The sequence below is a fragment of the Periplaneta americana genome, chromosome 7, assembly GCF_040183065.1.
Source record: "Periplaneta americana isolate PAMFEO1 chromosome 7, P.americana_PAMFEO1_priV1, whole genome shotgun sequence".
Classification (NCBI taxonomy): domain Eukaryota; kingdom Metazoa; phylum Arthropoda; class Insecta; order Blattodea; family Blattidae; genus Periplaneta; species Periplaneta americana.
Genome location: NC_091123.1, coordinates 151,565,320 through 151,637,408, shown reverse-complemented (window position 1 = coordinate 151,637,408; position 72,089 = coordinate 151,565,320). Strand labels below are relative to the sequence as shown.

Here is a 72,089-nt window from a genome sequence, read left to right as displayed (position 1 = left end):
TTACTTCAATTTTTATTGTACCTGAGTTTTTGAATGTACTTCACTCCCACCCCTTCTACTAGTAAACTTCCAACACAACCAAGGCCGCGTACATGCAGTCAAGCAGTACTGAGTATAGTACGTTCCAGAAATATGTTCGCGTTTTCTAGTGACGAAACAGCTTTCAATATTGAATCATATTTTCGCACAGGTGCTGTCGTCCGTTTGCCTACGTCGCATCCCGATTTTCCCCACCTGCTTCTGCTCACGCCGCTGAAAAGGCTAGTGGCTGGGCTGTCTTAGTCTTTTCTGAAAACATTAATTTCTGTTAGGAATTGGACGTCTACGTAATATTATGAAACTGTTTAAAATAACTTAAATAAAAGGGCCTCGTTAAATAATTAATTGTCACGTGATTTCCCCCCTTTCTACGATCCTCCGACATAACTACTATGACGGACAGTAGATAGCATGTCTGAGTAATTTTATTTTTTCGGATCGGACAGAAGTGAAGAATGAATTTACAGTACGTAAGGTACGTTTTTACAGAGTAGGTACAGAATTATTTCAACATGAGTTATTAGTACGAAGAACGAAACTGGTAATTGGAATTAGGTACAATAGCCTATAGTGCGATAATATGCACAAAAGGACTGAACCCTGTATCGAAATGAACGGTCACCATTTTCAAAAATGTGTTTAAATATCGATATTATGATTATTTTACAGTTTAACTTCATTCTCTATATTGTACGTAATGTACTGTAGACAGTATAATATACACTGCAGAATGAATACGTTCGCATGGATAACTCAATTCGTGAGTAAAAACACTTATTGTTAATACTGTACTGTATTTTGATTACACAAAAACTTAATGAAAATTATCAAACTCGAAATTGCGATATTTCCTAGTTTACGTAAATGGATTAACTACTTTTCTTCCCTCTTATACCTAGTAAAGTGATTTGTTTTTATTTTACGCATTATCATCGAACTCCAGTCGTGGGAAGGGGTAGCAAAAGGTATATCCAGGTTAATATTAAAAATGTTAGTAAAAATAAAATGATGTCCCTGTATTTGTTACTGTTGCTCCCAGATAATTGAATTTCTCCACTTCTTCAAAAGATAAATGTCCAATTTTTATATTTCCATTTCGTACAATATTCTCGTAATTTGTAATCCGTAGCTATAATTTTTATCGCGGTAGGTATATGGCATCCAAATCATTCCAACTTTAATAATTGAAATGGTTACATGGTTTCAATCAGCAAATTATCGAAGTATTTAAGTAGAACCTACAGAATAAATTCTGTCACACCACACTAAATTATATGTTTCACTAATATTTTCAACTTATATAAAGTCATCTTCAGGTGATGGACGCAATAAAAGCAACAAAAATTGAACACAGGTGATACACATTAGGTGAACACTTATATGCATTACAAAATTAAACCTGTATATTCATTAGAAGGGAATAGGACTTTGGCTATAAGTCACAATATATAATAATAAATAGTGAGTTAAAATGGTCTTGTAATATAAGAACCACACTTGGATTAATTCCATAAATGTTGTGTGACTATATTAATAACATATTATATTTCTATATTTAAAATTAAGTTTAAAATGTCTAAACGTTTAAAAACGATGGAATAATCCACAAGTGATGCAATGTTCACACAAGAAAAGTCTATGAAATGTAGATATTGGCATTCTACTTATGTTTTCAGTAGCTCGTAGCGATGATTTGTAAAAATATCTGAAAATTAACCAAAAAGATGTTTGTTTATAATGTAATTTAGAAAAGAGAAAAGCATCAGTAGTGCTTTATATTAATACTTACAATACATAAGAGGGTGATGTATCCAGATGTTGATGCCATTACATCGCTGGCTTATAAATACGACTGATCATGTGGACAAGGAAACGAAAGTAGCTTGGCAAGACTACTCGATGAATGGTTATTTAGTAATGTGGTATAGGGAGTTTTCAAAGTTCGGAATCTGTTCATGAAGTAATTGTATATTATGATTATAATTTCTGGCGATGAAATACTCTCTTGCTGTATTAATAAGTTGCGGGCCATTCCAACATTTCTGATGATACTATTATTCCTTGCTTAACTGCAAATTAGCATGTACGCTACTTAGGTGTAAATTCTTCTGACGTTTTATATAGTCTATTCGATTCTCTAACCGTTTCAAATGTAAATCAGTTTACCTCTTAGGTGTGTATTTTCAAATTATATGAGGAGTCCGCTGAAAAAAGGGGGAACGTCGTAAATTTGTGAAAAATGATATGAAGGTTCATTACTATAGATCAGGCCTGCACAAGGTTTGCGCTCTCCGAGCCGGCTCATAGCTCATGAGCGGAATGCAGATATTAGTTGCGTTCTGTATAAGGGTGGACTAGAAGAAGGGGTGATCTCGTACAAAATGTACACAAAAGGAAGTACTAGTACAAGTGCTTATGAAATGAATTCCCGTTCAGTGTTTGCAAAACTATCTTGGACTATTATTAATTAATAAAGAAATATTTATTTTACAGAAATAATAGAAATTCTATAGCTACTTAAATGTACAATATCATTTTCTTATATTTTTATTTATCAGTACATCAAAACGAGGTTTTATGCTGTTGGCAGCTGAAAGGAACAGTAGTGTAATGATCATAATGAAACATCAGTTACAGATGTTCGATGTCTGTCTTTATTAAAGTTGATTATAGAAAACAGTTGCTCACAAATATAAATGTTGAGCCAAACATAGCAATCATTTTCACAGCCAGCCTGTGTAGTCGTGGATATTATTGCTAATGTTTAGTCTTGTAAAACTCAACCAGGCTAGTAGTATTATTCAAACGATCTTTAGCCCTTAGGTCACATTGAAGATCAATAAGTTCGAACTGTAAATCGTTAAATGTTAAATGTTACGTTCCGTCTTTTAGATTCCTCCATACTGTACTGTAGAAGTAGGTAAGCAACGTGAAACAGTTACTGAGAATAGGCCTACACAGTGCACTCCACTAGATAACTGATTGGTCGTTTCCCTCTCCTCTACCTATAGCAAGTCTATGTCATTCTGACGTATCTTCCTCTCCGTTTCGGCGAGCGGTAACCACCGCTCTCCCGCTCCGAAGAAGCGCGCGCGCTCGTTGAGCGCTATTTGTGCAGGCCTGCTATAGATCAAAGAGAGTAGAACATAATACACTCTGTTGCACTGCAAGAAAGATGATAGTTCCAGATCTACATCTTGTTGAAGAATAGGGATATCTTATGCGAAGTTTTACCGTTAGATGGCAGGAGCGTTCCATGCGGCACAGAGCTATATTATGTCATATGCAACAGTTCACTACGTACTCCCGCTTGTTGGCTTTCTGTGCGTGTCAAAATTATAATTATCATTATTTTGTATAACCTAGTATAATTTAATATAATTCAGTATTTTCTTAACTCATAATCTAATTTAATTTACAATAAATAATAGCGTAAACTTGTATAATACTGATATATTCTCCTTAAGAGATGGATAGGGAAATCTGCAGTATGCAGAATATAGATACGAGTAAATTGAATGTTCTTCAACCTAATCGAGAACTTTGAGAACGAGGTGCACGAATAAAAAAAAAAGGATCTTTGTCGAAGGCGAATATTGTCTTTATAACCAAGTAGGTACCGTACGCGATAAACAGGACATGCAGCCAACAACGTCTCTTTTTTATAGGGAAGGGACTATGGAACTTGAATTCCCCGTACTTTTTTTCTCTAATTGCAGAAAGAACAAATGCAGTTTTTAATAGAATGATACAATATGATCGCAGTAGTATCTCGATTATTCGCGCGTTTTGAAGGTTAAGGACATGCAGTTTTGAATACTATGTTTGATGATTTTGAAAATTTGAAGTTTCAATAAGTTACATAGACTATATTATTTATAGGGCTATATATATATTTTTTTTTTCACCAAGGATCGTCCTACATAATAAACATCCCAGTTCATCGAGAGTTTACTATAGGCCAAGTATCGTTTCATTGTAAAATGCAGTCGTTAACTTCGGAGACTTCTACAAGTACTTCATACAAGTACCCTACTGCTTAGACTAACATAGCTTCATTGTGATAGCTTGCTGTCGAGGTTGCTAAAGGTACGTTTTCCTCGGTGCGACTATCGCGATGATCGTTCAATGATTATTGTTGAACGATAATCGTTGGTTACCATTTTGCTCGGAGCGTCTGCGATTTGTTGATTTTCACTAGTCGCGTGTTTTCATTCGCAATCGCATCGTTCTAGAGGAAGGTTGTGTTTAACAGAATTAGTTTAATGACTAGACGTAAAATATTACTTAAACGTCTTTTGATTGAGGAGATGGAAGACGACGAAATACTTCTCCATACGTATGGGATGAAAAGAGCCAAAAATGAAGAGAAACTGTATCAAAAATTTAATTTAAATAAATTAATAACTTGATTTTCTAACTTTATTGACAAACTCAGCTCATATATTGTCCTTGACCCTTTGATCCTTGTAGGACGCATGTGATAGCTGCCACAGTGAGGGATGATTCGCCACTTCCTCGAGAAGAATTTCATCTTCCGCGTCAGAAAACGAAGGAGCCATGATGCACGTCTTTCTCACAACAAACGTTAGCGACTGACGATCATATTCAACCTTTTCCTGAACGACTATTCAAGACGTACGATCGTCGTTAACGACTCTAGCGGCAGTCGCTCGAAGCAAAACAGCTCCATTGGAAATACAAAAAAATAGTGCTCAACGATTATCGCTGCACGATCATCGTTGAACGATCATTGCGATAGCCGCACCGAGGAAAACGTACCTTTAGGGGAGAGTCGGGTAGTATCGGACATCGGGTAATATCGGACAGTGAGTTTCTTTCATCTATCACACGATGATAGTACCTGATTGACATGGTTACGTTTCTGTGATGTCGCATAGAGAAACGTAACCATGTCATTCAGGTACTACCATATGGTGGTAGATAAAAGAAACGCACTGTCCGATATTACCCGATGTCCGATACTACCCGACTCTCCCCTATGTTTTTATTAACATTTTTTCTTTGCTGTCTTCCAAAATGAAAGTGTAGCTAGCAATTCCTTACGTCAATTATTCTTTTTGTTTAATAGGCGCAATTTAATTAGTTACATTTTTTAAGGTTGAAAGCATATATTCAGAATCATTCGGGACCTGATTGAAGGCAAAAAGTTTTCCCTGGTTTTTACATATAGGAACACAACAAAAATTTCGCATGTTGAGTTGTTTTTAAGAGTATTTAATATACTAATAATAATAATAATAATAATAATAATAATAATAATAATAATAATAATAATAATAATAATCCGTGGCGCTACAGCCCGTGAAGGGCCTAGACCGACCAGCCGGCTGCTGGCCTCACGCCCACATGCCGAAACAGAGGTGGACGATCATCCAACCAGACTGTAGGTATCGTGTGGTTAGCACGATGATCCCCCCCAGCCGTTATAGCTGGCATTCGCAACCGGATTTCGCTACCTATCGTAGCTTCCCAAGTGTATCACGATGCTGGGTGGGCACCGGTCCCATACACTGGCCGAAATTTCATGAGAAAATTTCTTCCCCCATGAGGACTCGAACCAGCGCGCATTCCGTAACGCAAGCCCTAGGCAGGATGCCTTAGACCACGACGCCACGGCGCAGGACTATTTAATATACTGATACACTACGTAAATCCTCAGTGTTTATATACGGGAAAACAAATACACACGCAAAGCGCATTCCTCGAAGTACACGCGCGGTATCTGTTGGTGCTAGTTCAGGATATCCCTATTGGTATACCACACAAAGGGTGGGAATGTCGAAGTTTAAATTGCATTTTCTGCTAAACACATTCGACATTCCCACGTTTTGCAGTGGACTCTTCATATACAGGGACATCATTTTATTCTTACTTCAATTTTTATTGTACCTGAGTTTTTGAATGTACTTCATTCCCACCCCTTCTACTAACGAAGTTCAACCTTCCTCCACACAGATCCAAAACCGCTTATACAGTCATAGTAGCCTTACGGTCATAGTAAACAGTACGTTCCAAAAATATGTTCGCGTTTTCCAGTGAGCTTTCAATATTGCATCATTTTCGCACAAGTACTGTCGTCCATTTGCCTACGTCGCATTCCGATTTTCCCCACCTGCTTCTATTCGCCTATCTGTAAAGGCTAGTGGCTGGGCTGTCTTAGCTCTTTTCTGAGAACATTCATTTCCGTTAGGAATTGAACATCTACGTAATATTATACCCATACAACTGTTTAAAATAACTTAAAATGGCCTCATTAAGTAATTAACTGTCACGTGATTTCCCCCTTTTCTACGATCCTGCGACATAACCACTTGGACGGACAGTAGATAGCATGACTGAGTAATTTTATCTTTTCGGATCGAGCAGAAGTGAAGATTGAATTTACAGTACGTAAGGTATTTTTTTACAGAGTAGGTACAGAATTATTTCAACATGAGTTACTAGTAGGAAGGACGAAACTGGTAATTGGAATTACACACATTAGAACTGAAGCCTGTATCGAAATGAACGGCCACTATTTTGAAAAAGTGTTTAAATATCCATATTATGATTATTTTTTCAATTTAACTTCTCTATAATGTACGCTAATGTGCAGTAGACAGCATAATATACACTGCATAATGAATACGTCTGCATGGACAGCTCAGTTCGTGAGAAAAAACACTCATTGTTAATACAGTACTGTATTTTGATCAAACAAAAACCTAATGAAAATGATCAAACTCAAAAGCGTAATATTTCCTAGTTTACAAAAATGGATGAACTACTTTTCTTCCCTCCTATACCTAGTAAAGTGATTTGTGTGTATATTACGCCAGTATCATCGAACTGCAGTTGTGGAAGGGGGTAGCAAACGGCGTTGATCCAGAGGTATAGGCAAGTTAATATTAAAAATGTTAGTAAAAATAAAATGATGTCCCTATATAATACGTTTTGTCAAACCTGGCGACCTTTTCATAAAGGGAGCTTAATCAATTAATTAATATTGCATAAATTTACAAAATGTAATACTGACTCTTTATTCCATAGATTAATTTTAAAGTTTAATATCAATCTTCACAGCAAACTCGAAATAATTATGTATAAATAAACATTTTACAAACCTATAGGCTTAACCAGTTTAAAACACAATTAATTTACACTTTTACTATGTGTACCCGTACATGAGGATGATCCCAAAGACTTCTGACATCTCTTCCCCTGAACTAGTGTATTAATATCTGGTTTTAAAGCCGATGAACACAATCGCAAAACTGAAACTAGCTCGAACTGCACACTGTACCTTTTACTGAACGGAAGTTTCAGTCTCAGTTTATTTGTAGTTTTTGATTGTGTTACGAGCTGAAGACGTGCAGTTCCTATTTAAATAAAGAATGAATTAAGGTCACAAAATAATAAATGTGGACGTCAATGAGACAATAACGTAAAGGAAAATTAAACGATAATTACCTGAAATGGCAGGTATATCATACTTTCCTGCGTGTGGAGAAGTGAAATGCCTCTTTACATTGAAATGAGAAATATAATTACTACTTTTTCTACAAATTAAAAAGTTTTTCTCTCATGAAGTGCACAAGAGTATTCGTCTTCCCATTCCTGATGGTAGTAATTTCCAGAGAAGAAGCCATTTTTACGGCGAAGATTGCAGAGGTATTACTTGGAGTTACCTGTCATCCTACTTTCCGTAAACCACCACAGACGTATCACAGGCAGTGTTTACGTTTGAATCCTACCTTCCCCTACCGAACGGACTGGTGTGGGGTGAATGGAAGTAGTGACGTCATCTCTCACTGAGAGAGAGTCGCCCATCCATGGTTATGACCTTTTTCACAAACATTCGTAACACACATCATTGCCACTTTAGTGTAACGTCTCATTTTTAGAAGAGGCGATGCATAGCGCGAACAAAATTTAAATAGTTCATCTAAACAACTCCATAAAATTAGAAACCATTTTACTTCAATACAAGTTTCGTTGTTTACGTCTTCGCTGTCATTGTCTTCAAAGTCACTATCACTTTCGGAATTTTCACTCTCGGGTCATAACTTTCATCATTGGTATTGTCGAAAGATTCGTCGATGCATAATTTTCTAAATATTTCAGTTCCCATTTCGCACTGAATTTCTTTATCCACATTAAATGTTTCTCCGGGATCTTGGGATGAAATTTTCTCATTAACTATCACGTCACAGGTAGATGTACAGTAGTGACAAAAAAAAAACGGACCGATCCTTATAGCTGATTTCAGAGCCTTGTTCACTCCGGAGCATGATAGACTGGTAACTAAGATTTCGTGGTTCGAATCCTGCCTGGGAAGGAAACTTTTTTTCTTCCTTATTCAAATTTATTCCCAATACTTTTCGATTGCAGCGATATTTTACTACTTAATTAACTTATTATTCCCAGAACATGAATTTTACCACCAATCGAAAAGTATTGGAAATAAATTTGAATAAGGTACAAAAAAAAGTTTCCTTCCCATGCAGGATTCGAACCATGAAAGTCTTAGTTACCAGTCTATCGTGCTCTGGAGTGAACAAGGCTCTGAAAACTACAAGGTTCGGTCCGGTTTTTTTTTTTGCCACTACTGTACAAGGTGTTTGAAGAAGCGTGGAAACAATCTTCTTCCTCTCTTTCGTCTAGTTTCATACCGTAAATTTCGTGGTTTCTTTTCTTCAACTTTCAATATATTTATATCTCTTATAGGTCCTTTTATTGAGCATTAATTTAAACTTCATAACCTCAGATTCATCGTAATCAGACGTAAAAAATGGTCAGAGCAAATAACTGCATTAGATGTTGGGGTAAAGTGTTTTCTCTTTTCAAAACTGCATCCAGACCGAGTGCCTCTTTGGAGAGCGATCTCTTTTACGAAATGAGTAGAACAATTTGTTCTCCTTTCCGTCCTTTCCTTTATTTCCAGAAATGTTGGAACATCCATAAACCGCACATTGAGGCATTTTAACGACTGCACAGAATTAGGAAGAAACTCACCGCGACACGTGCCTTACTGCTACAGCTACGCGATCGCTTGGCAAAGTGACGTCATACTATTTCTAAAAGCAACTCTCCTGTGAAAACGGTGGTGAGCTGGAAGTTAATAGTAATATACGTTACAAGAGCGGTATGTTGACGTTTTCATGGTCGATGAAAAGATTGAAAAAGCGAAACGTAGTTGAGCTTTTTTAATTTCAGAGAACATGAAAACAAACATACCGCTCGTGTATCGTACATTATTTTGTGCGAAGATCGTTTATTACATACCTGAAAGACGAATTTATAATTAGTTGCAATGAAATCTCCATGTTAGTTTCTGTTTAATGACGGCAACTTCGGAAAACCAAAATATCTTTCTCCAACATTGTTGCTATAAAATGTTTTCTGTGTTTACTATACTCCAGTAATAATAATAATAATAATAATAATAATAATAATAATGTTTTATTTTCGCTGGCAGAGTTAAGGCCATAAGGCCTTCTCTTCCACTCAACCAGCCTTAATCAATACAATACATAAATTTAAATTACAAATATTTTCATTACACTCACTTAAAAGGTTCTCCAGCAATAATCTTCACTACACATTTATTTAAATTTAGATAAATCTATAAGGTAAAGTAGTAACTTAATTTATGAGCTAATTTAATTCAATGAATTATAATTAATTTAATATTTGAGATAGCTAGTAAAATGATGAAAATTAATTTAATATAAGCTTACTAGGACTATGTTACAGGGAGAATATATATTTCTATTTCTATAATGAGAATATTAATGTAATTGCCATTAGAGGTTTTGTAGATCTATTTAGAGAAATTAAAGATAATAATAATAAGAAAGGACAGATGTTAGTTTCATTATAAGTAACAAATATTAATCAGCAATTCATCTGTTAAGTAAGAATTTATGTAATTTTGACCTAAATGAAGCTATTGTCCAACAACCCCTTATATCACTCGGAAGCGAGTTCCAATTTCTAGCAACTGAAACTGTATAGGATGAAGAATATAAAGATGTCTTGTGGTAGGGTATAATGAGTAAATTGTTATAATGAGATCTTGTACTTAGCTGATGATATGCGGATAAATTTTGAAAACGAGAAGCCAAATATATTGGGGTAGCGGTGCGCAGAATTTGAAATAAGAGAACAAGAGAATGCAGGGCTCGTCGATCGCTTAGCCTCAGCCAAGACAGAGTTTGGAAAGACGGGGAAACATGATCATACTTACGAATATTACAAATATAACGGACGCACGCATTATGCACACGTTGTAGCCTGTTGCTCAAATTTGCATTTAGGTTACTTAATATAATATCGCAGTAGTCAAAGTGTGGCATCACGAGTGTTTGTACAAGGATTAATTTTAATTTATCAGGAAGAAAGTTCTTCAGTCGCTTTAATGAGTGAATAATGGAAAATATTTTTTTGGAAGTGTGATTCACTTGTTCATTCCATTCCAGGTGACAATCCATATAAATACCAAGGTTCTTCACAGTCGTACTGTATGGAATAGTAGTATTATTTACAATTATCCAGTAGGCAGTAATATACGTCTGTCTTTTTTTTCCCCCAATCTATAAATGCGAACTTAAAACAAACGGTAAGGTTATGTAATGATTTATTTTTTTTTAATATTTTAACAATATTATTTATATAACATATTGCAGTAATAACATCGGCATCTGGAATCTTGTTGATTTTTTCACGGCTTCCTTAATGTTACTTGCATTACAAATGCAGTAACTTTTGTGGTGTTGTAGACTTTACTTAATTTTAGCAAATATTTAAAAACAATAATTAACATTGCAATTTAGGTGAAATTGCAGTGGTAAGTTTCCAATTTATAATTATTACTATGTTAAACGTCTCTAAAAATAATATGTTAAAAGCTTAAAGCAGTAAAATGATTGTCGCGCTTAAGCGGTAAGAAGAGGGAAATTGTTATGTGTGTTACGTTGGGAATACTGAATGTGGTATTTCACACTTACCGCGTATTGGTTCTGTGCGGAAAACAAGCAAATACGCACGATCTCGCACAAAAACTATTGCATTGTTGTTTGAAGAACTAATACATTCATCTAATATATATATATTGCGTTCCCCTTTAAATAAATGGCTGTATGAAGTGATAAATATGAAATGTATAAAAGTTATCTAACTTTAGAGTATTTCAAATGTTACGTATCATATAATGTTACTGTTACAGCTCAAAGATGTAGGCACTTTAAACTTAAAATAATCAGACAGAAAAATGTAAAAAAAGGACATATAACACGAAACTAATAAATGGATCGTTTTAATATCCAAACTAGGAGAAGCTAACAGCATATAGGTCTACTTGTTTCACAAAGTGAAACTCATATAATATGAAAGAAAAAAAAAACAGGTTGGCCTTATAAAATGCGTGACCCAGTGGGGTAGCTCGGTCCCTAGTATACAGCTCATGCATTATGTCCAGACACTCCCCCCACTCTTCCTACAGAGCTGCGCACGAGATCGGATGAGTCTACTTACGAATTATAGGGGAATGGGTTAGCCTTTGCCTTGAACTCGGTAGACACGGGCCCGACCTTCCCTTCTACTCCTACCCTCTCCACAGAAACGTTGTTCCCCTACAGCGCATCGCGAGTGTCTTGACAAAATGCATGAGCTGTACCTTGAGACTCTTATTCTAAAAGTCCCTTGTTTAAATTTCAGACCGACCTGGGTTTTTCACGATTTTTCCCAGTTACTTAAGCAAATTCTGGCTAGGGGCAGGTGCCTCAATATACCAATCTCTTTTACTTTAAAAATACATCACTTAAAATGAACAGGATATTCAATAAATATTTCAAACATATCTATAATAATACAGCGACATCACTTTATTTTTACTAACATTTTTAACATTTATCTGGCTATACTCGGAAACACTGTTAACCCCTTTCCATTACAGGAGTTTGGAGTTGCTAGTGCAATATATAAACAAATCATTTTACTAGCTATAGGAGGAGAGAAAACTAATGTATCCATTTATGTTACAGGGAAATATAGTATTACGATTTTCAGTTTGGTCATTACTTTACAGTATTTTATCAAAAAACAGTATAATAGTAACAATTTTTTTCATAAACTCAAGTCTTCAGGCGATTATATACATTACGTAATGTCTACTTTATTCATATATAACTAACCTAATTTATTCCTGAGAATTTTGTAAGCACTTCCGTAAGAAACCCCAATTTCTACAGTTAACTTCTTGACCGACTTATTACGACTTCGCTGCATTCTTTCTCTAGCATCTTCTACAGCATCTTCTGTCACCTTTGTTGGCCAATCTTACACTTTTCTTCCTTTCTATACACTCTGTTGCTCTAAATTTATCTACCAGATTAATGACATTTGTACGAAAATATTCCGTAATGATATAATCAGCAAATTGTGAAGAAGAAAAAAAAAAAAGAAAAACTGTTGTTCACATTCGGTTATATTGTAATTCCAGTTTCCATCATCGTCCTTCATACCTACAAATAGTAAAACAAAACTCTTGTTTAAATAATGCTTTTAAGTACCGCACCATATTATAGGGTACCGTACTTTCGGTAACTCTAATCTTCACTTGAGCTCAGTCCACACAGATAAATTCAGTAATACTACACACCATACTTGTGTGAAAATAAACTTCAATAATATAAGCTTTTTCTTCTATAGAAAATGCAACATATTTCTGAAACACACTATACTCTGTACTGTGTATTTCACTGCTAGCAACAGCGGCCGTAAGTTTGTGTGACTGACGTTAGCAAGGACATTAGTGAAAGGGGTGGGAGTCAAGTACATTTAGAAACGCAGGTACAATAAAAATTGAAGTAAAAATAAAATGATGTCCCTGTATTAATATAAGAAAAAATGATTAATCTTCGATCCCGCTACGCAAAGAAACGAGAGAAAAAACCTACCTAAGTCATTAGTCAGAATTGTAGCACAGCACTCCGAACCCTCACAAACATCTTAGTTTCTTACCCAGTCAATGATTTTCTCTAGCATTTTCACTCGAAATCATCACGTAAATTAATGACATCACAATATGTTATACTACGCGGGAAAGTACTCTTCCTTCGATCCAGGATAAATCTATTCTGTACATAATCTACCGAAAAGCGTAAATTAGGCACTTTAAGAGCAAAAGGCACAATTTTTTTTTGTTTTAATATACACAGGGACATCACTTTATTTTTACCAACATTTTTAACATTAACCTGGCTATACTCGGAAACACTGTTGCCCCCTTCCATTACAAGAGTTTGATGTTACTAGTGCAATATGTAAACAAATCATTTTACTAGGTATAGGAGGAGAGAAAAGTAGTGTATCCATTTATGTTGTAGGGAAATACGATATTACGATTTTCAGTTTGATCATCACTTTTACGGAATTTATCAAAATACAGTAGAGTAGTAACATTTTTTTTCAAAAACTCAACTTTTCAGGCGGCTATGTTCGTTATGTACTGTCTACTTTATTTAGCATATTAATTATTGGTGTTAACATACAATATAGAGAGTGCATTTAAATTGAGGGGTCATAAGTAAAGGGCTGTAAGTGCAGTTAAGTTACTTTTGAGAAAATGGGGTTTAAATATTTAAGCTTTCGTAAAATCGGTGAAATTTTTATTTAAATTTTAATGTGTGATGCGATTAAAATATCCCTTTGCCACTAAAATTTTAGATACTTTTGCTTACACTGGATGCACTTAACTCATGTTATTACAAATGTCAGTAGCATTCCTTTGCTTCTAGCCACCTCAATTCAAAATAAGTTAATCTGAATTTTTAAACAAGTTGCTGAAAATGGTTGCCGTTCATTACAATGCAGGCTTCAATTCTTTACGCATATTATTAAAAACATTTTGAAGCATATTCTCTGAAATTGAATTTATCGTTTCTTGAATATAATTTTTAGTACGATATTATTAATATAGGTTCTTTCTTCTATAGAAAACGCAATCATATTTATGAAACACACTATACACTGCAGTGTTTACTTCACTGCTTTAAGACTTCGAATGCAACAGCGGCCGTAAGTTTGTGTGTCTGACGGGAGCAAGGACATTAGTAAAGGGGTGAGAGTGAAGTACATTCAGAAATGCAGGTACAATAAAAATGCAAGTAAAAATAAAATGATGTCCCTATATAATATTTGTGTTAAAATATAATTTTCTGGATATATGGTTATATTATTTGTGAATAGACATCTATTTTGAATAAAAGATATTGTTTGCATTATGTATTTTGAAGTTATTTTTTAAAAGTTTCCTGAAAACCTAATAATTCAGAAGTTAGCACATTCTTTGGATTAAATGAGTTCTTTTAATTTAAATACTTACTTATGGCTTTTAAAGAACCCGGAGATTCATTACTGCCCTCATATAAACCTGCCATCGGTCCCTACCCTGAGCAAGATTAATCCAGTCTCTATCATCATATCTCACTTTCTTCAAATTCATTTTAATATTATCCTCCCATCTACGTTCGGTCTCCCCAAAGGTCTTTTTTTTTCGGCCTCCCAACTAACAGTCTATATACATTTTAGGATTCACCCATACGTGCTACATGCCCTGCCCATCTCAAACATCTGGATTTAATGTTCTTCAATATGTCAGGTGAAGAATATAATGAATGCAGTTCTGCGCTGTGTAACTTTCTCCATCGTACCGAAAGTCATGTTACACTTTAGCTATCGTATATACATTTATATGCACGGTTCTACAAAAGGAAAAATAAAATGACAGACAAAAATAATGACATGAAGCATTTATTCATATTTTTCGTTGCACTGAGATGCAGTGATTGATTATATTGTACTGGAGAGTCTTAATAATGTGACTTGGTGTATGAAGGGGAAATTGGGTGTAAATCCTAATAAATTAGAAATGGTTTTGTTTAAGGGTATATGTACGTGAACTACCACAAATATTATCAGAAAATGCAGGCTCAAAATTTCTCAAATTTTATAAGAAAATGAACTCACAATTGGACAAAAATTACAAGGTACCACACAAGACTTATTAGAACTTAAATATTTGATAAAAGCGTAAGAAAAGGTTACTAATAATATTTTTCAAACCAGTTTTATCAGAGTATGAAAAAAAAAAACAAACAAATTCTGCAGTTACATTTGGTAACCATAACATTGCTATGGTCTCTCTGACATCTTTGATATTTTTCCTGCATGTAATAGGCTAAACACATTTCTGAAAAGTAGACTACTCCCATATATGTACAGTTGTTTAATTTAATACAATTAATTTTTTATTTGTCCTATATAAAATATATTAAAATTTACATAATGTTTTGTGACCTAATTTTTCTATTTTCAAAGAAATGGGCATTATTGTAGTCTACCTTTTGCATAAATTTATGTTAAATCAGTGTACAAAGTTTCAGAAAATTTAATTTAAAGTAAAAATTGAATTCTTAAAAATATTATTAGTAACCTTTTTATACTTTTATCAGATATTCAAGTTCTAATAAGTCTTGTTGTGGTACCTTATATTTTTTGTCCAATTGTGAGTTCATTTCCTTATAAAATTTTAGAACTTTAGAGCCTGCATTTTCTGGTAATTAATTATGGTCGATCACGTACATATACCCTTAAGAAGAAAAGAAAATCAGGAAATGACCACGAGTTTCCTTTCTTGATAAGAACCTAGTATTAAATAATTTAAATTTTTAGGAGCAATAATCCTTGATGCAAACTGATGGGAATCCTGAAGAAAATAGATGTGGGTTGGAAAGAAAGGAGCCTGTTAAGTAGTCTTTATATGAAACACCGAGTCAAAGTCAGGATAGAAAAAATGTCTGAAGGAAGTGAAATAGGGAGAGAAGTGCAAAAAATGCTCTTTATGACCTACCCTATTCCACATCTACTTGCAGGATTTAGTGATGAACTTTTCTCAGAACATAGGAAAGATAATAGTATGAGGAAGAACAATAAAGTGCGTAAGATTTGCTAATGATATGGCGTTGGTAGCAGAAGAAAAGGCGATACTAATTAGACGATACGATTAGCTCTTTGATAGTAGAAGAATAGACGATACTAAAGGATATGCTAGTGGAGCTAAATGAGAGCTGTGAGGACTATGGGATGAAGATAAATGCAAGCAAGACCAAGGAAAAAAATAATGAAGGTAAACGTGGGAAATGCGAATACTAAATTAGGTAGTACAGCAGGTGGACAGCTTCAAATACTTGGGGTGTACTAAATGCAGTAACATGAGCTGCTGCCAGGAAATCAAAAGGAGGATTCTATGACAAAGGAAGCTCTTAATATAAAAATAAGTATTTCCTGCGGACCTCGGGACAAAGAAATTAGAGACTAGTGAAGTGCTTTGTGTGGAGTGTGACATTTTGTAGAGCAGAAACATGGACATTATGACGGAGTGAAGAGAGGCGAATTGAAATATTTGAAATGTGGATATAATAATAATAATAATAATAATAATAATAATAATAATAATAATAATAAAAATTATTTATTTTAGCTGGCAGAGTTAAGGCCGTAAGGCCTTCTCATCCACTCAACCAGCAAAAAGTGAATATACATATGCATGAACTTACAAAGAATTCAACAATTTGATTAAGTGAGAGTTACATGCATACAAGAGTTATATACGAATTAAACAACAAAATACTATGAACTATTAATTAGACACTGAAATAAACTGTGTAGCAGAATTAAGCTAAAATACATAGAATGTTAATATATTTCAAATAATATGGAGAAGGATGGAGCGTGTGAAGTGGACGGACAATAAGAAATGAAACTGTGTTCGAAGGAGTGGATGAAGAAAGAATGATGCTGAAATTGATCAGGAAGAGAAAGAGGAATTGGTTGAGTCACTGGCTGAGAAGAAACAACCCAATGAAGGATGCTCTTGCAGGAATGGTAATCAAGAGATGATTTCGGGGCAGAACAAAGTATCAAATGATATATATTAAGATATATAGATTAAATGCGGAGACTAAGAGGAAGGCATAAAATTAGAAAGGTTTAAGAATGCTGGGTTTGCACTGAAAGATCTGACATTTGGCAAAACAATATATGTATATATGCAGTGCAATCGAAACATTCCTCCGTAGCTCCAATACTTCTAGTAATCCTGTAGGAAGTTGGCAGTTCCCCATTAATTCCGGTTTGACAATCTCACATCTCCAGGCCAACTGTATACTATAGGCCTATATATATATATATATATATATATATATATATATATATATATATATATACACGTATACAGGGACATCATTTTATTTTTACTTCAATTTTTATTGTACCTGAGTTTTTGAATGTACTTCACTCCCACCCCTTCTACTAATGAAGTTCAACCGTCCTCCAAGACCACATATACAGTCATAATAGCCTTACGATCATAGTAAACAGTACGTTCCAAAAATATGTTCGCGTTTTCCAGTGACGAAAGAGCTTTCAATATTGAATCATTTCCGCACAGGTACTGTCGTCCATTTGCCTACGTCGTATCCCGGTTTCCCCCATCAGCTTTTATTCGCCAGCTAGTGGCTGGGTTGTCGTCTTAGCTCTTTTGTGAGAAAATTAATTTCTGTTAGGAATTGGACGTCTACGTAATATTATACAACTGTTTAAAATAACCTAAATAAAAGAGTCTCGTTAAGTAATTAACTGTCACGTGATTTTCTCCCTTTCTACGACCCTACGACATAACCACTTGGATGGACAGTAGATAGTATGTCTGAGTAATTTTATCTTTTCGGATCGGGCAGAAGTGAAGATTGAATTTACAGTACGTAAGGTACTCTTTTATAGAGTAGGTACAGAGTTATTTCAACATGAGTTACTAGCTACGAAGGACGAAACTGGTAACCTTTAATTAGGTACAATAATCTATAGTATAATATACACTGCATAATGAATACGTCTACATGAACAGCTCAGTTCGTGAGTAAAAACACTCATTGTTAATACAGTACTGTATTTTGATTAAACAAAAACCTAATAAAACTTGTCAAACTCAAAATTGTGATATTTCCTAGTTTACGTAAATGGATGAACTACTTTTCTTCCCTCCTATACCTAGTTAAGTGATTTGTGTGTATTTTAAGCCAGTATCATCGAACTCCAGTCGTGGAAGGGGGTAGCAAACGGCGTTGATCCAAAGGTTTACCCAAGTTAATATTAAAAATGTTAGTAAAAATAAAATGATGTCCCTGTATATGAAGTTACAGGAGAATGGAGAAAGTTATACAACGCAGAACTGCACGCATTGTATTCTTCACCTGACATAATTAGGAACATTAAATCCCGACGTTTGAGTTGGGCAGGGCATGTAGCACGTATGGGCGAATCCAGAAATGCATCTAGAGTACTAGTTGGGAGGCCGGAGGGAAAAAGACCTTTGGGGAGGCCGAGACGTTGATGGGAGGATAATATTAAAATGGATTTGAGGGAGGTGGGATACGATGATAGACTGGATTATTCTTGCTCAGGATAGGGACCAATGGTGGGCTTATGTGAGCATGTGAGCGCGGCAATGAACCTCCAGGCTCCTTAAAAGCCAGCAAGTAGGCCTATATATATATATATATATATATATATATATATATATATATATATAATTTTTATTGGGTTATTTTACAACACTGTATCAACAGGTTATTTAGCGTCTGAATGATATGAAGGTGATAATGCCGGTGAAATGAGTCCGGGGTCCAGCACCGAAAGTTACCGAGCATTTGCTCATATTGGGTTGAGGAAAAACCCCGGAAAAAACCTCAGCCAGGGAACTTGCCTCCACCGGGATTCGAACCCGGGCCACCTGGTTTCGCGGCCAGACGCGCTCCCCGTTACTCCACAGGTGTGGACGCCAGTAAGTATACTATACTATACTATACTGTATGCTATAATATACTCTATACTATACTACACTATACTCCAGCGGTACACAACACGCGGCCCGCCACATTGTTTGTAGTGGCCCAATAGTAAAGTTTCAAATTTAAAATTTAAAAAAAATTTGAGGAGACTTGCATTACTTAATTATTATAAATTACAGTAATCACTAATTATTAAGACATTTATGTAACTTATAATTTATTACTGTAGAAGGTCTGCGGCCCTCAAAAAGAACGTTTTAAAAATATATTGGTCCGCTGTGTTCATAAGGTTGAGCAACCTCCACTATTCTATACTATACTATACTATACTATACTACAGTGAAACCTCTCATTTACGGACATCGAAGGGACGTAACAATCTGTCCTCATCTGGGAAAGCCCTTTATCGGGAGGTGGTGTATCCCATCACGCTTTAAATGAGATATATTACTGTAGTTTAATTCTAAATACAGTATTCTACAGTAAATTCTTTGCAACTTTGAACTACAGTGGATAAGACCGAAATAGTAATTTGCGTTACAAGAGCGGTATGTTGATGTTTTCATGTTCGAGGAAAAGATTGAAAAAGCGAAACGTAGTTGAGCTTTCTTAATTTCCGAGAACATGAAAACAAACATACCGCTCGTGTATCGTACATTATTTTGTGCGAAGATCGTTTATTACATACCTGAAAGAGGAATTTCTAATTAGTTGCAATGAAATATCCATCTTGGTTTCTGTTCAATGACGGCAACTTTTAAAAACTAAAATACCTATCTTCAACATTGTTGCTATAAAATGTTTTCTGTGTTTACTATATTCCAGCAGGCCGTGATATACGTCTGTCTTTTTTTTCCCCCCAGTCTATAAATGCGAACTTAAAACAAACGGTAAGGTTATGTAATGATTTATTTTTTTTTTTTAATATTTTAACAATATTATTTATATAACATATTGCAGTAATAACATCGGCATCTGGAATCTTGTTGATTTTTTCACGGCTTCCTTAATGTTACTTGCATTACAAATGCAGTAAGTTTTGTGGTGTTGTAGAGTTTACTTAATTTTTGCAAATATTTAAAAACAATAATTAACAGTGCAATTTAGGTGAAATTGCAGTGGTAAGTTTCCAACTTATAATTATTACTATGTTAAACGTCTCTAAAAATAATATGTTAAAAGCCTAAAGCAGTAAAATGAATATGGCGCTTAAGCGGTAAGAAGAGGGAAATTGTTATGTGTGTTACGTTGGGAATACTGAATGTGGTATTTCACACTTACCGCGTATTGGTTTTGTGCGGAAAGCAAACAAATACGCACGATCTCGCACAAAAGGAAAATACAGTACTGTGTCATGCAATTTTATTCTAGGTGTACAGTTACGCAGCACTGTAATTTACAATTTTCAACTTTACCTTTACGTTCAGGTGCCATATCTCTCGAAACAGAACAACTGATTGAAGTGAAGAGAATAATCCTACAAATTCTATCATGTGTCGAATTCAATTTCACGATCGCGGAAATCTGGACCCATTGGACAGGTTAAATTTTATGACTTTGTTTATTCACCCAATTCCAGCTAACAAGGGATGGCCGGCTGGGCTAGTGGTAGCCTACGAGAGCCTTATTGTCTTCTTTCATGTTTCTGTACAGTTCTCAAAACTAAATTTTCTATTTTTGTATCACATTAGATCTTGAAAGCCAAGTTCTGTCCGCAGTCAGGAGGTAAAGCAAGTTTTAGGACTGTGAAACAGCTGTCCGTGTCCGTGCCTGAGAGTGTCCGTAAACGAGAGTTAAATTTATCATTATTTCTATATTATTTCAGTTGAGAAATAAAAATCTGTCCGTATATGAGTGGTGTATGAGGTGTCCGTAAGTACAAGTTTCACTGTACATAGTACACTATATACTATATTATACCATACACTATACTACTATACTATAATATACCATACTGTATACTATACTATATACTATACTATATGCTATGCTATACTACATTATACTATACTATATATTATAATACTATATACTATACTGTATACCAGATATATATATATATATATACTATAATATACAATACTATACTTTATACTATATTGCACTATACTATACTATACTATAATATACTTATTTACAAATGGCTCTTAAAAAACCTAGAGGTACAATTCCGAGGCTTATTGTATGGTTTCGTAACAAGCTGGTTTTTACGGTCATGGGTTGTTACCCCTTTGTCCAACCCCCAAGCTGGAGGACCACCCCTTATCGGCTGTCCACGACTGCTTATTCAATATATTCGCAGCTACCCTCCATATCTGGAGGCCGTCTCCTCTATCCGCAACCTGAGGACGCGCCATGCCGTGGTGATAGGGACCCACAATACATGGACTACACTACACTACACTACACTACACTACACTACACTACACTACACTACACTATACTATCCTATATACTATACTGTACCATATACTATATACTATTACTATACTGTACTATATACTATAGTGTACCATATACTATACTATATTATACACTATACTATACTGTATACTATACTATATATACTATATGATACTCTATACTATACTATAATTTCCTATACTACATTATATACTATAATATACTGTATACTATATTATACTACACGATAATCTATACAATACTATAATATACTATACTATACTGTATACTATACTATATATAATATACGACACTTTATACTATACTATCTTATACTATACTATATTATATAAACTGTACTATACCATACTATATACTATACTATACTGTATACTATAATATGCATACTATACTATACTGTGTACCATACTATACTATATAATATACTATGCTGTATACTATACTATATGTTATACTACACTGTATACTATACTATACGATACACTATACTATACTATATTATATATTATACTATAAAGTATACTATATTATATATACTATACTATACTGTATACTATACTGTATTAGGCCTATATATTATACTATACTGTATTATATATTATACTATACTGTATACTATATTATATATACTATACTGTATAATATACTATATATACTATACGATACTCTATACTATACTCTACCGTATACTATACTAGACAATATACTATAAAATACTATATTATATACATTACCATATACAATATTGTATACTATATTATATACTATACTGTATACTATATTATATACTATACCATATACCATACTGTATACTATACTATATACAACAGTGTATAATATAATATATACTATACCATATACTAAACCATATACTATACTGTATATTATACTATACTATACCATATACTGTACCATATATATATTATATACTATATCATATATATACCATATACTATACTATATACTATACTATACCACATATATATATATATATATACCATATACTATTCCATGTACTATACTATATACTATACTATACCATATACTATACTATATATTATACTATTTACTTTACAATATACTATACCATATACTATATTATATGCTAAAGTATATACTATGCTATACCATTTACTATACTATACCATATACTATACTTTAAACAATACAATATACTATACCATATATTATACTATATACTATACTATATACTATACCATATACTATACTGTATACTGCACTATATACTATACCATATACTATACTGTTTACTAAACCATATACTACACCATATACTATATTATATATTATACCATATACTAAACCTTATACCATATTATACTATACTATATAATATACCATATAGTATACTGTATACTAAACCATATACTATACTGTATACTATATACTATACTGTATACTAAACCATATACTATACTATATACTACACTCTATACTATACTGTATACTATATTATATACTATACCCTATACTATACTGTATACTATACTATATACTATACTGTAATCTATACCATGTACTATACTGTATACTATACTATATACTATACTATATGCTATACTATATACTATACTGTATACTATACTATACTATATACTATACAGTAGGCCTATGTCATACTATACTATTCTACACTGTATGTCATTCTACACTATACTATACTGTATGCTATACTATACCACGCTGTACACAAGGCCTATACTATATACTATACACTATACACTATAGGCTACTATACTATACTATACTATACTATACTATACTATACTATTACTATACTAATTACTGTAACTGTAAATGTAACTATAACTGTAACTATGACTATGACTATTACTATTATTATTACTATACTATTATACAACAAGTTATGGATTTTAAATATCTTGGAATACACATTTCTAGTTCTCGTAGATTGATTGATGAAGTAAGAACTCAGGTTTTTAAAGCATCGAGAATATCAGGATACTTACGAGATGTCATCTGGAAAAACAAATATCTAAACACAGAAAGTAAAGTAAAAATTTATAAAACATGTGTACGACCAATAATGACATACGGAGCGGATACAAGAGCAGATACTAGCCAAACGAAACGACTCATGAGGACAGCAGAAATGAATACTTTAAGAACCATAGAAAGCAAAACAAGATTTGACAGAGTTAGGAACCAGGATGTTAGGAAGGAATGTAATATTATAGATGTTGAGACTTTCATCACAACGAGGAGAAGGGAATGGAGCTCCCATGTGGATAGAACTGACAACACGAGACTTATTAAGGCAGCAAAGTACCTACGCCCTAGAGGAAAAAGAGAAGTGGGCAGACCTCTCAAGAGATGGAATGAGACGTAATCATCATTGACGTAGTGTGTGTAAACAAACAGGCTTGTGCCTATAGAAAAGAAGAAGAAGAAGAAGAAGAAGAAGAAGAGAAATACTATACTATGCTATACTATACTATACTATACTATACTATTTCATAAATTTTTGCTGCTTTCTATTGCATTTTACAATGAAACGTCTCAGGAGCCACATTCAGTTAGTTAACCGTTTCAATATTCCAAACTAAAAAAATACGTGTATACTAAAATAACACATTTTCCTGCACTCTCTTAAGATTTAAGCACTCTGTGATTTCCGAAAGAGCTTACACAGATATTCACCAACTGTGTGTTTAATAACATATTTTTTTTATTAATTTCCACTTTTGAGTAGTGACATTTTGTGTTGCAATATGGTGTTTTTCATTAGATATCTCTAATTCGTATCTGAAGATACCATAGTGTATGGCGAAAACGTTAACATTTATAATAATATAATGTAAATTGATAACTGTACAATTTACATTAAAAATAAGTCATATAACGGAATAATATTATTCTCTATTCAATTAAAGAAAAAAAAAAAAAAAAAAAAGAAAGTTTCCATTGTTTGCAACGTTGAGTGCGCACAATGTAGGTAGCCTACTACAATATTACTGTAACAGAGAGCCACCGGTGTAGCTCGATCGGTTAAGGCCCTTGCCTGCCGATCCGGAGTTGCGCTCGGGCGCAGATTCGATTCCCGCTTGGGCTAATTACCTGGTTGGGTTATTCCGAGGTTTTCCCCAACTTTAAGGCAAATGTCAGGTAATCTATAGCGAATCCTCGGCCTCATCACGCCAAATATCACCTCGTTATCACCAAAATTCATCGACGCTAAATAATCTCGTAGTTGATACAGCGTCGTTAAATAACCAAGTAACAAGACTGCAACAGATTTACTTAACTGTGAACAAGTGGTGAGGGAAACGTAGGAACATACCGAGGGCGCTCTATCTGAAAATGGCTCCGAGATATAAAATGTATATCTACTTACGCCTAAAAAAGCGAAACCTAGAAAATACATGTCGTACAAAGGACCAGCGGCCAATCTTCGTTTCACTTTCAACTTTTTCTTCTTCTTCTGCTGCTGGTAGGTCTCCAATCGTGCTAGCATGGGATCTCGCATGGGAGCTGGAAATGGGATCTGGTATGGGACCTAGCAAGGAATCTGGAATGGGATCTAGCATGGGAGCGCAGACAAGGGATAAAGCAATGGGAGCTCGCATGGGAGCGCTGGTATGGGATCTTGGAAGGGATCTGGGATGGGGGCTAGATTGGGAGCTGGCAATGGAAGCTGGTATGGCATCTCGGATAGAAGGTGCCATGGGATTTCGCATGGAATCGCAGGCATGGCATTTGGAAAGGGATCTGGCATGCGATCTAGCATTGGATCTGGCGTACGATCTAGCATGGGGTCTGGCATGCGATCTAACATGGGATCTGGCATGGAAGTTGGCAATGGGAGCTGACATAGGATGTAGCATGGTAGCTGACATGGAATAGCTGCCATGAGATCTTTCTCGGGATCTGGCATGGGAGAGGGTAATGGTACGTGGCATGGAATCAGGCATGGGACCTGCCATGGGATCGCTGGCATGGGATAAGGTATGGGAACTAGCAATGGGAGCTGGTACGGGATCTGACGTGGGAGCTGATAAGGGATCTACCATGGGATCACTGGCATGAGAGCCGGAAATGAGATCTTGCAGATGATCTCGCATGGGAGATTGCAAGGAATCTGGCATGGAAGCTGGCAAGGAATCTGACATGGGAGGTGGCACGGGTGTCCTCGCATGGCATCTGGAAAGGGATTTCGCATGGGAGCTCGCATGAGACCTTGTACGGGATATGGCATCGGATCTAGCAATGGGAGTTGGTATCGGAGCTGATAGGGAAACTGGAATCGAAGCTAATATGGGATCTAGCAATGGAGCGCAAGCATGGGAGCTGGAAATGGGATCTGGTATGGGACCTGGCAAGGAATCTGGAATGGGATCTAGCATGGGAGCGCAGACAAGGGATAAAGCAATGGGAGCTCGCATGGGAGCGCTGGTTTGGGATCTTGGAAGGGATCTGGGATGGGGGCTAGATTGGGAGCTGGCAATGGAAGCTGGTATGGGATCTCGGATAGAAGGTGCCATGGGAGTTCGCATGGAATCGCAGGCATGGCATTTGGAAAGGGATCTGGCATGCGATCTAGCATTGGATCTGGCGTACGATTTAGCATGGGGTCTGGCATGCGATCTAACATGGGATCTGGCATGGAAGTTGGCAATGGGAGCTGACATAGGATGTAGCATGGTAGCTGACATGGAACAGCTGCCATGAGATCTTTCTCGGGATCTGGCATGGGGTCCCGCAATATATCTGGCATGGGAGCGGGTAATGGTACGTGGCATGGAATCAGGCATGGGACCTGCCATGGGATCGCTGGCATGGGATAAGGTATGGGAACTAGCAATGGGAGCTGGTATGGGATCTGACGTGGGAGCTGATAAGGGATCTACCATGGGATCACTGGCATGAGAGCCGGAAATGAGAGCTTGCAGATGATTTCGCATGGGAGATTGCGAGGAATCTGGCATGGAAGCTGGCAAGGAATCTGACATGGGAGGTGGCACGGGTGTCCTCGCATGGCATCTGGAAAGGGATTTCGCATGGGAGCTCGCATGAGACCTTGTACGGGATATGGCATCGGATCTAGCAATGGGAGTTGGTATCGGAGCTGATAGGGAAACTGGAATCGAAGCTAATAATGGATCTAGCAATGGAGCGCAAGCATGGGAGCTGGAAATGGGATCTGGTATGGGACCTGGCAAGGAATCTGGAATGGGATCTAGCATGGGAGCGCAGACAAGGGATAAAGCAATGGGAGCTCGCATGGGAGCGCTGGTTTGGGATCTTGGAAGGGATCTGGGATGGGGGCTAGATTGGGAGCTGGCAATGGAAGCTGGTATGGGATCTCGGATAGAAGGTGCCATGGGAGTTCGCATGGAATCGTAGGCATGGCATTTGGAAAGGGATCTGGCATGCGATCTACCATTGGATCTGGCGTACGATCTAGCATGGGGTCTGGCATGCGATCTAACATGGGATCTGGCATGGAAGTTGGCAATAGGAGCTGACATAGGATGTAGCATGGTAGCTGACATGGAACAGCTGCCATGAGATCTTTCTCGGGATCTGGCATGGGGTCCCGCAATATATCTGGCATGGGAGCGGGTAATGGTACGTGGCATGGAATCAGGCATGGGACCTGCTATGGGATCGCTGGCATGGGATAAGGTATGGGAACTAGCAATGGGACCTGGTATGGGATCTGACGTGGGAGCTGATAAGGGATCTACCATGGGATCACTGGCATGAGAGCCGGAAATGAGAGCTTGCAGATGATCTCGCATGGGAGATTGCGAGGAATCTGGCACGGAAGCTGGCAAGGAATCTGACATGGGAGGTGGCACGAGTGTCCTCGCATGGCATCTGGAAAGGGATTTCGCATGGGAGCTCGCATGAGACCTTGTACGGGATATGGCATCGGATCTAGCAATGGGAGTTGTTATCGGAGCTGATAGGGACACTGGAATCGAAGCTAATATGGGATCTAGCAATGGAGCGCTAGCATGGAAGCTGGAAATGGGATCTGGTATGGGACCTGGCAAGGAATCTGGAATGGGATCTAGCATGGGAGCGCAGACAAGGGATAAAGCAATGGGAGCTCGCATGGGAACGCTGGTTTGGGATCTTGGAAGGGATCTGGGATGGGGGCTAGATTGGGAGCTGGCAATGGAAGCTGGTATGGCATCTCGGATAGGAGATGCCATGGGAGTTCGCATGGAATCGCAGGCATGGCATTTGGAAAGGGATCTGGCATGCGATCTAGCATTGGATCTGGCGTCCGATCTAGCATGGGGTCTGGCATGCGATCTAACATGGGATCTGGCATGGAAGTTGGCAATGGGAGCTGACATAGGATGTAGCATGGTAGCTGACATGGAATAGCTGCCATGAGATCTTTCTCGGGATGTGGCATGGGGTCCCGCAATATATCTTGCATGGGAGCGGGTAATGGGACGTGGCATGGAATCAGGCATGGGACCTGCCATGGGATCGCTGGCATTGGATAAGGTATGGGAACTAGCAATGGAAGCTGGTATGGGATCTGACGTGGGAGCTGATAAGGGATCTACCATGGGATCACTGGCATGAGAGCCGGAAATGAGAGCTTGCATGGGATCTCGCATGGGAGATTGCAAGGAATCTGGCATGGAAACTGGCAAGGAATCTGACATGGGAGCTGGCACTAGTGTGCTGACATGGCATTTGGCAAGGGATTTCGCATGGGAGCTCGCATGAGACCTTGTAAGGGATCTGGCATGGAAGCTGTCATGCGAAGTAGCACAGGTGAAATGGGGGCCAGCATGGGATTTAGCAATGGGAGCTTGCATGGGATCTGGTATGGGAGCTGGCAAGGAATCTGGAATTGGATCTAGCATGGGAGCGCAGACAAGAGAAAGGGCAGTAGGAGCTCGCATGGGAGCAATGGCATAGGTTCTGGAATGGGAGCTGGCGTTGGGATCTTGTATGGGAGCTGGCAAGGAATCTGGAATTGGATCTAGCATGGGAACGCAGACAAGAGAAAGGGCAATTGGAGCTCGCATAGGAGCAATGGCATGGGATCTGGAATGGGAGCTGGCAATGAGATCTGGTATGGGAGCTGGCAAGGAATCTGGAATTGGATCTAGCATGGGAGCGCAGACAAGAGAAAGGGCAATGGGAACTCGCATGGGAGCAATGGCATGGGAGCTGGCAATGGGATCTGGTATGGGAGCTGACAAGGAATCTGGAATTGGATCTGGTACGGGTGTGCTGACATGGCATCTGGCAAAGGATTTCTCATGGGAGCTTGCATGAGACCTTGTAAGGGATCTGGCATGGAAAGTCTCATGCGAAGTAGCATCGGTGACATGAGTGCTAGCATAGGAATTGGCAATGGGAGCTTGCATGGTAGCTAATATGGGATCTGGTATGGCAGCTGACAAGGAATCTGGAATTGGATCTAGCATGGGAGCGCAGACAAGAGAAAGGGCAATGGGAACTCGCATGGGAACAATGGCATGGGATCTGGAATGGGAACTGGCAATGGGATCTGGTATGGGAGCTGACAAGGAATCTGGAATTGGATCTAGCATGGGAGCGCAGACAAGAGAAAGGGCAATGGGAGCTCGTATGGGAGCAATGGCATGGTATCTGGAATGGGAGCTGGCAATGGGATCTGGTATGGGAGCTGACAAGGAATCTGGAATTGGATCTGGTACGGGTGTGCTGACATGGCATCTGGCAAAGGATTTCTCATGGGAGCTCTCATGAGACCCCTTGAGGGATCTGGCATGGAAGGTCTCATGCGAAGTAGCATCGGTGACATGAGTGCTAGCATAGGATTTAGAATTGGAAGCTTGCATGGGATCTCGCATGGGAGATTGCAAGGAATCTGGCATGGAAACTGGCAAGGAATCTGACATGAGAGCTGGCACTGGTGTGCTGACAGTGCATTTGGCAAGGGATTTCGCATGGGAGCTCGCATGAGACCTTGTAAGGTATCTGGCATGGAAGCTGTCATGCGAAGTAGCACAGGTGAAATGGGGGCCAGCATGGGATTTAGCAATGGGAGCTTGCATGGGAGCTAATATGGGATCTGGTATGGGAGCTGGCAAGGAATCTGGAATTGGATCTAGCATGGGAGCGCAGACAAGAGAAAGGGCAATAGGAGCTCGCATGGGAGCAATGGCATGGGATCTGGAATGGGAGCTGGCGTTGGCATCTTGTATGGGAGCTGGCAAGGAATCTGGAATTGGATCTAGCATGGGAGCGCAGACAAGAGAAAGGGCAATGGGAGCTCGCATGGGAGCAATGGCATGGTATCTGGAATGGGAGCTGGCAATGGGATCTGGTATGGGAGCTGACAAGGAATCTGGAATTGGATCTGGTACGGGTGTGCTGACATGGCATCTGGCAAAGGATTTCTCATGGGAGCTCGCATGAGACCTTGTAAGGGATCTGGCACGGAAGGTCTCATGCGAAGTAGCATCGGTGACATGAGTGCTAGCATAGGATTTAGCAATGGGAGCTTGCATGGGATCTCGCATGGGAGATTGCAAGGAATCTGGCATGGAAACTGGCAAGGAATCTGACATGGGAGCTGGCACTGGTGTGCTGACATGGCATTTGGCAAGGGATTTCGCATGGGAGCTCGCATGAGACCTTGTAAGGGATCTGGCATGGAAGCTGTCATGCGAAGTAGCACAGGTGAAATGGGGGCCAGTATGGGATTTAGCAATGGGGGCTTGCATGGGAGCTAATATGGTATCTGGTATGGGAGCTGGCAAGGAATCTGGAATTGGATCTAGCATGGGAGCGCAGACAAGAGAAAGGGCAATAGGAGCTCGCATGGGAGCAATGGCATGGAATCGGGAATGGGAGCTGGCGTTGGGATCTTGTATGGGAGCTGGCAAGGAATCTGGAATTGGATCTAGCATGGGAACGCAGGCAAGAGAAAGGGTAATGGGAGCTCGCATGGGAGCAATGGCATGGGATCTGGAATGGGAGCTGGCAATGGGATCTGGTATGGGAGCTGGCAAGGAATCTGGAATTGGATCTAGCATGGGAGCGCAGACAAGAGAAAGGGCAATGGGAACTCGCATGGGAGCAATGGCATGGTATCTGGAATGGGAGCTGGCAATGGGATCTGGTATGGGAGCTGACAAGGAATCTGGAATTGGATCTGGTACGGGTGTGCTGACATGCCATCTGGCAAAGGATTTCGCATGGGAGCTTGCATGAGACCTTGTAAGGGATCTGGCATGCAACGTCTCTAGCGAAGTAGCATCGGTGACATGAGTGCTAGCATAGGAATTAGCAATGGGGGCTTGCATGGGAGCTAATATGGGATTAGGTATGGCAGCTGGCAAGGAATCTGGAATTGGATCTAGCATGGGAGCGCAGACAAGAGAAAGGGCAATGGGAGCTCGCATGGGAGCAATGGCATGGGATCTGGAATGGGAGCTAGCAATGGGATCTGGTATGGGAGCTGTCAAGGAATCTGGAATTGGATCTAGCATGGGAGAGCAGTCAAGAGAAAGGGCAATGGGAACTCGCATGGGAACAATGGCATGGGATCTGTAATGGGAGGTGGCAATGGGATCTGGTATGGGAGCTGGCAAGGAATCTGGAATTGGATCTAGCATGGGAGCGCAGACAAGAGAAATGGCAATGGGAGCTCGCATGGGAGCAATGGCATGGTATCTGGAATGGGAGCTGGCAATGGGATCTGGTATGGGAGCTGACAAGGAATCTGGAATTGGATCTGGTACGGGTGTGCTGACATGGCATCTGGCAAAGGATTTCTCATGGGAGCTCGCATGAGACCCCTTAAGGGATCTGGCATGGAAGGTCTCATGCGAAGTAGCATCGGTGACATGAGTGCTAGCATAGGATTTAGAATTGGAAGCTTGCATGGGATCTCGCATGGGAGATTGCAAGGAATCTGGCATGGAAACTGGCAAGGAATCTGACATGGGAGCTGGCACTGGTGTGCTGACATGGCATTTGGCAAGGGATTTCGCATGGGAGCTCGCATGAGACCTTGTAAGGTATCTGGCATGGAAGCTGTCATGCGAAGTAGCACAGGTGAAATGGGGGCCAGCATGGGATTTAGCAATGGGAGCTTGCATGGGCGCTAATATGGGATCTGGTATGGGAGCTGGCAAGGAATCTGGAATTGGATCTAGCATGGGAGCGCAGACAAGAGAAGGGGCAATAGGAGCTCGCATGGGAGCAATGGCATGGGATCTGGAATGGGAGCTGGCGTTGGGATCTTGTATGGGAGCTGGCAAGGAATCTGGAATTGGATCTAGCATGGGAGCGCAGACAAGAGAAAGGGCAATGGGAACTCGCATGGGAGCAATGGCATGGGAGCTGGCAATGGGATCTGGTATGGGAGCTGACAATGAATCTGGAATTGGATCTGGTACGGGTGTGCTGACATGGCATCTGGCAAAGGATTTCGCATGGGACCTTGCATGAGACCTTGTAAGGGATCTGGCATGGAAGGTCTCATGCGAAGTAGCATCGGTGACATGAGTGCTAGCATAGGAATTGGCAATGGGAGCTTGCATGGGAGCTAATATGGGATCTGGTATGGGAGCTGGCAAGGAATCTGGAATTGGATCTAGCATGGGAGCGCAGACAAGAGAAAGGGCAATGGGAGCTCGCATGGGAGCAATGGCATGGGACCTGGAATGGGAGCTGGCAATGGGATCTGGTATGGGAGCTGGCAAGGAATCTGGAATTGGATCTAGCATGGGAGCGCAGACAAGAGAAAGGGTAATGGGAGCTCGCATGGGAGCAATGGCATGGGATCTGGAATGGGAGCTAGCAATGGGATCTGGTATGGGAGCTGGCAAGGATTCTGGAATTGGATCTAGCATGGGAGCGCAGACAAGAGAAAGGGCAATGGGAGCTCGCATGGGAGCAATGGCATGGGATCTGGAATGGGAGCTAGCAATGGGATCTGGTATGGGAGCTGGCAAGGAATCTGGAATTGGATCTAGCATGGGAGCGCAGACAAGAGAAAGGGCAATGGGAGCTCGCATGGGAGCAATGGCATGGTATCTGGAATGGGAGCTGGCAATGGGATCTGGTATGGGAGCTGACAAGGAATCTGGAATTGGATCTGGTACGGGCGTGCTGACATGGCATCTGGCAAAGGATTTCGCATGGGAGCTCGCATGAGACCTTGTAAGGGATCTGGCATGGAAGGTCTCATGCGAAGTAGCATCGGTGACATGAGTGCTAGCATAGGATTTAGCAATGGGAGCTTGCATGGGAGCTAATATGGGATCTGGTATGGGAGCTGGCAAGGAATCTGGAATTGGATCTAGCATGGGAGCGCAGACAAGAGAAAGGGCAATGGGAGCTCGCATGGGAGCAATGGCATGGGACCTGGAATGGGAGCTGGCAATGGGATCTGGTATGGGAGCTGGCAAGGAATCTGGAATTGGATCTAGCATGGGAGCGCAGACAAGAGAAAGGGTAATGGGAGCTCGCATGGGAGCAATGGCATGGGATCTGGAATGGGAGCTGGCAATGGGATCTGGTATGGGAGCTGGCAAGGAATCTGGAATTGGATGTGGTACGGGTGTGCTGACATGGCATCTGGCAAGGGATTTCGCATGGGAGCTCGCATGAGACCTTTTAAGGGATCTGGCATGGAAGCTGTCATGCGAAGTAACATCGGTGAAATGTGGGCTAGCATGGAATGTAGCAATGGGAGCTTGCATGGGAGTTAATATGGGATCTGGTATGTTAGCTGGCAAGGAATCTGGAATTGGATCTAGCATGGGAGCGCAGACAATAGAAATGGCAATGGGAGCTCGCATGGGAGCAATGGCGTGAGATCTGGAATGGGAGCTGGCAATGGGATCTGGTATGGGAGCTGGCAAGGAATCTGGAGTTGGATCTGGTACGGGTGTGCTGACATGGCATCTGGCAAGGGATTTCGCATGGGAGCTCGCATGAGACTTTTTAAGGGATCTGGCAGGGAAGCTGTCATGCGAAGTAACATCGGTGACATTGGGGCTAGCATGGGATGTCGCAATGGAAGCTTGAATGGGAGTTAATATGGGATCTGGTATGGCAGGTGGCAAGGAATCTGGAATTGGATCTAGCATGGGAGCGCAGACAAGAGAAATGGCAATGGGAGCTCGCATGGGTGCAATGGCATAGGATCTGGAATGGGAGCTGGCAATGGGATCTGGAATGGGAGTTGAGATGGGATTTTGAGTTGGGCCTGGCATGGTATCTGGCACGGGATCTGATATGGGAGGTGGCACGGTATGGGGCATGCGATCTGGCATGATATATAAAAAGTCGTCAGTAGGCATGCGATCTGGCAAGGGAGCATTTTTGGGGTGTAGATGGAATTTTGCGAAGGGACGATGTGAGGGTGGTATGACAGCTGGCATGGGTGGTTTGGGACCTGGCATGGGTGTTATGGGAGGTGGCATGGGTGGAATGGAAGCTGACCTGGCTGCCGAGAACTCTGCAACATAAAAATAAACTTGATCGTTAAGCATGTGTCATTCCATTCACTGGCCATAATTTGTATGCAATTGCATAGTTTTACTGTCCATTTGGAAGTCATACAAAATCATTTTATACACATTTTGAACGACTGTAATGACGAATATTCCAAATTAAATGTACATATTTTTGCATATTTCAGGCGTTCTTGTACATAATAGACTAATGAGCAAGCAATTTTTTAATATGTGGCACGAAGCCCCAAATTCGCATATTTTGTAAAAAAAAAAATATTCTGAATTGTTTGTTATCACATAATATTTTTATCTTAACTGTACTCGGTGGCGGCAAATTCCTTGAATATGTAATGTGGGTGTGGAAAAATCAAAATAACCACACTATGCTTTTGTTACTGCACAACAAGAAGCATTCCCAAACACCTCTACCTACCTAAATTAATCATCATCATCATCATCAGCAACTATACAAATAGCCTATTAGGCCATGTGGCCTATTACGATCTCACAATAAAGAGGAATTTCCCCACCCCTCTCTTTTTGGGTCGTCCCAGAGATCTCTTCCCATAGACTTGTAGTGAAGTATAGCTTTCGGGATTCTGTGGGATCTCATACGTCGCAAATGGCTCTTCCAATTGTTCTGATATTTCTGTATGAAATGGAATACTGATTCCAGATCAAGCTCTTTCATTCTTCGTCGTTGTGTTTGTGGTTCCATTTTGTACAGCAAGCTGATCTTCGCATAAATCTAATTTCGTTATTGTTATTCTGCTTTCATCCACCCGCCTTAATGTTCATGCCTCACTACCATAACAGTGTACAAGGTTTATTAAAGGCGTGTTATAGGGACTTTCGTAAAATGGAAGGTTGCTTTATCCTGTTGATTATTCCCATAATTTTGGAGTATTTCACAATTTTGCTCATATTCAAATCAAATATTAATTTTTAGCCAAGATATGTAAAATCATTAAGCCTTTCTATTATTTTGCCTTCTAAACATTTTACGAGAGATTTGTTGCGACGAAAGTGTGAAAAAAATAAGAACAGAAGAAAGAACATCCCTTTCCTGTTGCTTAGCAATAAAAATATGATTAATTCACAATATACAGCTCCAAATATTTCTAAGCATGATGTACTTGTTCGGAAACGAAAGAATTAAATGAAAATTACAACCACACGTGCTTAATTGTCGCCACATTGAGTGAAACGAAGGGACCGAGTGTGAGATTCAGATATATTTTTAGCACATAAAGAAAAAGTGCGCCAAACAAAATGAAAGTTTTAATTGTTGGTAACTTTAAGGAGTGCACATAATGTAAGTACTATTACTGTAACAGAATTGCTTCACTGTGAACAAGTGGTGAGGGAAACAAAGGAAGACGCCGAGGGCGATCAATCTGAAATTGGCTCTGAGACATAAAATTTATATTTACTTACTCCTAAAAAGACGAAGTCTACGAAATACATTTCTTAAAAAGGACAAGCAGCCAATCTTCCGTATTCCTTCTTCTTCTTTTTCTTCTTCTTCTTCTTCTTCTTCTGCTGGTAGGTGTTCCAATGATGGTGCTGGCATGCGAGCTGCCATGAGATTTGGCATGGATGGTATGGCCTTCAGGATGGAGATATTTCGATAGTCATCCGTGGCTTCCTTCAGCTCTGCAAGAAGCAAAATAAACTTGATCGTTAAGCATGTGTCAATATATTTATTCACTCGTTTTCAGTGAATGGCTTATTAACAGGACGAGGATTCGTATGCAACTGCATATTTTTGCTGTTCATTTGGAAGTAATACAAAATCAATTTATACACATTTTGAACGATTGTAATGACGAATATTCCAAATTAATTGTACATATTTTTGCATATTTCAGGCGTTCTTGTATATAATACACTAATGAGCATGCAATGTAACGTATTTTTAGATTTTTGTGGCATGAAGCCCCAAATTAGAACATTTTGTGAAAACAACAATATTCTAAATTATTTGTAATCGCATAATATTTTTTCTCTTAACTGTACCCGATGGTGGGAAATTCCTTGCATATGCAATGTGGGTGTGGAAAAACCAAAACAACCACACTATGCTTTTGTTCCATTTAGTTACTGTGCAACAAGAAACATTCCCAAACACCACTACCTACCTCACTTCATCATCGTCATATTCATCCAAACATTTAGCCTATTAGGCCATGTGGCCTATTACGATCTCATAATAAAGAGGAATTTCCTCTTCAACTCTTTGGGACGTCTTAAAGATCTCTTCCCATGGGACTGATAGTGAAGTATAGCTTTTCGCATTCTGTGGATCTCATTCATCGCAAATGGCTCATCCAGTTGTTCTGATATTTCTGTATGAAATGGAATACTGATTCCAGACCGAGTTATTCCATACTTCGTCGTTGCGTTTATGGTTCCATTTTGTATATCAGGCTGTTCTTCGCAGAAGCCTCGTTACTGTTATTCTGCTTTCAGCCACCCGCCTTAATACCCATGCCTCACTGCTATATCAGAGCACAAGGTTTATTAAAGGCGTATTCTAGTGATTTTCTGTGCCATGGAAGGTTTCATTACCCTGTTGATTATTCCCATAGTTTTGGAGTATTTTACAATTTTGGTCATATTCAAATCAATATCAAATATTAATTTGTAGCCAAGATATGTAAAATCCTTCAATCTTTCTAAAATTTTGCCTTCTATACGTATTTTACGTGGAAGAGAATATTTTTCCCAGAAGGCCATAACTTCGTTGCTTTTCTTCTGTATTTATTTCCATGTTATATTGTTTTGCAATTATATTTAAATTATGTACTGAATACTGTAAATCATTTTCTGTAGGTGCTATTGAAACCAGGTCATCTGCAAATACTGCAAATATGAATGAAACTATTTTTAAATTTCTGTTTATCTGCAACTGATCATGTCCCATTTGTCTCCATTCCTTAAGAATTTCATTCTTGTGTATTATAAACAGAAGGTGGGAAAGGCCGCAATCCTGTTTTACTCCTGTGTTAATTTCGTCATATCGCGTGTGTAGGATGTTTGGCTATATCAGTAGCTCGTGGATATTTGTTCTGTGTCTGTTTTTATTGTCGTGTGTTATAGATGGCTTATGTTCATGTAACTGATTTATATTTTGTTTTAATGTTTATAATATTAGTGATTAAGGAGATCATGAATCATGGCAGGCCTATGTAAATTTCCAATCTGGCATGTGCCTTCGTGACGGAGGGAAACCACGAAAAACGATTGACTGAGCACGGGATTTGAACCCGGGGCCTTCCAAATACTAGTTTCAAACACTACCGTTTGAGCCAAGTCGCTCAGTTTTCTTTATTTCTTATCCATTTCTTATAATTTTATTGTTTGTTAGTTGCAATTATAACAATAAATCTTACACTAACAATTATAACAATAAACGTTACACTAACAATTATAACAATAAACGTTACACTAAAGTAGACTACTAAGACATGCTGTGTTGTGCAGTGTTGTTCAGTCGTGCAATTAAAAGTTCTTCGGAGAAAATTTTGTCACTATAACTCTTATAACTCTTTCATCCAATATTCACACAATGCATAACATGCGAAAATTTCGGGGCATTGCACTGGAATGTGACGCTTTTTAGATTTTAATAATGAGGAATATCTTGCTCCAAAACATGACGGCCTTTCTTCCTGAAATTGGTAAATTCCCATCTTCTCCTCAAGTCTTAGGCACGTGGCAGAAATGAAATATGACAATAACTTCAAGAATTGGCAACTGAGCTAAGTGTTTATACCTTGCTCGTTCCTTAGGGCCCTTACACACGAGCGACTTTTAGCCGCCAAGATCGACTGCAAAAAGCAGTCGGTTTTCCGCCGACATGAGCGGTTCTTCGACAGCAGACGCAGTCGACATGAGCGACTCTACAGTCGATACGGGCGTTGTGTGTCGTCGGTTCCGGCAGCAGCCGAACTGCAAAAGGTGTGTCATTTTCACTCGCATTATAATAATGCACGTCCAGGAAGAACTACTTTTATTATTTCTTCTCCGTCCTAGAAAAATACGTGTTAAACAGAAAATACAGGATACATCGGATTCTCATTCAATGAGCGCAGTATGGCCAATTTCACTGTATTTTTCACGACCTTCGTGCCTATGGAGATAATTTTCTTCACTATTTCAGAATGTCAGGGTTATCATTCGATCATCTGTTGGAAAAAGTGACAGACGGTGCAGACCTAGGAAACCTTTTTCTGAAGCTTCTGAAAGGTCTGAGAGAAGGAAAGCTAGGAACATATTGCAGGCCACCAGCGTCAGTCGACTGAGGTGCTCGCCTGTAGATCTGGAGTTGCACTTGGGCGTGGGTTCGATTTCCGCTTGGACTGATTATCTGGTTGGATTTTTTCCGAGGTTTTTCAACTGTAAGGCGAATGTCAGGTAATCTATGGCGAATCCTCGGTCTCATCTCGTCAAATAACATCTCGCTACCACCAATCCCATCGACGCTAAATTACTTAGTGGTTGATACAGAGTCGTTAAATTACCACACACACTGCAGTCTCAAAAACGGAGTAACTTCTCTTTCTTACACAGATAAGCTTCACAGATCAGGGAAAGAGAGATACTACACCGAAACGTGCCATGAAATAAAAAAAACGTACATGTCAGCTGAAATAAAGCCTATTCCACTAACTTTTACCTCTTGTTACAAAATAAATATTTTACCTCTAACTACTGTACAAAATTTGATCATAATCTGATAGATAGAAGGAAACTTATTAAATTTATCTAATTTCACCCCTATAATGGGGTAGTTTGCTTTACACAAATATAATTAGAGCTTGTATACAAAACAAATATGTTACCCTTAACTAACGTACAATTTTGATGAAAATCTGTTTCGTATGAGAAAAGGTACTAATTTTATCTAAATTCACCCCTACAATGTGACAGTTTCTTTTACACAAGTAAGATAGTTAGAGTTTGTATATAAAACAAATATACTGCCTATAACTACTGTGTAAATTTTAACGAAAATCTGTTAGATAGAAGAAACATGATTAATTTCCTCTAAATGCGCCCCTTATAAGGGGTAGTTTCCCTCGAACGTAACAAGAGTTGCTGTATAAAACAAATATACTACCTGTAACTACTGTACAAAGTTTCATGAAAATCTGTTAAATAGGAGAAAAATTAATAATACGAATAGTTGTTAATTTTTCTATAAATTTAGCCCCTATAAAGGGTAGTTTCCTTTATAAAAGCGTAATCGGAGTTTGTGTACAAAACCAATATACAATCTGTAACTACTGTACAACTTTTCATGAAAATCTGTTAGATAGAAGAAAAGTTATTAATTTTTCTCTAAATACACCCCCTTAAGGTGTAGTTCCCCTTCTACCAACGTATTCAGTTTGTATATAAAACAAATATACTACTTACTGGCTTTTAAGGAACCCGGAGGTTCATTGCTGCCCTCACATAAGCCCGCCATTGGTCCCTATCCTGAGCAAGATTAATCCATTCTCTATCATCATATCCCACCTCCCTCAAATCCATTTTAATATTATCCTCCCATCTACGTCTCGGTCTCCCTAAAGGTCTTTTTCCCTCCGGCCTCCCAACTAAACTCTATATGCATTTCTGGATTCGCCCATACGTGCTACATGCCCTGCCCATCTCAAACGTCTGGATTTAATGTTCCTAATTATGTCACGTGAAGAATACAATGCGTGCAGTTCTGTGTTGTGTAACTTTCTCCATTCTCCTGTAACTTCATTCCTCTTAGCCCCAAATATTTTCTTAAGCACCTTATTCTCAAACACCCTTAACCTATGTTCCTCTCTCAAAGTGAGAGTCCAAGTTTCACAACCATAAAGAACAACCGGTAATATAACTGTTTTATAAATTCTAATTTCAGATTTTTTGACAGCAGACTGGATGGTAAGAGTTTCTCAACCGAATAATAACAGGCATTTCCCATATTTATTCTGTGTTTAATTTCCTCCCGAGTATCATTTATATTTGTTACTGTTGCTCTAAGATATTTGAACTTCTCCACCTCTTCAAAAGAAAAATTTCCAATTTTTATATTTCCATTTCGTACAATATTCTCGTCACGAGACATAATCATATACTTTGTCTTTTCGGGATTTACTTCCAAACCTATCTCTTTTCTTGCTTCCAGTAAAATTGCCGTGTTTTCCCTAATCGTTTGTGGATTTTCTCCTAACATATTCACGTCATCTGCATAGACAAGCAGCTAATGTAACCCATTCAATTCCAAACCCTCTCTGTTATCCTGGACTTTCCTAATGGCATACTCTAGAGCAAATTTAAAAAGTAAAGGTGATAGTGCATCTCCTTGCTTTAGCCCACAGTGAATTGGAAATGCATCTGGCAGAAACTGACCTATACGAATTCTCCTGTAAGTTTCACTGAGACACATTTTAATTAATCGAACAAGTTTCTTGGGAATACCAAATTCAATAAGAATATAATATAAAACTTCTCTCTTAACTGAGTCATATGCCTTTTTTAAATCTATGAATAACTGATGCATTGTACCCTTAAACTCCCATTTTTTCTCCATTATCTGTCGAAAACAAAATATCTGATCAATAGTTGATTTATTACGCCTAAAACCACACTGATGATCCCCAATAATTTCATCTACATATGGAGTTTATCTTCTCAAAAGAATATTCGACAAAATTTTGTACGACGGCAACAAAAGTGTTATTCCTCGAAAGTTACTACAGTTAGTCTTGTCCTTCTTCTTTTCAAATATAAAACAAATATACTACCCGAAACTATTGCACAAAGATTTATGAAAATCTGTTAAATAGGAAAAAAAGTTATTAATTTTTCTCTAAATACACCCTCTGTAAGGAGTACTTCCCCTTGTACCAACGTAATCAGAGTTTGTATACAAAACAAAATAAACTACTCGAAACTATTACACAAAGTTTTTATGAAAATCTGTTACATAGGAGAAAAGTTATTAATTTTCTCTAGATGCACCCTATAAGGGGTAGTTTTCCTTATTAAACGTTATCAAAGATTATATACAAAACAAATATACTACGTGTAACTAGTATACAAAATTTCATGAATATCTGTTAAATAGGAGAAAAGACATTAATTATATCCAGATAAATTTATATTCAGAACCACTGCGTGTCACCGATCTTGGCGGCTAAAATTCGTCCTTGTGTAAGTAGAAAACGCTGCCGCCGGTCGCGGGGACCGAGTGTGAGTCTGCCGTCAGGGTCAGCGCTCGTGTGTAAAGCAACCTACGTTTTCCATTTAAATACATTACCGACTGCATCCCCGCGACAAGCAGCTAAGGCCAACTGCTTTTTGCAGTCGACCTTGGCAGCTAAAAGTCGCTCGTGTGCAAGGATCCTTAAGTGGTGAAGAGTGTGAGGGAAGGCTGTCATATTTTGGAGCAAAGTAATCAAATTTACGTTTCCTAAAGAATGTAAAAGTGTCGTCTTTACATGCAATGAAGGTGTTTGAGGGCCAAGGAGATACTCCATGTCGAGTTACCTCCCATACCTAGTGAGAAGAAAGTAACTAGGGGATTGTAAATAGACATAATAATTAAATAACATTATTTCATGATAATTATGAATATTTTACTTAAGGTTGTTCCACGTTAATTTATCTACATACGCCTATTTATAAATAAATTTAGCCTTTCTCTCTTTCTGCATTGGATAGTGACTTGGTTGTATAAAATTCCTAATAATAAGTAACTTATGTATTATGATAACTTGAAATTACAATATTCAAACTTTTGCTTATGAACATGCTTGTTCAGCTGCTTCGTAGTCAACGTTGAAGCACAGTCTAGTATATACAGTCGCGAAGCTCAATACGTAGTAAATATGCAAACATTAGATAATTGCTCACCACTAGGATCGCTAATATTGCCTCATTACAGGCAATGCAAAATAGTACCGTCACAGTCTATTGTTTCTAGCACCCTCAAAACTCAAGCTTCGTGACTGTATATAGTAGACTGTGGTTGAAATCTCTGGTTGTAAGGTTAACACATCGCAACTCCAGTAATCACACGTGCAGATCTGTTGATATATCCAGTTGTGTCATTCTAATTTTTTAACAACCAGTTCTCTCCGTTAATGACCGCAAATTTAAACATATTAAGTAGCATAATAATAAGCAGCTACAAATAAAGGAAACTGCAATTCAACATGTTCTTGCATAACAAAATTATGTGCATAATTTAAAATGTGGACTCGCGTCAGGAAGAAGGGAAGTAGACTTCATCTGTGCGCTCAGCGCTGGCAGGTTGCCTCGCTACAACTCACTACAGAAACATCGTATCACATACGTTATCCTACCTACTATACTATTATATGCACAAACATAGTATAATCACAGTCAATACGTAGTAAATATGCATCCATAGATGGTTGCTCACCACTAGGATCGCTGATATCGCCTCATTACAATGCGAAATAGTACCGGCACAGTCTATTGTTCCTAGCACCCTCACAACTCAAGCTTCGTGACTGTATATACTAGACTGTGGTATAGGCACCGTGCATGGGTCTCAAAATCGTACTGGTGGCGCCGCGTAGTGTCTCAATTCCTAATTAATTACAGGCTCGCAGTCATTCACTAGTCATGTGTGATATAGAAATTACATGCGGCTTTCTGCCGATAAAAAGTTGCAATATTAGTAAGAATGGGTTCATTGATTCATAGTGTTCTGCCCAAGGGCAGGTCTTTCACTGCAAACTCAGCAATCTCCAGTCTTTAATTATTTAATAGACTCAGGGAAAAGTTCAGTGCTGCTAGAGGAGTGTAAAATGTTAACTACAAAGTTCCTGAAATAGCAGTGTAGTTGTTTGGCATTTAAATCAGATTTCAGACCATTGAATGAGGGAGAACAGTCATATTACGAAAACATTGATATTCTTATATTTGATGTCATGACGTGTGTAATATTTATGTGTGTATAATGTGTCTATAAATTACGTATTTTAATGTGATTTAATTCTAAAAGTAGTCTTAATTACACTTCCTGAATAATGAGTGACTGCAAATTCTCTAAAACACAACACATATGAACAATATCATCAACATACTACCTCTGATTGAGGTTCTGGCTGATATGTACATCTGTTATCAGGCAGTACATCTCACTTCACAATATGTGTCAGAGGAAGAACAATAGTGTTTGTATGCATATGAAGTCAGACTAGTGTAATTTGTAGCTAGTCGGCGATATATGCAATGGAAGGGAAAAGGAACTGGTCACCCTACCCCATGATATTCTGGCCTAGTTGCCTCATAAGTGGTGCCTTGTTGGTATCACTTGTGAGGTTCAGACTTCTCTTTGGACAGTTGAATAAACAACAAGATCAACATGCGGAAGCAATTCAATTGATAGTTTGTGTAAAATGTTTTACTGTATATTTTAATTCGCTGAATGCACCTTTCAACATGAATTCGAACACTGGCAACGCTGTAAGTAGTTTCGACTTCTTCAGCTGTTAATTTACCATTATGCAGATACGGTGGAGTAACAACAATGATCCCTTTATCGGAGAGGTTTGTTATTATTCCGGGAAAACCTGACTTCATCACTACCTTCTAATAACGTCAATAATCCGCAATCAGTTGTCATGAATGTGTCACTCGATCTGCCACGGTAGCATTTAGATTTGAAAGCCACCATCTGATCCACGTTGGGTGGCTGTTCCACTTTTGAACAATTAATTGTCACTCTACATTTTTCAATATTGCAGGCATTGTTTCCTGAATACTTTCTCTGCTAGGCCAAAACCCAAAATTACAGTAACCATTGTCGATGTCAACAACATTAAAGTGGCGGTAAAAATATATCATAATTATAATTGAGGACTTCACCCGAATAATGGCGTATACCCTTATACGCCCGTTTTCCGACGATCAAGGGATTAGATAGTTGAATGCGTATAGTACACTGTAGCAAATTTTCGTAAGTCTAGCTTCAATACTTAACACAGGACACAATGTTACATGTTTACGTTGAACGAGTGAACGCACCTACTACAGCGGTAGTCACACTCACATGCTGTTGCAAGCTGTACTGTAGAAGGCTAATATTCACTGTTTAGGCCTACTTCAGGTTGTTAGTTGCAGCAGTGAATCATGACTGAAAATATTGGAAAAAAGAAGCTTGTGAGCAAAACTAAATGGAAAACCGAAGAAAGGAAAATTAATAGAAACAGTGGCAAGTCATACACAACTTGTACAGGCAAGGAAATGGAAGAGAAGTCATTTACACCTGTAAAAATATTATGTATGAAAATGTGTACACATGAAATTTCAAAGGACGATCAACTGTCTATTTTTAAACGCTTTTGGGACATGGATTCGAAATTAGAACAATATCATTTTATCACTTCTTACCTTGAAAGAGTGAATCTAAAAACTAAGAAGCTTCAGTCTTTCAAGAATAGGGATAATGTTTGGAAATATAGTGTTTTCTGTAATGGGGGATAAAAAAAATTGATGTCAAAACTTTCTATTGAGTCTATTGCAAATTTCAGAGAAACGATTAACAACAGTTCAGAATAGACTAGTTTCAAGTGACATCCTCAATGATAAAATGGGTACATACTTAAATCGTCCTCATACAATCATGATGCAAAAGTATAAACAACTGCAATACACTACATCAAGGGTATTTTCAGTTTGAACCTCATAATCTGCATCATTTGTTTCCTTCAAGATTTGGAAGACGGTACTGGAAGTGTCGCAGATGAAAATTTTTTGAGTGCAACACAAATGAACCCAGTGTCTTTGAAACTCTCCAAGGCGGAGGACTGAAGAGATATCTTACAGTTTTTAGATGAAGATGGCCAAAGTTGCCTGAACTCAATGCTGAATAAAGTCGGGATATCATCACACAAAGGTGAAGATGACTCTAGCAACAATAGTGATTATCAGGGAACGGATTTATATGGACTAAAAATATATGAAATATGTAAATATATATGTAGTTATTTTTACCAAAATATGGAATTAAATATGGACTTAAAATTATAAAAAAATGACTATGTACGTTAAATATTGGTACATTTTAATCAAACTAAACAAAAAATATAATGGACGTACCTTATCTTCCAATGTAGTTTCAACAAAACACAATTTTTATTGTCTGTTACCATAACAATAGGTTACAAACATTTCTTTCAAGTGCTGAAAAGTGAATCTTCTTCTATTGTCTCTGAGGATAGATTTATACTGACTAAAAGAGCGTTCGACGTCACAAGAAGTAACTGGTACATAATTCAATTTCACAATGTCTGCTGGGGATAAGTCCAAGTTAATCTTCACTGTTGATTCACCACTCATCACAGCAACAACCTTTTGTAGTTCTTCATATCCAGGGTTTTTTGAAAGTACAGTGTCCACCTTAGCTCTTACTGCATCTGCAACTTTACCTCTACCACGATTCAGTTGTTCCACAGTACTATTTATAATTTCAAAACTTTCAGATAGTGAAAGGTGCCTATTTTGGAGACTTTTGAGCGTTTTTATGATGCATGAAAATGTATGCTGAATGTGAGCTAAGTCATTCTTCACACTTATGTCACAGGTAACTGTTTTCGCAGTATCAATTGAGACTGCATCTTCAGAGTCCAATGCAAGGAGAACATTGTTAATAGAGTCTATATGTTCGGCATAATATTCAACTGCTTCTAGCCATGTACCCCATCTAGTTAAAATTGGCTTTGGTGGCAATGGAATTTCAGGGTACATTTCTTTCAACACGTTAACTCTACTGGGAGCTTTGAGAAATACTTTTTTCACTGATGAAATCAACAAATCTACTTTAGGGAAATTGTCTCTGACCACTTCTGCCACACGATGAAATGCATGCGCCACACAAGTAAAATGAGTCAATTTAGGATATACAACAGATAATGCTTGTCCAGCTTTGACCATATAAGGGGCAGCATCGCTAATAAAGAATAACACATTATCGTACATAATACCCTTTGGCCACAGGATACCCATAGCTTCGTTGAACAGTTTAACTATAGTTTTGTTATTGCACTTTTCTAGAACATCACAATGTAAAAGAATTCGTTCAGAATATTGTTCACTTAACAAACCGATAACTACATTACCAACAAGTCTACCTTCTTTGTCGGGAGTCTCATCAATGGAAACCCAAATTGAACTATCTTTAATTTCATCTCTTATCTTCTGTATTGTCTCATCGTAGATGGATGGAGCATACGTCTTCCTAAGTGTTGACTCATCCGGGATTGTATGTTGAGTATATTTTTCAAGGAATTCCCTGAAGACCTTATTCTTTAGTTTGTAGAGAGGAATATCAGCAGAGATGAGAGAACGGCACAGGTCGATGTTAAACTCAGATCTTACATTCGATGTTGTTGGTTGTGTTAAAAACAATTGTCTCTGCTTGGAATTTAGTTGTTTGTTGGCCTGATGTTTACTAGTTGTAATGTGTTGTTGCACCAGGAACTTTTGTGTAGATGATACTGCACACTGACACAAATTACAAAATAATATTTTATTGTCAGTTGATAAACCATCTTCTTTAAATTCTGAAATGTAACTTGTTAGTTTTGATTTTAAATTGACTGAATGACGTACTTTTGGCATATTTACCGTCTTTATAGTATGATTTACAAAACTGAACCTATGTGTACTCTGACTGGCATTTAACTGTTGAGCTGCACAACTGAAGTCTGTTAAAAATTTTAAATTAAATTAATACAGTTTTGTAACTTACTTTCCCATTGTTGATAGGACTGCTAATTTTCAAATAACTCTGATGTTAAAGGGATTACTGAACATGTGTTTAAATCTCTATTGTTGAAATGTATTTTTAAAAGTTAATGGAATTTTGTTTTGTTTTATTGTTAAACCTAATATAATATGGACTGTTTTATATGAAATATGGAAAATATATGGAAATTAACGAAAATATGTACTAAACTCTAAAATATGGAAAAATATGGAAAATAAAAGTAGGATTTTTCAACCCTACACATTGTGAAACATAAAGATAATGCAAAATATAAATTATATTAGCTTTATAAGTAAATATGTATTTACATATAAATCCTTTCCCTGGTGATTATGTATAAAGAAGAAAAAGACATAAAGACAAGAAAACCATAAACTAAAAATGTAATGTTATTTTGTAGGCCTACTTGTGTAATTATTCAATATGTTTATTTAGTATGTTATGGTAAATATATATTTTATTTTGTTGAATTTATTTTATTTTACTTTTTAAGGCAAAATTATTATTAAAGAACGAGATTTCCCATATATAATTAATTTTCATGCAAAGTTAGACACGTAGAACATCATAATAATTAAAAACAGTACTAAAACATATTGTCACCAGAAAAAGGGCATATACAGAGTTCCATATTATATTTATTTAATAATAGCAGAACATAGTATTTGCTGTTATGTTTCAATAATTTTATTTTGAATGTCCTCGAAACTATTTAATGAAAAACTTTTTCGACACAAATATAATGAACCTGACAGCTTACAAACATTGAAATTAGTTTATATCAGAACTACATTTTGCTGTATACGCCCTTATTCGGGTGATGTCCTCAATTGTACGATTAACTCCGAACATCACCCTCATAGCAGAATACGACAATCCAGTTTTCATTTTAATTTTAAAATATGAGTAGACGATTTTCTTTACTAATCTTACTCTTGGACAGAATTTTTCGAAAGCTTTCAATGTGAAATCCACTAATAAAAATGGAAAGAAAAGAATATGTATGGTCTACATCTTGGGGCGTTTCGACTATCTATGGTAGCTATTTTTGGGTTAAATGATAGAATTGGAAATATTTCTTATTATGATTCCACGGGTATGATTGTGTTTCAATTGGCAGCAATTTTAACAATATATTCAAAACCACAAATGGCACTCCCATTAAGTCTGGTAGTTCTCGCTCATATTTTATTGTAGAATAATCTCGGAAACCTTGCATTTCATTAAACATATATTATCATCTGTTCCTGAAATCTTCTCATAACATTTTTTATGTGACTTCAGTTCGGCATATAATGGAATAAACACTTGAGTAGAAAAATTCACACAATTCAGTTGTGAAAGAAAAACAAAATTACTAAGAATAATTTCATTTACTTCTGCCTGTATGACTACTTAATTTTTATAAATAACACTTGTTGAGTATTCGCATTCCATAAAACTTAAATTTTCATCTTTTCTTCTTCTCTTTCGTATCTTTGGGGAGTTAGTTGAGATGAGGGAGTCTTTTTCTTGTAATCTTTTAGAAAAATACTGGGAACGGTATGCTAGTTTTGGGGGTGTCCTGATCTCGTTCCCAATAAAATGAATACCGCAAATTCTTGTTGCGGGTGTTCGTTTCCAAGGTGAACCATCAACACTTGAAATCAAGATCTTAAAAAACAAGCCTTTAGAAGACTTGTGAAATGCCTTCACGTTTCATTGCACTACACTGATTGCTGTGTGGGATTTAGATTCAAACATAAGCACAGTTAAATGATACTGACTACTAACGACCCAGCAACCATAAAGCATTCTGAATTTTATTGTCAATACTTTCAAAGAAAAAATAATAGCTATATTTCATTCAAATGGAATAAAAATTGTAAGAGGAATATTAAAAGAGGAAAACGAAGTAGGATAAAAATTGGTAATCCTGTAATACGAGTAATATCATGATACTGTGTTTGATAGCTTATCACGTTTTACAGAGCGAGAGAAGGACCAATTTTATGCAACAACTTGTCCACGAACTTATCCTTAATACGTTGTCGTAAAAAAGCTGATTTTTGTCTCGATACGTAAAATTGTAATAAATTCTCAAACAAACTATCACGATATTACTCCTATCACAATATTACAAGCGTTTGCCGTATCTTATTAACGTGCGTAATAGTGTATTTTTTAGTTAAAAATCTATTTATTTATTTATTTAAATTATGTTTTTTAATAATAAACTATGGTTCATTGTTGTGTGTACGGTATTAGCACTCAAAGGGAAAGGGGTATTGGTAAACGACTGCCTAACTAATAACAGATCGATTTCAAGCCTGCAAGCATAATATCGACGGGCCAGTTCAAAAGGGAAACAACTCAAAATTTAAAGTTTTCAGAAAACTGAAGTTTAAAGCTTCAAGCATACATAAAACATGATCCGAATTTGGATTAAGTTAAACGATCCTTTGATTTTTCACAGCAACATAAAACTTCAAAATGCAGGTTTCTCAAAACTTTAAATTTTTAGTTGTTTCGCTTTCAAGCTGGACCGTCGATATTGTATTCCTGTTCTGACTGCCTGCACACTTGGATAAGAAACAACGATTTCATAATATGATATGATTATGTTTACTGTCATATTAAAAAGCTAGAGAAATTCGCGTTAATGTTAAATTCATGTTCTTCCTTTCTGTCAAGAGCCTAATTTATTTTAATATCAAACATTTAAGAACATGTTCTACAAACTACAACAAATTCAACAAGTCAATCGGGCGACTGGTATGAACTGACTGAATGACACCACTGGATAGATGCTCTATTCGCTACCAATAAGAATTCAGTCTCCTATACTTGTTCACAGAGTCCTTGGATATCCAGAGTACCACAATCCTTTACGCTGCAAATGCCGACAAATCAGCCATTTTTATTACAGCACACGCTATTTGCCATATACATTTGTATAGGGAATGACTGTAGCCTAAATTATCATCAAATATTTTTAATTTTAACGGCCATGGACATTGGCCTAAATTGAGTTTTACTTTAAATGTTCCAACCCCAAGCATGTTGAAATGAAATAACAATGGCAGCTGACTAGCTGATTGTGCTACTCTGGGATTCTGCTTGTGCATAGCTGAAAGCGCCTCTACTTCAGGATGTAAACAATTACTGTACCTGTCTCGTCGCTGCTCGAGGGCTGGGTGTCAGCGTGTAACTTCATCGGCTTTGCCGGCTTGCCAGTTGTATCATGTTCAGCTAAAAGACAGTGTTAAAATTCTGTGTTAAAATCTTCGTAATACACTGATTGCTAACTATGAAGAAGCTAAAAAGGTACTGTCCAGCCAAATGGTTAAATCGCATCCCGGTTTGTCCCACTCGTTCCTCCTGTCCTCTCTGTAAGGGCTAGTAGCTGAGGTGTTGAGCTCTTCTCTACAAAATATTTGCTGTACGGAATTGGAAGTTTACGTAATATTATACAACTGTTTAAAATAATTTAAAGAAAAGCACCCCGTTAAAGAAGTAGGCCTAACTGACATGTGATTTTCTCAGTTTTGACGACCGTGTGACATAACCAATCGGATGGACAGTAGCATGACAACATGTACGTCACCAAGCTATTAACAATAAAACTTAATCATAAGAGTAAAGTCTGAAAACGAATCAAAAGATGAAGCACGTAGTAACGGTAACGGTTACTTCTAATATAGGTATAACCTCAAAGAAAGATAAATTCAGGGAACTGAAATAAAGAAGTTTAGACTTCTATTAAAAAATGAAATTGATTCGATTCTGGAATGTAGACTATGATTAGATCGTAAAAAAGTCCGTTAAAAAGAAGAAAATGGCACTAATGCAACAAAAAGTATAACATTTCCTAAATATGGCCAGTAAACATTTAAAGACCAAAAAATACAAATAAACGCAAGTAAAAGTAGAGTATATTGGTTTATGTTGACGTGAAACGAGTTTATATTGTATCCGCAATTGTTTGTGATATCTAAAAAAAAATATGATATTTCATAACTCCGAGCCCTATTCGTCACTCATCAACTCACCACTATTTTCCCACCTCACTTCTGATATTCCCATCACATCCATTCTGATTCCTCTCATTGTTTCCTTCAAGTTTTCCAACTTACCTGGTAGAGGCGGGGTCTTCGGTCTTCTTGACGGTCTTCTTATCAATCTTCTTGTCCATCTTGTCAATCTTGTCCATCTTCTTGTCCATCTTCTTTTCTTCTCTTCATTGGATTTCGTCATGACATGTCCTTCCCCAGTATCCCCCACCCGGACATCCGATTGGGGGGATAGTTTACGTCCGGAATTTTTTACCAGGGAAAGACTCATCATGGCATTTTTATCAAACATAAACTATCTTCTTGGGATATATATAAATGCGGTAGCCTCCCATTGCTATCCGCACACCACTCTCTCTTTCGCATCTTAAAAGATCCCAGGGGGCCCCAGCGTGAAGGTGAGGAGAGTGGATTTGACTAATTAGGCCCTCCGGACTTCACCGAAATTCTCCATAAGGGTTAAATATCAGTTCCATCAGGGTTTTTGACCCGATCAGAGACAGGAAATCCCAATTAGCCTTTGCCCCCCATATTGAGTTTAAAGCGTTATAAAGGTCATCCATGCGAAAGAATAACTAAGATACTTATCGAACATAACACCAAGAAAGTTAGTCTTCCAGGATTTAAGATTAAAGTTACGTCATTGAAATACTAGATATGTAAAATTAACATTATTACAAGAAATAAATCTTAAATCTCAAATCTCTCCGCAGTGCATATGAAGAGAAGGCATATGCCACTGTTGTTAGGGATTCGTCTGTCAGATAGGGGCGTTAAGCTTGACAGCCCCCTTAGTCCTATTCGACAGGAGTAGGCTACGTGCCGTAACCGGGGTTCTCTTTCTCTCTTTCTCATCTTCATCATCATCACTCATTCCTTATACTATACTTACATATACACTCATCCTAGTACAAGACATAACTCTCCACAGATACACATCATGTACAGCGTGACCCGCCGAAGTGGTGTGCAACTAGAAAATGGGGCACAGTTCTGCCATCTATCCGCAATATGCGAAACCCGAATCACGTAAAGTGAAGTGGGTAGACATTAAATACATACATACTAAGAAATAAACGTGAAGTTCTGTCTACATTAATAAATAAGATTACTATAATGGTCGACCTGCGTGGCGCAGGCAGTATAGCGCTGGCCTTCTGTGCCCGAGGTTGCGGCAGGTTCGATCCTGGCCCAGGTCAATTGCATTTAATGTGCTTAAATGCGACAGGCTCATGTCAGTAGATTTAGAGGCATGTAAAAGAACTCCTGTGGGGCATAAAGTTTTAATTTTAATTTTTATATTCATGTGGAGTGCGGGGCACACAGGTATGCATGAGATAATATTTATTGTGCTACTAAAATTCCTTGAGTCTTGGTGTTGCCTAAACCCCAAAAGACACAAAACTCTATAAGGAAGAACATAGCCTAATGTTTTATCGTCGTTAAAATCTACATATTTTCACACATTTGAACATAGAAGCTACCAAAAATCTCTACAAACTAATTTCAAGAATTAAGAAGAATTGTCTGTTCAATAAGTTATGAACATGCAATAATTTAACATGAATATTTCTCAAAGCAAAATCCTTTATGAAATGTATCATAACTTGCTTTAGTTCTGGTCGATTAATGCTGTTAATTTCGTGACGGATATTACGTTTCAATTCTTCAAGAGTGCGTGGGGTAAGGAGAAACTCAAAACGATAACGCATTACTAGACACTTCCTGGAACCAATGCTTCTGTAGGAAGGACATTTTCGATAATTAATAGCTTAATTTATGGGGATCAGAGAAATCGTCAATGACAACTGAATATGTTGATCATGCAAATGTATCATTTGAAATCTTGTAAATAGATGCAGACTAATGAAAAAAAGTGATCGTTAATACATTGTCTTCGTTAGAAGAGTGCTATTGGTACACAGCATCAACGTCATCCACTACTTCAACGGCAAACTTAGATTAAAATGGAACTGCAGTTTCTACGAACTTTAATAAATCTAATTTTTTTGTAATTAATAATTTTCATTCAAACTACCTACGATTATTATTTCTAATTGTTATATTTAGAGGTAAATACATAAAGTAACTAAAGTCAAGAGTGTTTCATTTCAATTTCAACCCCAACAGCTCAGGGAGAAGCTGTAGACCTAATTATCTGTCCTGAGTTCGGACTCAGAAAATACGGTCACCTTACCTATAGGATGCAAAATGGGCCAAAACAAGCCCTCGAAAAGCCAAACCAAAATTATGAACTGTGTAATCCAGTAAACTACTATAAAAGTTTAGCTCATGAGTATAGAGCGGAATTTAGGCAAAAATCTATTTTTTTTTCCTTAATACATACAGGCTTGAGATTTAATATTTACATTTTTCATGAAAATATAGGTATAAATGAAGGGGTCTTATAGTGCCTAAAAATGTCTATTTCGACGTTAGTGCCTATTATTAAGTTTTAAAAAATTTGTGCATCATTTTTCGTAACTGTTTACTGTTTTTCTTAACATTCTGTACCGTTTACATTCCAAGATGGGTAACAACTCCTTCCTAGCAGTGAACAACACAATAGAGAACCACATCTGGGCCACCCCTTCTCATTCTTACAATCTTTCAATCCTAAAATTCCAACTTTCAGTTGGCCTGGATAGCGTAGTCTGTATAAGGCTGGCCTTCTGTGTTCGAGATTGCGGGTTCGATCCCGCCCCAGGTCAATGGTATTTAAGTGTGCTTAAATGCGACAGGCTCATGTCGGTAAATTTACTGGCATGTAAAAGAACTCCTGCGGGAAAACTATTATTATTATTATTATTATTATTATTATTATTATTATTATTATTATTATATCTTCCTCTGTCTGTCGGCAATTTAACACAAACTCTCTGGGTTGTACCCCAATAAGCATTCTCTTACATTCCAAGACAGATGACAAACCCCTTCCTTTTTAGCTACAGTAGGTGCACATCATCTACTCTGAAGCATATTATGGAAATGTGATTGTTGAATGAAAAACACTAACTTAAAGACAGAATGTCTTCATTTTGTGTATGCATTTGTACCCTTTTAAAAAGTGAAATGCGTGGAAGTTTCTTTTAATACTAGAATTTTGCATTAAATAAATGTTGAATCTTTAACAAAAAAAGCCTATTTTTAGAGCCTAAATAAAACCACAATTCCAAGTAACACAGAGTTTGTGTGCACTCGATGTGGGTCTCTGGCATTTCGTCAGCCCATGCGAGTTGTGTGGATATAAAGGGAAAAGTTGAGACTGTGTCGGGTGGAGTTCCCGAGTAGCTCAGTTGGTAGAACGCTGGTACGTTCAACCAGAGTTCCCGGGATCGATACCTGGCCCCCCAACAATTTTTCCCTTGAAATTATTCAAATCTGCTTTACAGGGAGCTTTACCTGAAAGACTAGATTTGCATAATATATACGTCACTGTGGCTAGTGGAAGCCTACGAGACCCTTATTGTCTTCTTTCATGTTAAGGTTTCTGTACAGTTCTCAAATCAAAATTGTCTATTTTTGTAACACACTAGGTCTTGAAAGCCAAGTTCTGTCCGCAGTCAGGAGGTAAAGCAAGCTTTAGGACCGTGAAACAGCTGTCCGTGTCCGTGTCTGAGAGTGTCAGTAAACGAGAGTTAAAATTATCATTATTTTAGTTGGGAAATACAAATCTGTCCGTATATGAGGAGTGTATGAGGTGTCCGTAAGAAGAAGTTTCACTGTATATAGTATACTATACTATACTATACCATACTATAATACAATACATATATATTATACTATACCACACTATACTATATTATACTATATACTATATTTTACTATAGTATATACTATATATTATAATACTATACCATATACCATACTATACTATAATACTATATATATATATATATATATATATATATATATATATATATATATTCTATACCACACTATACTATATTGTACTGTACATTATACTACTATACTATAATACTGTATGCCAAACTGTATACCGTACTATACTATATACTATACTATATGCAATGCTATAATACATTATACTATACTATACTATATTATACTATATACTATAATACTATATACTATAACATACTATACTATACACTATACTATACTTTATACTATACTGCACTATACTATACTATGCTATAATATACCTACTTATAAATGGCTTTTAAAAAACCTGGAGGTTCATTTCCGAGGCTTATTGTATGGTTTCGTAACAAGCTGGTTTTTACGGCCATGGGTTGTTAGCCCTTCGTCCAACCCCCAAGCTGGAGGACCACCCCTTATCGGCTGTCCACGACTGCTTATTCAATATATTCGCAGCTACCCTCCATATCTGGAGGCCGTCTCCTCTATCCGCAACCTGAGGACGCGCCATGCCGTGGTGATAGGGACCCACAATACATGGACTACACTACACTACACTACACTACACTACACTACACTATACTCTCCTATATACTATACTGTACTGTATACTATAGTGTACCATACACTACACTATACTATATACTATACTATACTGTATACTATACCATATATACTATACGATACTCTATGCTATACTATATTATACTATACTATACTATACTCTATGCTATACTATATTACACTATACTATACTATATTATATACTACACTATACTATATTATATACTACACTATACTATATTATATACTACACTATACTGTATACTATACTATACAGTATATACTATACGATACTGAACTACACTATACTATACTATACTATATTATATACTATACTATACTGTATACTATACTATATATATTATACGATACTCTATACTATACTATATATGTTATACGATACTCTATACTATACTATATATGTTATACGATACTCTATACTATACTATATATGTTATACGATACTCTATACTATACTATACTATACTATACTATATTATATATACTATACTATACTATACCATACTATACTATATTATATGCTATACTATACTGTATACCATACTATATATACTATACGATACTCTATACTATACTGTACTAGACTATACTGTATACTTTACTACATTTACTATAAGATACTCTTTACTATACTATACTGTACACTATACTATATTATATACTATAACATATACTACACCTTATAATATACCATATACTATAGCCTACTGTATACTATAATATATACTATACCATATACTATTGGATATATTGGAGCATCCTGCTTTTGGTTTCAAGAGTAGTTTAGTGCAGATACTCGGTAATCTCTGCTGGAAACATCTTAGCAACCAGAATGAAGTTAGTTGTGTTAGCAGTTATAATTCTAGTTCTGTCGAAAATAATTATGTTGCTTGTGCAATGAGAAGTACTTGTAAAAGAGAGTTACATTAATTTGCTACTTTACTTAATATCCCGTGTTTCTAGCGTAAGCCAACTACGTATATGAATTCATGGTGTCTGGACACCCACAGGACCATGAAACTACAGTATCTGCAATACTAATTAGCACAATGTGACTTTTCACTTCATTCCTGTACATACGATACTGAAACATTTGTTTAATTAGTACATTGGTCATGCGAGACCTATTGAAAGATATTAATTTAGTTAGTTATTTATGACATTATTGAAACACGATTAATCGAGTCATTTGACACCATATTGAAATATAGGTCTATTTTTAATTTAGGTATTTGCGTAATTTGGTCATTAACTTGAGATATATTGAAATATACGATTAAATTAGTCAGTCATTCAAAACATTATTAAAATATCACTTATTCAATCAAGCAACTGGAGACATTATTGTAACATTATTTGAGTTATTCGAGATCGTAATAGAACATGTCATCATCATCATCATCATCATCATCATATGCACTACAGCCCTGTTCGGGTCTCGGCCTCCTTAAGGATTTTCCTCCACGACTCCTTATTTCTTGCCACCATCCACTAGCTCTTAACTCTAAGCTTCCTCAAGTCTTCAATTATTCCATCCATCCAACACTTCTTCTTTCTTCCGGTTAATACTCCATGACTCTCTTAAGGTTTTCACTATTATCCGTTCTGTATACATGTCCAGCCCAACGCAATCTTTCGATTTTTATGGCTGTAACAATGTCTGGATACCCATAGAGTTGGTATAGCTCATGATTGTGCCTACTTCTCCATTCTCCCCCTTCATTTATGGGTCCATATATTTTGCGCAATATCTTCTTTCAAAGGAGCCCAATTTATTGATGTCAGATTGAGACAGGTTCCAAGTTTCACAACCATATATTAGCACTGGCCTTACCAATGTTTTGTATATTTTACATTTAGATTTAAGGGGATTATTCCTGTGTTCGTCCATGGTCTGGAATTTTGGTTAGCCTAAGTTTAGATTTAAGACCTCTCCTGGCACCACATTATCATAATTATCCTATCACATCATCGGGGTAATGTAACTCTGCCTTCCAGGTGCCCCAACCTCAGAAGTGGGTTAAAACTCTTCTCTTACTTTTGATCCCCTTCAGTGTGGCAGAGACAAGTTCTCTCAGAGTATCTAAATCAGTTTTGGCTTCTTTGGCTTTCTTTTGTTGTCAAGTGTATCTTTTGCAGTGTTCAAAATGGTTCTCTCTAAGCTGCCATTCATGTCGCTGTTTCTCTTCCTCTTCTTTGTTGACACTCCATTTGTAGACGCCGCTCTACTGGTAGATGGAACATTAGTGGTTGTAAGGGCTCATTCTCTTCCTCAATAGCCTGCCACTCTCCAAAAAGTGAGGAGTCTTCGGTATCAAGTGCAAAACAAGTTGACTGAGAGTCGTCCTAAAATGGTGGAAGTTAAAGATCATTAGAAATGAGATAAACTCACACAAATAATTAAATTTATTGAAATATATTAGTATAGAAAGATTAAGCTCTATTCGATTTATAATTTTAGAGTTAATTTGCACAGTTTCAATATCCTATTGCAAATACAAATTATTCCAGTTGCATTAATATTCTTCTGCCAACACATTTCTCATATCACATGCAGAAGTTAAATAAAAATGAATAATTTGTGTAATTGTTTTACTACATAGGCTTCGAAAACACTTTTGTGCAAAACAAACTCAATTTTCATTATTTTCGAAAATTCAAGACCAGTTTCAATTAAATAGGCCTAAATTATTCAATATTAATAAGTAACTACATACTGATTACTGCTTCAATCTTTATTTCAATAGGCATTTTCGATTAATCATATAAATTGATTTCAAGTACATAGTAATGAACCTAGGCCTAGGTCTAAAACTGCGACAGTGCGTGTATACTAGCGTATACACTCGCCATTGTCCATATGGTCAGAAAAACAAACATTGAGAAAATGTCACCTGTGTGAGCGGTGATATTTCCATATCGAAATCACAATGCCCGTGTGGATTCCGTAATACTCTTTTTATCTATTAGAATAATTATATTATATTCAATTAAATGACAAAATATTTCATAATAACCTAATTTGCTTACCATTACATCATCAGAATCTGCAGTGCAAGTTCCTCGTCCTGGCATAACATGATCCTCCAAGAAAAAACAATTTCTCAGAGTACCAAATCGAGGGTTTATATATTTATCTTAATCCTGCTCCGCTCTTCTTGGATTGTTTTATTTTATTTAATTCAGCCACAAACGTAGTTCATAAACTCTTTATTTTCGCTACAATATCATTGGCAGATGAGGGCCCAATATTCTCCAATGCCGCAGAAATCCTCTCCAGTGCTTCTCTTCTAGCATGCTTATTATCATAGTTGGGAGACTTTGTATTATGCTAACAAGTCTCTTCATTGTATGTGTCGTTTAAACACTCAACTGCAATCCTGAACCACTCCATTTTCAACGCAATTAAATACACAGCACAGACGAATTACCAATAGGCCTACACACTACAATAGCAAGTAAAAATGACACAATACCTAGCTCCGTTCGTTCACATGCAATCTTGAAGAAATTTCATTGCTTATCATCAGATGGCACGCAAGTTCAATGTTCACACGCCATTTTGGGCGCAAGAATTGTCCTCGTCTGTGCAGGGTGACACAGAATAAGCTTTGCGAGCGTCCTTCTGTGCTGAGCTCCCACTGGAAGTGGATGGGTTCTCTGAAAGGTTAATTTTCAGTGACGAAGAGGTTTTCCACCTTTCAGGCAATGTGACAATTTGAGAAGCTCCTAATCTCAATGCACTTGTGGAAAACACACGTGATTTCCCCAAATTAAACGTCTTCTGTGCCATTTCCCATGCAAATATTTATGGACCCTATTTTTTCAATGAACACACTGTGACAGGGCATGTTTTCCTTGATATGATGCAACGATGGCTCCTCCTGCAGCTTGAAGAGGATAGTGCAGACTTCATTCTTCAACTGGATGGTGCCCCTCCGCATTACCATGGCAGCGTTCGGGACCATCTCAATTGGGCATTGAAACAACGGTGGATAGGCCGTACATGTGTGAGAGATGCGCATCTGCTTCGTTGGCCACCTCGTTCTCCCGATTTGACCCAATGTGATGTCTTCATGTGGGGTTTTGTAAAGGATCATGTTTATGCACCATCACTTCCAATGACACTGGACGACCTACGCGCCCACATCACAGCAGCCATAACTGAGAAATACCGTGACCTGATACAAAGGGTTTGGCAGGAGATTGATTATCGGCTTGATATATGTCATGTTACGGAGGGTGCTCACATAGAACACTTATGATGTGTCTGAAGAAAACTTTGAAATTTTAGCTTTCAAAACACACGTCTCACAGTACAACATGATCATTTTCATTATATTTCACACAATAAATTACTGAAATCGGGTCTACCATTTTTACTTGCTCTGTACATCGATACAGATAGTGCAAACTTGGAAAAAAGCCTAAACTGTGTTTTGCCTTGGTAACACGAATTTCGAAGGTATTTATTATCTGTTGCTATGTGGAACAGTAACATTAGGAAATTTTCTTTTGACCTTCCCAAAATCCCTCTTTTTCAGATAAGTTTTCCATGAAAATCCTTTATTCTGCAGTATTTTTCAGTTGTGTAATTTGAGCGGCCTAATCTAAACTAAAAATGTGAGGATTCGATCGTTAAGTGTAACTAAAGTGAAAATGAGGAAAAGATCGAGGAATAATTAGTTAAGTGTTAAGGGGATGACGAATAAAATAAACCAATAAAAAGAAAAGTAGTAAAGAGAAGAGTAAAGAAGTTAGAAATGGTAAGTACCCTAATGAAAATTGAGTGTTTTACGTAGTAGACGATGTTGAACAGCGTTCTCGAGCTGTGAACTGCAGAGCCTTCATTCCTCCCTTACCGTGCAACGGTTCAACAAACCGGGCTAATGAACGTAAACAAAAGCGAAACTACTAATGCGGCGGCTGGTACTTTGATAACTTTTATACATCTTACCAATCGACTATGAGCTCATTTTAGATTTGAACTTGATAAACTCTGACGAACAAAGAATGTACGCTTGTCCATGAAAGCCTTCTGGTCATCTTATCATGTTAATTGTGAGTAGAGATGCAACAATTCTTTCGTAAACATGATACCGGCGTAGGCTACATGTGACTCGAGTACTGTACATGACGTCAAAGGGAAGGGGTAGAATTGTTTTCTGTACCGTCTGGTTGCAGCAACAGTGCTGAACTGTGGTGCTACGTGTCCAGTGCGGTAGTAAGTGAGAGAGTCGATTTCGAACCTGTAGTGCAGTGTTATTGTGACTACTTTATACAGGGTATTTCCGACGTGGTGTTACAAACTTTCTGGGATGGTGGCAAAGGGCACATGTATCAATTTGAGATAATGAACCCTGGTCCAGAAATGACCGAGTAGAAAGTTACAAGCAAAAATAGTTCTGTGGATATTAAATAATTTTATTCCACTGTACACCTTATTTATGTGTATTTATCTTTACATCTTACACATACTGTATTCATCTCACGTTGTTTACGTTGTCTACTTACAGTATTCCATTCAGTGCGTTGTCTGAGGTATGGGGACAGGAATCTACACTAAAGCAATGAAGATAGCGTAATGTGTAACGGACATGGTCTGTAGACAGGAGTGTATGTGTACAAGTTGCAGTGTCCAGTCGATCAGTCCTAGTGAAATGGAAGAGTACACGAGAGCAGAATAAGCAGACCTAATTTTCGAATACGGATGAGCCAATGGGAACAGTAGACAAGCTCACAGACTGTATCGGGCTAAGTATCCACGTAGGAGACATTCGGTCCATATCATTTTTCCACGACTGTTCCAAAAGTTAAGGGAAGAAGGGCACATAGTGCCAAATTACAATTTCATTTCCACACAACTGTTTTTGCTTATAACTTTCGACTCGGTCATTTCCGGACCATGGTCTCTTATCTCAAATTGATACATGTGCCCTTCGCCATCATCCCTGAAAGTTTGTAACACCACCTCGGAAACACCCTGTATATTAAGTCATTCTAGTACTCTTTATGTAGGCTTTAGTTGAAATGTACACTCCATAGGGGACTACCAAGAGTAACAACTTTACATTGGTTATATTTCACTCCAAATGTTCTCAACAGGTAGTGCCAAACATTTATGATCTACCGAAGTATACTATACATCTTTTTACAATTCATTTCGAGGGGATTTTCAGATAAATCTTTGAAATTCAATTAAGTGGATTTATTATTTTTCCATCAGCGACTTAACATATCACATTTGTATAATGGGAAAAGAAAAAAAGAAATGCACAAGAAAATGGTTATAATAGAACAATGGTAAAAAAACTCATTTTCAAAAAAAAAAGAACATAAAAAAGAAAACTTTTCCACATTATCTAAATCAGTAAAAGAAAAAAAAAGAACATGGTCCATCCTTACATATTAAAAAATAATTTCAAACAGACTTGCTAATTTCTTCCAAAAAGAGAATATAAAACTAGCATACAAAACAGCTAATAATAAAATCAACAATAATATCACCAACCATTTACATAAATCTGATAGAAATAACAAGGAAGGCGTAGGCTATAATATGCTACAATGTAAAACTTGCAAAGCTAAATGCATAGGACAAAGTAAACGAAATTCCAGAACAGGATACTAAGAACACGTTTCGGACTTCAAATTCAATAGAACTAAATATAAATATGCATCTCATTTTATTCAAAATGAACACGAACTTGGCTCATCTATATCATCTATATCATCTATAAGATCTTCATCAACACTGAAATATGAATCGACACCCCTTAAGAATATTGCTAGCTGCGCTGTATCTTTGAGGTCAGTCCTTTCATCAAGAGCTAGTGAGTAATAAGTAAAAGTTTTCACTCTTGCTATCAGTTGTTCCTCCAAGTTCCTCCCATTTCTGATATGCGATCAGCAACAATATTACAGGACAAACTTGAAGATTGAAAAGCATTAACGTATTCCGGACATATCTCTTTTGCAACAGCTATGAGACAGTCTTTCACAAATTCTCCATCAGTAAATGCCTTTGAAGCCGTTGCAATTTTTTCACAAAATTTTGTAGCTAATACGAACCAAGTTTGTTCTACTAACACACGATGATGAAGGAAAGTTTTCTGAATTCAATTTTGATTTTAATTCCTCTACAACCTTTTCACGAGCGGAACCGGATAACTTTTCTGGTCCATAAAGTTCAGCATGTGTTGAATTAAAATGCCTTTTAACATTGTAATGTCTAATGTATCCAAGTTCCTTTCTACATATTACGAAATGTGCCTTTCCGTCATTTAAGATAAAGAAATACTTATCTATCCACTCACTACTGAAACCTCGTTCCCTATCCATACCAGCCGCCAGGGTAGATAAACACAATACGTACAGAACACTGCAACAGCGAGTGCAGACTGACTGACTGACTGACTGACTGTTGTTCCAGTTCAGTAGGAAATAGTACGTACTCGTTTCACAGCTTGATAGCATTGTTCAACATCCCTAGTAGAGAGAAGGCAAACTACTACTGCTACTAACTAACCAACCAGCCAGCCAGGCAGCAAGCCAGCGAGCCAGCCAGCCAGCGAGCCAGCCAGCCAGCCAGCCAGGCAGCAAGCCAGCGAGCCTGCCAGCCAGCCAGCGAGCCAACCAGCCAGCCAGCCAGAGACCAAGCCAGCCAGCCAGCAAGCGAGCAAGCCAGCCAGCCAGAAAGCCAGCGAGCCTGCCAGCCAGCCAGCCAGCCAGCGAGCCAGCAAGCCAGCGAGCCAGCAAGCCAGCGAGCCAGCAAGCCAGCGAGCCAGCAAGCCAGCGAGCCAGCCAGCGAGCCAGCCAGCCAGCGAGCCTGCCAGCCAGCCAGCCAGCCAGCGAGCCAGCCAGCCAGCGAGCAAGCCAGAGAGCCAGCCAGCCAGCCAGCGAGCCAGCCAGCCCGCCAGCCAGCCAGAAAGCCAGCGAGCCAGCGAGCCAGCCAGCCAGCGAGCCAGCCAGCCAGCCAGCCAGAGACCAAGCCAGCCAGCCAGCGAGCCAGCCAGCCAGAAAGCCAGCGAGCCTGCCAGCCAGCGAGCCAGCCAGCCAGCGAGCCAGCAAGCCAGCCAGCGAGCCAGCCAGCCAGCGAGCCTGCCAGCGAGCCTGCCAGCCAGCCAGCCAGCCACCGAGCCAGCCAGCCAGCGAGCCAGCGAGCCAGCCAGCCAGCCAGAGAGCCAGCCAAACAGCCAGCGAACCGGCCAACCAACCAAAACCAAACAACCAAAACCGAAACCAACCAACCAAAACCAACCAAGCAACCAAAACCAACCAAGCAACCAAAACCAACCAACCAACCAACCAAAACCATCCAACCAACCAAAACCAACCAACCCAACCCAACCCAACCCAACCCAACCCAACCCAACCCTACCCAACCAACCACCACTACTGTTGTTGCTGTTGCTACCACTCTACCACTACTACAAATTGTTGCTGTTTTCTATTGGCTTTTACAATGAAACGATTTAGGAGCCATAATAATCAGATAGTTCGCTATTTTCTATTTCTCTAAATAAAAATAAAATAATTCTTATTAAAATAATACATTTTTCTGTGCTCATCTTAAAGTTTAAGTGTGCTGTGATTTCCGAAAAGTTTGCACAACTACTCACCAATTTATATCTACCTACGCCTAAAAATACGACGAAGCCCACTAAATGCATGTCTTAAAAAGGACCTGCGGCCACTGTTCGTTCCTCTTTCATCTTCTTCTGCTGGTAGGTGCTCCAATGATGGTGCTGGCATGTGAGCTGGAATGGGACCTGGTATGGGACCAGGCATGAGACCTGGCATATGATCTTCCATGTGACCTTGCATGTGACCTTCCATGAGATCTTGCATGTGACCTTGCATGTGATCTTGCAAGTGACATTGCATTTGATCTGGCATGTGAACGTGCATATGATCTGGCATGTGACCTTGCATGTGATATGCCATGTGACCTGGCATGTGACCTTGCATGTGAACTTGCATGTCACCTTGCATATGATCTGGCATGTGAACATGCATGTGACCTGGCATGTGAACTTGCATGTGATCTGGCATGTGATGTGCCATGTGACCTGGCATGTGATGTGCCATGTGACCTGGCATGTGACCTTGCATGTGAACATGCATGTGACCTTGCATGTGACATTGCATTTGATCTGGCATGTGAACGTGCATATGACCTTGCATGTGATGTGGCATGTGATCGTGCATGTGACCTTGCATGTGAGCTGGGATGTCACCTTGCATGTGAGCTAGCATTGGATCTGGCATGCAAACTGGCATGTGACCTGCCTTATGAGCTATGTGAACTAGAATGTGAGCTACAATGTTAACCGGCATGTGCTCTGGCATGTTAGCTGGCATGTGTTCTGCTATGTGAAGTAGAATGTCAGCTGGCATTCGAGATAATATGTGATCTAGTACGTGTTCTGGCATGTGATCAGGAATGTGGCCTGGAATGGCATCTGGCATATGAGCTAGCATGTGATTTAGCATGTAAGCTCGAATGTGACCTGGCATGGTATCCACATAATCTTCAAAGATCTCATCTATGTCGTGCGTCAAATCTGCAAGAAGCAAAATAAACTTGATCGTTAAGCATGTTTCATTGCATTCACTGGCTTTCAGTGAATGGTATATTAATAGGGCGAGGATTCGTATCCAACTGTATATTTTTATTGTCCATTGCAAGCCATACAAAATAATTTTGTATGTTTTGAGCGACTTTAATGACGAATATTCAAAATTAATTGTACATATTTTTGCATATTTCAGGCGTTCTTGTTTATAGAGACTATTGAACATGCAATGTAACCTACCTATTTTTTAGTATTTTGTGGCATAAAGTCCAAAATTAGTATATTTTGTAAAAACAATAATATTTGGAATTGTTTGTCAACACATAATATTTCTCCCGTAACTGTACTCGATGGCGGGAAATTATTTGCATATGCAGTGTGGGTGTGGAAAAACCAAAACAACCACACTATGCTTTTGTTCCATTATGTAACTGCACAACAAGAAGCATTCCCAAACACCTCTACCTACCTGACTTCATCATCATCATCATCATCATCATCATCATCATCATCATCCATACAAGTAGTCTATTAGGCCATGTGGCCTATTATGATCTCATAATTTTTTATTTTTTTTTTTTATTTTATTGGGTTATTTTACGACGCTGTATCAACATCTAGGTCCGATCTCATAATAAAGAGGAATTTTCTCCCCGGCACTTTCTGGGACGTCCCAGATATCTCTTCCCATGAGATTGAAAGTGAAGTATAGCTTTTGAGATTCTGTGGGATCTCATACATCGCAAATGGCTCATCCAGTTGTTCTGATATTTCTGTATGAAATTGAATACTGATTCCAGACCGAGTAATTCTATTACTTCGTCGTTGTGTTTATGGTCCCATTTTGTATATCACGCTGTTCTTCACATAAATCTAATTTCGTTACTGTTACTCTGCTTTCATTCACACGCCTCAATGTCCATGCCTCACTACCATAACAGAGTACAAGGTTTGTTAAAGACGTATTCTAGTGCTTTTCTGTACCAAGGAAGGTTTCATTACCCTGTTCATTATTCCCGTAGTTTTGGAGTATTTTACAATTTTGCTCAAATCCAAATCATTATTAAATACTAATTTGTAGGCAAGATATGTAAAATAAATAACTCATTCTAAAATTTTGCCATCTAAACATATTTTACGATGAACATTTTATTTCCATTTAATTTTATGCAATAATATTTAAATTATGAACTGAGTATTGTAAATAATTTTCTGTGGGTGCTATTAAACTAGGTTATTTGTAATTACCAATCAATCTATTTTTAAATTTCTGTTTATCTGCAACTGACTATGTTGCACTTGTCTCTATTCCTGAAGAATTTCATTCTTGTGCATTATAAACAGAAGAAGGGAGAGACCGCAATCCTATTTTAATCCTGTGTTAATTTCGAGCCATTCTGAGGTCATATTACTAATTTTAACTGAAATTAAATTTGTCCTACATAACTTAAAAATCTCATAACCAACTTTCTCTGTTTTGCTTATTCTCAGTTGGACATTTTTTGTGAAGTTTATTTATACACATTAACATCTGTGGTCATATTACGTGTGTAGGATCTTTGGATAAATTAGTAGGTCGTGGACTTTTGTTCTGACTCTGTTTTTATTCTTGTGTGTTATAGATGGCTTATGTTCATGTAACTGATTTAGATTTTGAATTTAATGTTTATGATATTGGTGATTAAGGTGGTCATGAATCATGGTATGTAAATTTCCAATCCAGATGTATCTTCGTGACTGAGGGAAACCATGAAAAACCTCAATCAGATTGGCTGACCAAGTGGTTTGAACCCGAGACCTTCCAAATACGATTCTCAAACACTACAGTTTGAGCCAAATCACTCGGTTTTCTTTATTGCTTATCCATTTCTTGTAATTTTATTGTTTGATAGTTGCAATTATAATAATAAACATTACACTTTATAACAATAAACTTTACACTACAGTAGACTACTAAGACATGCTGTGTTGTGCAGTGTTGTTCAATTGTGCAATTAAAAGTTCTTCAGAGAAAATTTTGTCACTAACCCTTTCATCCAGTATTCACACGATGTAAACCATGCGAAAATTTCGGGGTAATGTACTGGAATGTGACGCTTTTTAGATTGTAATAATAATGAGGGTCTGTAAAGGTGTCGCCTTTAAATGCAATGAAAGTGTTTGGGGGCCAAAGAAGTAGAACTCCATGCCCGAGTTACCTCCCATACCTAGCGGGGAAAAAAGTAACTAGGATATTGTAAATAGACATAATAATTAAATAACATTATTTCATGATATGAATACGTCACTTGAGGTTGTTCCACGTTAATTTATCTACATAGGCTTATTTCTAAATAAAGTCAGCCCTTCTCTCTTCCTGCATTGCATTGTGGCCTGACTGTATAAAATTCCTGATAATAAATACCTATTACGATAACTTTAAATTACAATATTAAAACTTTTGCTTATGGACATGCTTGTTCAGCAGCTTCGTAGTTAACGCTGAAGTCTCTGGTTGTAAGCTTAAGACATCGCAACTCCAGTAATCGCAAATGCAGATCCGTTGATATATCCAGTGGTGTCATTCAAATTTTTTAACAACCTGTTCTCTCTGCTAATGACAGCAAATTTATAAATATTAAATGATGTAGTAATAAGCAGCTACAAATAAAGAAAACTGGAATTCAACAGCTGGAATAAAGACAGCTCTTTTTGCAGACGACATGGTCATGTGCACATCTTCCCCACAAACAGTCAAATCCAAAACTTCAATGGAAAAGGCTCTGATCCAATTTGATGGCCATAAATACTGATAAAACAACGTTTCAAATATTTAGCTTGAAGGAAAAAATCCTAAAACTAAATCTACAGTTCAAGAAAACAAACCTGAGACAAACATATGAAACGAAATATTTAGGGACAATTTTTTATTCAAAATTATCTTGGAGAAATCATATTGAAGCAGTAGTAAACAAATCAACAAAAAGACTTCCAATTTTAAACAGATTAGCTGGAGCAAAGTGGGGTAGTAATCGGCAGACTTTGAACATCATGTACAAAACATTCATCAAGCCAATACTTCTCTACAATGCGGAGGTATTAATTACAGCAAATAATTTCAACCTCAATCGACTAGAAGTATGCCAAAATCAGGCCCTGCGACTAATAACTGGTGCAGCAAAATCAACCCCAATCACGGCAATGCAAGCCCTAACCCAGAACCCTCCAATATATCTCACTCTAGAGGAGCAGGCACTAACACATCATGAAAAAATGCTACGGTTAACAACAACAAAATTGGAAAAAAGACTGTTACAACGAACCAAGTTGAAAATACAAACAAGTTTCCTGTCCAAAGTCACGGATATAAAAACAGAATTGAATCTCCCTAAATCTAAAGAAAACATTTTATGCAGAGAAAACCCTCTACCTTCGAACCAATTAACATTCAACTAGATTTAGAAGAACCAGTTACAAAATCTGAAACTTCCAAACCTGTACTAAAAGCACTAGCATTAGAAGCTGTGAACAATGGATACCCACCAGAAGAATGGTTACACATCTACACAGATGGGTCTACTATCGATAACAACTCAGGATCAGGAATTACGTGTGCGTTATTCTCATTTTATCAACCAGCAGGATATCATACAACAAATTTTGATGCGGAAATAATGGCTATTCATATCTCACTCCAACACCTACTGTACAGAATAGATAAATTTCAAAATACTGTCATTCTCTCTGATTCTAAAGCAGCATTATATGCAATAAATTCATATAAAATGATGTCAATCCAAATTAAAGAATGTCACAAAATGATCCAACAACTTGAAAAACTACAGAAAAGAATTAAATTACAATGGATACCTGCACATCGCGGAATTGCAGGAAAGGAAACTTCTGACTTTCTTGCCAAAAAAGGATCAAATTTAATTCAGAATACAAATACAAGACTACCTTTTACATCCATCAAAAGACTAACTAAAAATAAATATAAAATCAAGCAAAATCAAGCACTATGTACCAAAGTCAAAGATAAAAAATGGAGCATTTTAATAAAAAAAAAAAACAGAAATTATTCCAGAAATCCCACGTAAATCTGCAGTAGCAAAATTCATACTGCTTACAGAACACGATTATTTGGCCAAACACTTGAATAAAATAGGAATTTACACAAATCCAAATTGCCCTCTATGCAACAAAGAAGAACAAATGACTGAAGATCATCTACAAACCTGTGAAGTTCTACCTGATGGATCCACCACAGAGAAATATTGGAGAGCAAGAACGCTAATGGCTTCGTTGCCAAAGCCCGGCATTAGATAACAACAACAACATGTTCTTTCATAACAAAATTATGTGCATAATTTAAAATGCAGACTCGTGTCACGAAGAAGAAAAGTAGACTTCTGACATTTCATCTGTTCGCTCAGTGGCGGGGGTTGCCTCACCATAGAAACATCATATCACATACAGTATCTTACCTATATCAGTAGCGGCTGGTGACCGAATTCCTCGGCGAGGGCTGTAGTAAGTAGTTTAAGTAGGCTACTTTCCATACAAAATGTTTATTATTGATGATACTTTATTATGATCGACATTATTACTATATTATTATTATTATTATTATTATTATTATTATTATTATTATTATTATTATTATTTTTAATGAAAAATAATAATATGTCAATCTTCATCTTCAAATACGTTGCTATGCTATGAGTTGATTTCAGTAGCTTAACTATTTAATTTTTATAAAGTAACGAATATTATGCCCAACTAAAGAAGCATTTGTTGAAATTCCCTTGGAAATATTTTTCAGATCGCTGAAGTTTCAGCAGACACACAGTTCTCTCTCTCTCTCTCTCTTTTTTTTTACAGCAACAAGCGCGACCAACAGAAAAGTTTATTTCGCACCACATTACCAAAGACTCATTTATGTACAGTAGAACCTCCATTATCCGTGGTAAAGAAGGGGGTGGGCTGAATGGTTAATCGAAAAAATCGGATAATCCGTATCATGAAATAATTTCGTAAATTTAGTGAATAATACATTTTGGTAAATTCTTCTATCGCCTTGTATTTAACATGCTAGATAGTGGATCATAGTTCACTAATTTAAGTCTCATTGTCAATGACGGGTTTTGAAGGGCAAGAAAACTCCTTGTAATGGCTGCCTGTGGAAAGTGAAGGTCTCGTGTTGTAGATTTACATACTTTATACACTCCAAACTCGTATTCTAATACGAGATGAACCACAGTTTCTCTTTCCCCGGACCACTCAATTATTTACACTTTTTTTCCCCCAATACTTAGCACAACAAAATTTCTTTTGACACCCATAAAAGACATTTTATACAGAAGTTATACAGTAGGCCTACCACAATTCGAACAGTAGACTATAATGTGTAAGTGTAATAACACTCTCTAGAAAAAATAACGTGCTAATACAATGTACAGTAGGTACTTTATATATTTCTGCAGAAAAAAGCGAGAAAAAGAAAGACGGATAATCCACCAATCAGTTAATAGGGTGACGGATAATCAGGGTTGTACTGTAATTCAAACCAGGATGTATTGAAAGCTCGCGTTTTAAGATTATCTTCCTGAAAAAATGTCAGTGATGGCGCAGGTCTGTTTTAATTTAAAACTTTCCTTTTTTCAATATTATTTCTTATCGATAACGATACTCTAACAATGAATTTATTACAATTATCATCAATATTTCTCGCATTTCTTTCGATTTCTATTTTCCCGAAACAACCACACTGAACCACACGACGATTCACCACTAGTAAGGCCTCCCCACACCAACGCGAATTAAGTTTCATGCTGCCCTGAAACATTCAATTAACACGCTCTAATTTGAAACTTACAGCATATATAAAATATGATTTCAACCTGGATTAAGTTGAACGATCCTTTGATTTTTCACAGTCATATAAAGCTTCAAAATGCAGGTTTCTCAAAACTTTAAATTTTGTGTTGTTTCCCTTTCAAGCTGGGCCGTCAATAATGTAGGTATTCCTGTTCTGACTGCCTGCACACGATTTAATAATATGATATGATTATGTTTACTGTCATATTAAAAAGCTGGAGAATTTCGTGTTAAAATGTTAAATTATTGTTCTTCCTTTCTGTCAAGAACCTAATTTGTTTTAACTTCAAACATTTAAGAACAGGTTCTATGAACTGTGACAAATTCAACATGTGAATCGGACGACTGGTGTGAACTGGTTGAATGACACCACTGGATAAATGCTCTATTCGCTACCAATAAGAATTCAAGTCTCCTGAACTTGTTCACATAGTCCTTGGCAGTGGCGGCTCGTGAACTTGTGAATTGGGGGAGCTGCAGTAGATTTTGGTACATACAAATTTCACTTCTTGATATCATTACTAATAAGTATAGGACAAAAATAAATGCACTACATATCGAAAAATAAAAACTTCCTGACTTAGTTGGGAGATGTCTGTGGCATAATTTGCCATAATCGCTAAAAAAAAGTAATACCATCGATTTCAGTCTGAATTTCAGATCGGCAGACACGCAACATGCAATCTACCAGTTCATTCTGAATTGTTTTAGAACTACCTTAAACAGTAGCATGTTCCAAATGATTTTTGAGAGGCTCGTTTAGATTACTAACGAACTGCAGCAACCCACGAAATACACCAGGGTTCTTCGAATCGCTTTTTCAACATGTCCCCTTAGGGGAAGTTCATATTGGCCACAAAATCAATATTTTTTAAATAATTTCACGATTTTTTCTCATTTCTTGATTATTTTGAGAATGTTTCTTCTGTTCGCTTCACTTAGTTGCACAGCAATGTTAGTTTTGCGTAACACTGCCAGTGAAACAACATTTTTCAGGTGAAACAGCAAAGACTTGTGCTTTTTAATTTTTAGGGGCAAATGTCCTAAATCTGTCACACCACTCCTAGTCTATGCAGTATCACCACCGAAGAGGAGGCAAGAAAAACAAAATACAGAATTTTTTTTGTTCACATCCACGTAACCACAAATCCTTAGCGCAAATTTCATTGTTATACTTCCTTACATAGTGTATATTCACTATTTCGGGTGGATGAAGCTTGAGTAAGATTTAAGTCGGGTAACAAATGACCATTTCATTTCACTTCATTACATCAATCTTCTCCGCAAGGGAAAGTTGAGAAAAATAAAATTAATATTCTGTAATTCACACACCTACTCATGCTTGCACATTTGCACTGGTTAAGTTACAATACTAAGACGTCATACCAAAGCAATGTTCTAAAAGTGGAAAAGAAGTCTCTTTCGTATTTTACGTGCTATATTAAAAGGATTCTACTCGTGCAATCATTCTGAGTTAAGGCAAATATTAGGTT

The 72,089-nt window shown here is 37.5% G+C and overlaps 1 protein-coding gene across 1 annotated transcript; it reads right to left on the bottom strand.

The window, feature by feature from the left end:
- Nucleotides 1-35,050: 35,050 nt before the first annotated feature.
- LOC138702739 (uncharacterized) lies at nucleotides 35,051-51,129 on the bottom strand. Its single transcript, XM_069830042.1, has 3 exons — nucleotides 50,756-51,129; nucleotides 49,791-49,871; nucleotides 35,051-35,509 (listed from the first exon to the last, which is right to left on the bottom strand). The coding sequence occupies exons 1-3, from the start codon at nucleotides 50,982-50,984 to the stop codon at nucleotides 35,283-35,285; spliced, it is 537 nt and encodes a 178-aa protein (XP_069686143.1). The 5' UTR covers nucleotides 50,985-51,129; the 3' UTR covers nucleotides 35,051-35,282.
- Between the last annotated feature and the right edge of the window lie 20,960 nt (nucleotides 51,130-72,089).

What these genes read in the sequence shown, in the direction of transcription:
- LOC138702739 (XM_069830042.1), bottom strand. Translation starts at nt 50,984, where the DNA reads ATGTTTGATAAAAATGCCATGATGAGTCTTTCCCTGGTAAAAAATTCC. An exon ending in GAAGACCCCGCCTCTACCAG is followed by an intron (nt 49,872 to 50,755) that starts GTAAGTTGGAAA and finishes ACTGTCTTTTAG; the next exon opens with CTGAACATGATACAACTGGC. An exon ending in CTCGAGCAGCGACGAGACAG is followed by an intron (nt 35,510 to 49,790) that starts GTACAGTAATTG and finishes TGCTTCTTGCAG; the next exon opens with AGCTGAAGGAAGCCACGGAT.